We start from the raw sequence: 60948 nt of genomic DNA on the forward strand, positions 1-60948 counted from the left end.
GTGTCAGGAAAATAACCTCACACTCAACGTCAACAAAACTAAGGAGATGATTGTGGACTTCAGGAAACAGCAGAGGGAACACCCCCTATCCACATCGATGGAACAGTAGTGGAGAGGGTAGCAAGTTTTAAGTTCCTCGGCATACACATCACAGACAAACTGAATTGGTCCACTCACACAGACAGCATCGTGAAGAAGGCGCAGCAGCGCCTCTTCAACCTCAGGAGGCTGAAGAAATTTGGCTTGTCAACCAAAAGCACTCACAAACTTCTACAGATGCACAATCGAGAGCATCCTGGCGGGCTGTATCACCGCCCGGTACGGCAACTGCTCCGCCCACAGCCGTAAGGCTCTCCAGAGGGTAGTGAGGTCTGCACAACGCATCACCGGGGGCAAACTACCTGCCCTCCAGGACACCTACACCACCTGATATTACAGGAAGGCCATAAAGATCATCAAGGACATCAACCACCCGAGCCACTGCCTGTTCACCCCGCTATCATCCAGAACGCGAGGTCAGTACAGGTGCATCAAAGCTGGGACCGAGAGACTGAAAAACAGCTTCTATCTCAAGGCCATCAGACTGTTAAACAGCCACCACTAACATTGAGTGGCTGCTGCCAACACACTGCCACTGACACTGACTCAACTCCAGCCACTTTAATAATGGGAATTGATGGGAAATGATGTAAATATATCACTAGCCACTTTAAACAATGCCAGCTTATATAATGTTACTTACCCTACATTATTCATCTCATATACATACGTATATACTGTACTCTATATCATCAACTGCATCCTTATGTAATACATGTATAACTAGCCACTTTAACTATGCCACTTTGTTTACATACTCATCTCATATGTATATACTGTACTCGATACCATCTACTGTATCTTGCCTATGCTGCTCTGTACCATCACTCATTCATATATCCTTATGTACTTATTCTTTATCCCCTTACACTGTGTATAAGACAGTAGTTTTGGAATTGTTAGTTAGATTACTTGTTGGTTATTACTGCATTGTCGGAACTAGAAGCACAAGCATTTCGCTACACTCGCATTAACATCTGCTAACCATGTGTATGTGACAAATAAAATTTGATTTGGATTTGATTTGATCCTGAGGTGCGTGCTAGGGGTCTGGTGAAGACTGTGCCAGCCTCACGCACCAGCCCTCCTGTGCATCTCCCTAGCCTTGCACGTCCTGTGCCATCTCAGCACTACAGTGCTCCTAGCAGTGCTAACCGTGGCAGGCGTGGTGCTGGTCAGGCACCGTGTTATGCCGTGGTTCGCACGGTGTCCCCAGTACGCATGCTTGGCCCGGTGCGCTACACCCCAGCTTCCCACATCTGCCGGGCTAGGGTGAAGATCCAGCCAGGCCAGTTGGTGCCAGCCCTGTTCTCAAGATCTCCAGTATGCCTTCACAGTCCGGTCCATCCAGTGCCACCTCCACACACCAGCCCTCCGGTGGCAGCTCCCCCGCACCAGGCTTCCTGTGCGTGTCCTCGGCCCAGTACCACCAGTGCCAGCACCACGCATCAGGCCTACAGTGCGTTCCGCCTGTCCAACGCTGCCGGAGTAAGGAGGCCTGCATCTTGTGACCGTAGCGTACGTGTAGGTATGTACGGGAGGACCAAATCGGAAAGATAGGTAGGAGCAAGCCCATGTAATACTTTGTAGGTTTAGCAGTAAAACCTTGAAATCAGCCCTAGCCTTAACAGGAAGACAGTGTAGAGAGGCTAGCACCAAGGTCTAGGGGCATGAGGACAGATGCAGAGCCTTGGTCTGATGCCATTAAAAGGTCATTTACCACCTTCATGAGTGCAGTCTCAGTGCTATGATGGGGTCTAAAACCATACTGGAGCGTTTTGTATACATTGTTTGTCTTCAAGAAGGCAGCGAGTTGCTGTGCAACAGCTTTTTCAAAGATTTTGAGAAGAATGGGAGATTCGATATAAGCAAATAGTTTTTTATATTTTCTGGGTCAAGGTTTGGCTTTTCAAGAGAGGCTTTATTACTGCCACTTTAAGTGCATTTGGTACACATCCGGTGGATAGGGAGCCGTTTATTATATTCAACATAGGAGGGCTAAGCACAGGAAGCAGCTCTTTCAGCAGCTTGAACGTTTAGAGACCAAGACTATTTTCATCTAAGTGTCAAGAGATATAGTATTAAAAACTTGAGTGTCTCCTTTGATCCTAGGTCCTGGCAGTGTTGTGCAGACACAGGACAACTGGGCTTTGGAGAAATACACAGATTTAAAGAGGAGTCCGTCATTTGCTTTCTAATAATCATGATATTTTCGTCAAAGAAGATCATGAATTTATCACTGTTGAAGTGGAAGCCATCCTCTCTTGGGGAATGCTGCTTTTTAGTTAGCTTTGCGACAGTATCAAAACTAAATGTTAGATTGTTCTTATTCTCCTCAATTAAGTTGGACAAATATGATGATCGGGCAGCAGTGAGGGCTCTTCGAAGACTTCCAGGTTGGTGTGGCACCATTTCCGTTACAATTTTCTGGAAGCTTACTTCAGGGCTCTGGTATTTTCTGTATACCAGGGAGCTAGTTTCTTATGACAAATTTTAGGGGTGTGACTGCATCTAGGGTATTACGCAAGGTTAAATTTAGTTTCTCAGGTGTTTTTTTTGTACTCTGACGTCCTTGGGTAGGTGGAGGGAGTCTGGAAGGGCATCTAGGAATCTTTTGGTTGTCCGAGAATTTCTAACCCGGCTTTTGATGATCCTTGGTTGGGGTCTGAGCAGATTATTTGTTGCGATTGCAAACGTAATAAAATGGTGGTCCGATAGTCCAGGATTATGAGGAAAAACATTAAGATCCACAATATGTATTCCATGAGAAAGAACTAGGTCCAGAATATGACTGTGGCGTTGAGTAGGTCCGGCGACATGTTGGACAAAACCCACTGAGTTGATGATGGCTCCGAAAGCCTTTTGGAGTGGGTCTGTGGACTTTTCCATGTGAATATTAAAGTCACCAAACATTTGAATATTATCTGCCATGACTACAAGTTCCAATAGGAATTCAGGGAACTCAGTGAGGAACGCTGTATACGGTCCAGGAGGCCTGTAAACAGTAGCTATAAAAAGTGATTGAAATTTGCTATTGTAAATGTTAGCAAGACCTCCGCTTTGCGGGATGTGCGGGGGATATGGGCACTAGTGTAACCAGGAGGAGAGGCCTCATTTAACACAGTAAATTCATCAGGCTTAAGCCATGTTTCAGTCAGGCCAATCAGATCAAGATTATGATCAGTGATTAGATAATTGACTATAACTGCCTTGGAAGTGAGGGATCCAACATTAAGTAGCCCTATTTTTAGATATGAGATATCACAATCTCTTTCAATAATTACAGGAATGGAGGAGGTCTTTATTCCAGTGAGATTGCTAAGGCAAACACCACCATGTTTAGTTTGGTCCAATCTAGACCGAGGCACAGGCACGGTCTCAATGGGGATAGCTGAGCTGACTATGCTAGTGGCAGACTCCACTAAGCTGGCAGGGTGGCTAGCAGCCTGATGCCTGGCCTGCACCCTATCTCATTGTGGAACTAGAGGAGGTAGAGCCTTGTCTATGTTCATAGATAAGATGAGAGCACCTCTCCAGCTAGGATGGAGTCCATCACTCCTCAGCAGGCCAAGCTTGGTCTTGTTTGTGGGTGAGTCCCAAGAGAGAAGGCCAATTATCTACAAATTATATATTTTGGGAGGGGCAGAAAACAGTTTTCAACCAGCGATTGAGTTGTGAGACTGCTGTAGAGCTCATCACTCCCCATAACTGGGAGGGGGCCAGAGACAATTACTCGATGCCGACACATCTTTCTAGCTGATTTACACGCTGAAGCTATGTTGCGCTTGGTGACCTCTGACTGTTTCATCATAACATTGTTGGTGCCGACGTGGATAACAATGCATATGAAGTGTAGTGTACTGTATTTCTTTATTCCGGTTCTGTATATATGAATTACAAATCAGCCTTTAAATAGCTAAATCATGTGTTAGTCTATTGCAGAGTTACAATGTGTAACCATTGATGTCCCAGGTCCAGGATTGGTAAAAGTCTTTGCTAGGTAAAGCCTCGCCTTATCTCATCTCACTGGTCACCATAGCAGCACCCACCTGTAGCACGCAGGTATATTTCACTGGTCACCCCTCAAAGCCTACTCCTCCTTTGGCCGCCTTTCCTTCCAGTTCTCTGCTGCCAATGACTGGAACGAATTGCAAAAATCACTGAAGCTGGAGAGATACAGTTGAAGTCAGAAGTTTACTTGCACCTTAGCCAAATACATTTAAACTCAGTTTTTCACAATTCCTGACATTTAATTCTAGTAAAAATCTCCGGTCTTAGGTCAGTTAGGATCACCACTTTATTTTAAGAATGTGAAATGTTAGAAAAATAGTAGGGAGAAGGATTTATTTCAGTTTAATTTCTTTCATCACATTCCCAGTGGGTCAGAAGTTTACATACACTCAATTAGTATTTGGTAGCATTGCCTTTTAATTGTTTAACTTCGGTCCAACGTTTCGGAAAACCTTCCACAAGCTTCCCACAATAAGTTTAGTGAATTTTAGCCCATTCCTCCTGACAGAGCTGGTGTAACTGAGTCAGGTTTGTAGGCCTCCTTGCTCGCACACGCATTTTCAGTTCTGCCCACAAGTGTTCTATAGGATTGAGTTCAGGGCTTTGTGATGGCCACTCCAATACCTTGACTTTGTTGTCCTTAAGCCATTTTGCCACAACTTTGGAAGTCTGCTTGGGGTCATTGTCCATTTGGAAAACCCATTTGCAACCAAGCTTTAACTTCCTGACTGATGTCTTGAGATGTTGCTTCAATATATCCGCATAATTTTCCATCCTCATGAAGCCATCTATTTTGTGAAGAGCACCAGTCCCTCCTGCAGGAAAGCACCCCCACAACATGATGCTGCCACCCCCCATGCTTCATGGTTGTGATGGTGTTCTTTGGCTTGCAAGCCTCCCTCTTTTTCCTCCAAACATAACGATGGTCATTATGGCCAAACAGTTATTTTTTTGTTTCATCAGACCAGAAGACATTTCTCCAAAAAGTATGATCTTTGTCCCCATGTGCAGTTGGAAACCGTAGTCTGATTTTTTTTAATGGCGGTTTTGGAGCAGTGGCTTCTTCCTTGCTGAGTGGCCTTTCAGGTTATGTCAGTATAGGACTCGTTTACTGTAGATATAGATACTTTTGTACCTGTTTCCTCCAGAATCTTCACAAGGTCCTTTGCTGTTGTCCTGGGATTGATTTACACTTTTCACACCAAAGTACATTCCTCTCTAGGAGACAGAGCAAAGAGGCACTGAGTTTGAAGGTAGGCCTTGAAATACATCCATAGGTCCACCTCCAATTCACTCAAATGATGTCAATTAGCCTATCAGAAGCTTCTAAAGACATGACATAATTTCTGGAATTTCCCAAGCTGTTTAAAGGCACAGTCAACTTAGTGTATGTAAACTTCTCACCCACTGGAATTGTGATACAGTGAATTATAAGTGAAATAACCTGTCTGTAAACAATTGTTTGAATAATTATTTGAGTCGTGAACAAAGTAGATGTCCTAACTGACTTGCCAAAACTATAGTTTGTTAACAAGAAACTTGTGGAGTGGTTGAAAAATGACTCCAACCTAAGTGCATGTTTCCGACTTCAACTCTATTTCATGGTGCTCTGAGGCCAGGCTGAGTATGTGCTAGGAAGGAGGGGCTAATTGAATTTAAGCGACTGTTTTGGGGCTTTTCTGAGAGATTTGTCTTGGTAGGCCTAATTGTGAGGGTAGGCTGATGTGAGCCTGGTATAGCCTACCCCAACCTTGGTCTTATGGAATAACAGTTTGCCTGCTCATATTTTCTTTTCATTAAAGTTATATTGAAAAGTTTGACATTTACAATCTTGATTTTTTTGTAAATTGAACTTCTGGATCACGATTATCACCTGTAAATACACACCCCTTTGTGCAAAGTGAGAGATGAGTATTTGATCCTGTGCTCTGCTGCATTTGCACCAGTAGAGGGCATCTCCACAAGCTTTGCATATCCAACTTGTTTTTACTGTTGTATAGATGAAGAACGTGGAGAAAAGTTATTTATAAATTAAATGTATCACACATTATTATATTCATTACAACTAGCATGAATTGGACACAAATAATTGTACTGAATAAAAACTACAGAAGATTGATAGTCCAAACCAAGACATCTTGACTGGGTGGAAACAAAACAACAGACATGTTATTATGTTTGGTGGAAGACTAATGCCTTCCTAGGCTATAGGGTCAGATTCTAACAAGCCAACATCTGGTGTGGTCATGCTGGGCCAGCCAAGAGAAAGCTTCTACTACATATCTGCACCATCCTATGAGCTTTAGGACACAATGGTGGTCTACAGAAGAGACAGAGACCAGTGTCCACATGATATGAGTAATGCTATCTTAATTGCACAGCTTGTTTAACAGTCAGGGTAGGAGATGACATAGTCAGTATACAGGATAAACAGGGTTTATGCATTTACAATTAAGATAGGAATCGCGGGAAAACATTCAACCGGAAAAATACTTCATCAAAGACGTACGTACATAAGGAATAAAGGCACTACGAGAAGATCTATCCCACAATACAACGTACTCACAGATGGAGCTGGGGGAGAGGCAGACAAAGAATTCAAGATTAACCTTATCAAACAAAACATCTTAATACAATGTTTACATGAAAACAGCTAATGTTTGAAATTAAGATGGACCCTAAAATATCCATGCTCTAGTTTTTCTACTTAAAATACCAGGCTACATGATCTACTTGTAAAGGTAACTCAACCTGACCTCTGTTGAGATCCAATCAGTCATAAAATAATGGGAATAAAGAAAACTGGGGAATTAATACAATAAATACAATTATATATTTTAAGCAAACGTGTTATTTGCACATAACCTGCAGTGTAACAATAGAAAAGGGAATGTAAAATTAAAGTTAGAATTATTAGCTTTCATGGTGTGGTAGGTAAAGGAGATGTCAAGGAAAACTGATGAGGTAATAGGCGAGGGCAGGGGGCATGTGGGGGTAAACTGATCTGTTTGTCGTCCCTAGATTCTTGTTATTACAAACAGAGTCTCAATTCTCCAAGGGTTTGTGCCACTGAAAACAAAACAGGCAGAAGCATGGTAGAGCACAACAAACAAACAGCTATTGAACAATGTATGTGTTGGTTAAGGAGCCAGTCTAAATCTGTTGAACACATTAGCCTCTCCAAGACGGCTGGCCACCCATGCTGACCCCTCCCTGGCACTGGCAGCCCCCGCAGAGCAGACACAAGGGTCACTTACTCCCTAGGCATGGCTGAAACCCAGGCATGGCTGTAATGATAATAGCTATCCTGTTGCACACATTTAGAAATACATCTCACAGCTCTAATAATGAGCACAAGACAAAGGGCCACATCCCCAGATCTTCCAAGTCCCATTTAATCACATCACAATAGTATTTCCACTTTTGAACAGTTGACATTATGTTTTGTAAATATACATATATTTAAATATCAGGGAGACCCGGATAAACAAACATGTTCATTTTATGTATTGTCCATGCAATATTATTTATATATAATGTTTAATTTGACTATATGGTGAAGTCACACATGAGGTGCCATGACAAATATATCTTAAAATCAAGAATAAATCAATGTAAAGTGAGCACAGCAGTTCTGTTCCTATCATCAGTGTCATCCAGGTGAGCCGAGATGACGCGCCTCGCCAGTCGCTTGTGCTGTCATGACCACAACAGCACTACTATAAATTGACGCGCCTGTAAGTCTTTCACAAGGTAAACGCTTTGCTACGAGCTAGCCCTGTGTCCCGGACATCATTCCCCACTTGGCTTGTGCGATTCAGTCAAGCCTAGCATTTATTCGTTGGCCCATACGGTGGATTCCTAACTGCAGAATGTCGGAGACAGTCAAGCCACCAACTTCGTTTTTCATCGAGGACATCCTCTCCATTAAAGAGAATACACGGCTAAACTTCAGGTGCTCTTCCTCACACAAATCCAAGGAGGGATGCGCGCAATGGAATAACCAACAGTGCGAGCATGTATCACAATCAGAGGAACTTTGCGCACAGGATACAGCATTTGAAGAGCGGAAAGGTGAGCACATTGGATTGTAATGTAGGCTACTTAAAAATATTTTAGGCTAAGGTATGGATTGACGGTGTTGTGCCAGATTTCCTGGACTCATGCTAATAACAACAGGAAATAAACCTATTCCATATGAACCTGTGGAGTAGGCAGTTTACCTGTCAATTGCCAGCTTTTGACGCAAAGTCACCACACCACAAATGGGCTAATCATGTCTCTCTTTTACAGATGTATTTGACAGCTCTTGTTCTAGCACCCCAGATGCCATGATAAGCTTTACATCAGTCGGCAAACAGAAGCGCTCGCGCGCTGCCTTTACGCATCTGCAAGTGTTAGAACTGGAGAAGAAATTTAACCACCAGAAGTACCTGTCCGCTCCCGAAAGAGCCAATCTTGCCAACACGTTGGGACTGACCGAGACCCAAGTTAAAATCTGGTTTCAGAACAGAAGATACAAAACCAAACGGAAGCAGCAAGCTACGGAGTACTGTAAGGACATCTTTCAAAAGTCAGAAGAACTAAGTACAGAGGACAATTTAGTCAGATCGTCGCTTCTCTCCACGTTCTACAAAACATATAAATACCAACCATATGTGTATGACTTCAATGGCACATGGAGACCAATACTGTGGTGAACATTACATAATACTGGACAATATTCAGGTCAATATGGACACAATGCCTTATGAGGAGAGTATGTTAAACAACTAATTATGTTACTTAGTTATTTGATCTATTCAGCACAGTAACCTGTAATATTTTTTCACAATCTACTTTTATATGGCTAAAATGTAGCCTACCAATGTCAAACCGTCAAGCTGTAATTTTTCATTCATAGCCTATATGTATGAGTATGTTATCACAGAAAAAAATGACCTAATCACTTTGTTGCTTGCATTTTCTTTTTTTATGTATATTTTTTCCCGAAATTGCAAGAAAATAAAGGGTAACTGATTTGAAATTGAGACTAAGTCATTAAAAAGGCTATTGTAGTGTCAAGGTCTATGAAAAGTTTTGCCAGCTGTAGTATTACAAATCTTGCTAAATGTTTCAGTACCCGTGCAGCTCACTTTTTATTTAGACAGTGCAAATATGCTCATTACTATTGAGAGTAGTGATGGTTATTGAAAATGACAAAATTACTCTTTCCATTTTACAGAGTTACAGCTAACACTTTATCCCTCTGTGTAAGCATACATGTCATAATTCTGTGCTCTGAGATGCTGAAGAAACACACTAAAACACTATGTATGCAAAGGGCCATGGCTGGTTGGAGACAAAAGATGTGATTTTACTTGGCAATATCTTGACAAACTCCTCTCCCTGGAGCAGCCATGAATGTTGCTTTAAACTGAAATGTATATTCTTACATTCAGGAATGAATGCTTGAAATATGGTCTAGAGTAACTGCTTCCAGAGGCAAACAATGGTTGTACCTGTGGTTAAAATTTGATAAAACTAGAAAATTGCATGAGCAGATAAGGGTTTGCCTGGGATCTTCAGAAAACATAAGGGCCCTCTCTAAACAACGATGCTTGGTTTCTTTAACAGATAAAGAGCCCCTATCCATCCATTTAAACTGAGGCTTGATTCAACATCAAGGTGTTTTTAACTTACCCTACTGAAGGCAGTTCCTCATTGTGGTGACTACATGAAATTATAAGTGGTTTCCCCCACAACCATGCTTGTGAGAACTGTGGCAAGGGATAGACACATTAAGGCAGCAGATAGCCATCGGTTAGAGTGGTTAGAGAGCTGGGCCACTAACAGAAAAATTGCTAGTTTGAATCCCCGTGCCGACAATGTGAGCAATCTGCTGATGTTCCCTTGAGCAAGGCACTTAACCCTAATTGCGACCGGGTCACCTTTGATAATGGCAGACCCTAGCCATGATCATACTCTCTGAGGGTGTCTCAGGGGGGCCTGGGATATGCAAAAAAACATTCACATGCATATAATACACAATTGTACTTGTGTGAATTATGATGAATATAAGTACCCACCTAAAATGCGTATTATTATATGGAGCTGTCGCGTCTTTGGCTATGCCGGATTAAGTGATATGACATGCTATTCTATAAAATCCTTTGTCCGTAATTAATATTTTCTGATTGAGCTAATCATGTAAATGTAATTAACTAAAGAGTCGGGGCACCACAAAATAATATTTATAGAGCTGTTATCTTCCGAATAAACTTAAAGACCTAGTAATATTTTACATCAATAGCAGTCAATATTAATCGTCACATTAATTCAGTCTCATCTGAAAGTTGTAAATTCTTGGTTATCGTTATGAACCCTGGCTAACAAGTTGAATCAGCAATACAAAATTGGGTTGAATTATTTATTTACTAAATACCTAACTAATCACACAGAATTACATATACAAAGAATGAATCATACCTTGATTATAAATTACATCATAAAGGAAAATGTCCCTAGCGGGCGGAACAGATATGACAGCTGGTTCTACAAAAAAAAGGGGCTGGGTTTGAGTGAAAGAACGGGAAGACTGAGGAACAAAGGAAGAAGCTGTGCTATCGTAAATGCAGTATCTTATGCATTCTAAATTACCGTCCATTTGGAAAATGCAATAAATATTTACTCTGAGCTGAGTAGGTTGGTGGTAGATGGAAGGTCGTGTTGCCCAACCGAGTCCTTTGAAGAATGTCTCTTATAGTAAATTGAATACGTTGTAGTAACATCGTTGTGTGGTAGACGGGATACTCTGTCTGTTCTTTCCTAGCACACGTTTGCAGCTGATGTTGCTAACTAGGAGGTATCACTTCTGCAGTGAATAAAAGTTCAAAGTTCATACCGTTCGCAACCAAAGCTCACTCTGAGGTTGGCTTAGTTCTGTAGTTGACATGTTAGTCCTTTTAATGCAGAGGCTGCAGACCTCACGTACTTGGAACAGGAGGTTACGTTTTCGTCAAGGCTTTATATAGTGGAGCGAGAAGGGTGTGTTTGAAAAGTTTTATAACCCATGTCTCTTCACAGGGGCGGGCCACTGATTGAGCAGAGCCCTAACCTTATGAAAACCCAAATCTCTCATTTAGAAGCTAAAATTATGTTTAATCTCTTCACCAATAATTTTATACTCAAACATTTAAATTGAACAACAATTCCATGTGAATCCGATAACTACAATGTGCAGACTTTCCACTGTAGAGTTTGTCATCCTATCATTGATGAGAATGTCTCAGATGACAACCGAACTGACATCATATTCATTAAGTACCACCGCATATGTTCAATTGCTCGGAGTACCAGAACATAGTTCATTTTCCCCCACCTTCTGATGTTCCCAGAATCTCTATGTTAACCAAGGGTTTTTCAAATGTCACATCAGTAGGGTAGAGAGAGGATAAAGGGGGGAATAAGTATTTATGACTGTCATAAACCTACCCCCAGGCCAACATCATGTCATTAAAGGGTCATTGAGTTGAGCATGTGACACTTGCATGGCAGTCAGGGAAGCTGCATTGTGGCCCATATTTTCTCAGCAATGTTATGCCACCTAATAACAGCAATCTCTTTATTGACATGGTTTTCATTGAGATAGGCAGGGTAGCATAAGGGTAGGCAAGAGTAAGATATGATGGTACCATGAATGAGAAAAATGGAATGCAACCCGCTGACCTCTTTGGCAGCCATGGAATGCACTCGGTCCAGTTGTCTGTTTTCAGGAAACTCTGGAAGCATTTTGATATTATCCATGGCTTGTATTTAGTGCCTCCTATCCCCACTCAATCACATAGTCGAAGTGAAAGGGCCTCGATCTTATCAGCTGAGGAGGCACTGCTTTCCGAAGCCTGAGTCCTCAGTGTCTGGAAGAGTTGTCTCCTACTTCACCTCAATTTACCAATGAGTCAGATGTGTTTTGAGTTGGTGGATTTCTCCTCCAGAAGCCCCTCTCTTGGTGCTCTCCTCGACAATGAGTTCTCATCCATGTCACTCAAAATGAGGGCAGGAACAATGGGCCATGAAGCTGAGTCAGACCAAGCAGCAGAGACCCACGCTCATGATCCATCCACTGATAATCACATTCCCCTCCCTCTAGCAGAGCATGTTTTGATTTGATATCTCAGATAGCACCCTCTTGTATCAATTTTATGTAAAAAAAATCTAATTAAAATTCAATCAGAATCAGAGAGCATTTTCAAGAACAATGCCAGGTAGTTGTTGTTCACAATAGTTATAACTATTGAAACACTCAACCAGACTGAAGTGAAATAGTTTGAATAAACAGGATTAACTTAAATCCTAATGAAGGGTTTTACTTATTTCACATTGTTTCTACAGGTCAGGGAGTGTTTAAGAATGAGTCTCCAAACTCGACTTTCATTAGGTTTTTGATAGAGCTATCGACAATGACATACATTTTTAAATGTTTTACATTTTACCTTTATTTAACTAGGCAGGCCAGTTAAGAACAAATTCTTATTTTCAATGACGGCCTAGAAACAGTGGGTTAACTGCCTTTATCTGGAGTGGGTTAACTGCCAGCTCAGAGATTCGAACTTGCAACCTTTTGATTACTAGTCCAACACTCTAGGCTACCACTAGGCAACCTTGCCGCCCCATTTGAGGAAGCACCCCTCCTCTTTATCATTTAAGAGGGAAGTAAGTTGTTTCCATTTGGAGATAGTAGATTGCACAAAGAAAATGGACATCTACGTCATTTATCAAATAGATTTTAAATAATATTTTGTACTGTAGATTTAAGCAATAATTTTTTACTGTGTCAGAAAAATAATTGCTCACCAAAGAATGAGTAAGGACCAAAAATCGAACATTGCAACAAAGTGAAGTTTCAACTATAACAGTAGCCAGACAAACAGGACAAAATCCTCTGAACAGTGCTGATAAGATGACATGGTCTGGGGCAGTACTATGAGGGAGGACATGTTTACAGTAGCACAAAGCTAGTGTGAACAGAAATCTGATCCAGTTCAGATAACCATAGCCTTTATCTGGAAGTTTGAAGCGCCCACGCCAATAACCTGTCTGAGACTGATAACTCACTGACCTTGTGGATCCTCCTCAGGCAACCCAACTAACATGTTACATACAGTGGTATTCAACTGGTAACTCCCATATCAACGATAGGGATAATATAGGAATAATTAAACCAATGGATTATATTTTCTATGTATGTACTGCTACTAAAATAAATAACATAAACAGTAACCTGTTTACAGATACTGTGTAAATGTAGGGTTATAAAAAGTGTAGTACTTACATGGTCAGGATTACATTTCGCTATACATGTGTTCATAGTCTAACAATAAAATGTCAAAAGCTTCACTTCGCTGCTTGTTTTTCATCCCCTTTCTCATCCTAGAGTTGCTATTCATTCAAGTGAGGTTTTTGTTAATGCTTCCTTCTTGCAGTGCTCATCTGTCTGTCAACATTGCACACGTTTGGGCAGGTCTGGGTTCTGCATCTTTGTGAAGTTAACTTGCTCGGCACTGCTTCGATGCAATCAAAAGAGTTGATTCAACCAAGTATTACTTGCTGGAGATTGTCATAAAGAGCATGACTTATGTTGTGGAGACACTCGCAGCAGGGGACTGATGCAAGTTCTCCAATCTAAAGGATACTATGGTATACGGAGTCAAAGAAACTAAGGTGGAATGATGCACCATTCTGTTGTTGGGGTACGCCCACACCATTCTGCTGTTGGGGTACGCCCACACCATTCTGTTGTTGGGGTACGCCCACACCATTCTGTTGTTGGGGTACACCCACACCATTCCAAAGACTTAAAAGCTGATTTTAACATAATTTATTTTTTAAATTGGAAGGAAAACTATTTCACTCATATTGTAATTAATTATAGGTAAAATTTCATAGAAATCTGGAAACACTGGACAGGTTCATTTAAACAGATGTCTGAATGAAAGAATAACTTTTTTTTAAATGACTAAATCCCCATTCAAGTGCTCAAATAACAGAAATGGTCTCCCTTCATCTCTAACAAGCTATATTTTGTGAACAAGGCCCTTGGAGCACACAGGTAATTAGATGTGAAGAGAGGAGATCAGTATCTCTCAGTGTGTCTCTGGCAACATGGTGTAAAAGAACATGCCCATCAAGATAAAGGAGCTTGGTGACAGGCATAGCTGAAGGTTACAACTATTATTACCCCACTTGCCCTTGTGAAGCCTGCACTTCCAAGAGCTGAGAGGGACACGGTACATTGATTTACAAATGCAGTAGAGTAAAACATCATCCTCCGTGTCTCTCTTCCTTCACATCTTTCTTTAGGCTCAAACAGAGGGAGTGTCTCTGTCACCTGGACAAACGGACTTTTCCAAAGTCAAAGATGAGGGATTGGAAGGTCCAAATGCACCTTCCCACACAGAGGATCGTAAGCCCCCACTGTAACACATGAACACACTCATGGACCCATCAAAACATGTACAGTGGCAAGAAAAAGTATGTGAACCCTTTGGAATTACCTGGATATCTGCATAAATTGATCATCAAATTTGATCTGGTCTTCATCTAAGTCACAACAACAGACAAACATAGTTTGCTTAAAATAATAACACACAAATTATTGTATTTTTCTTGTCTATATTGAATACATAATTTAAACATTCACAGTGTAGGTTGTAAAAAGTATGTGATCCCCTGGGCTAATGACTTCTCCAAAAGCTAATTGGAGTCAGGAGTCAGCTAACCTGGAGTCCAATCAATGAGACGAGATTGGAGATGTTGGTTAGAGCTGCCTTGCACGAAAAACACTCACAAAATTTGAGTTTGCTATTCACAAGAGGCATTGCCTTTTGTGAACCATGCCTCGAACAAAAGAGATCTCAGAAGACATAAGTTTAAGAATTGTTGACTTGCATAAAGCTGGAAAGGGTTACAAAAGTATCTCTAAAAGCCTTGATGTTCATCAGTCCACGGGAAGACAAATTGTCTGTAAATGGATAAAGTTCAACACTGTTGCTACTCTCCCTAGGAGTGGCCATCCTGCAAAGATGACTGCAAGAGCACAATGCAAAATGCTCAATGAGGTTAAGAAGAATCCAAGAGTGTCAGATTAAGACTTACAGAAATCTCTGGAACATGCTAACATCTCTGTTGACGAGTCTACGATACATAAAACACTAAACAAGAATGATGTTCATGGGGGGACACTACGGAAGAAACCACTGCTGTCCAAAAAAAACATTGCTGCACGTCTGAAGTTTGCAGAAGTACACCTAGATGTTCCACAGTGCTACTGGCAAAATATTCTGTGGATAGATGAAACTACAGTTGAGTTGTTCGGAAGGAACACACAACACTATGTGTGGAGAAAAAAAAGGCACAGCACACCAACATCAAAACTTCATCCCAACTGTAAAGTATGGTGAGGGGGTATCATGGTTTGGGGCTGCTTTGCTGCCCATCATCAACAGAAAAATGAATTCCCAAGTTTATCAAGACATTTTGCAGGATAATGTCAGGCTATCTGTCCGCCAATTGAAGCACAACAGAAGTTGGGTGATGCAACAGGACAATGACTCAAAACACAGAAATAAATCAACAGCAGAATGGCTTCATCAGAAGAACATAAGCCTTCTGGAGTGGCCCAGTCAGAGTCCTGACCTCAGATGCTGTGGCATGTCCTCAAGAGAGCAGTTCACACCAGACACCCCAAGAATATTGTTGAACTGAAACAGTTCAAAACGGTCCAAAATGTATCCTGACCGTTGTGCAGGTCTGATCCACAACTACAGAAAACGTTTGGTTGAGGTTATTGCTGCAAAAGGAGGGTCAACCAGTTATTAAATCCAAGGGTTCACATACTTTTCCCACCCTGCACTGGGAATGTTTACACGATGTGTTCAATAAAGACAAAAGTATAATTGTTTGTGTGTTATTAGTTTAAGCAGATTGTGTTTGTCTGTTGTTGTGACCTAGATGAGGATCAGATCAAATTTTATGACCAATTTATGCAGAAATCCAGGCATTTCCAAAGGGTTCACATACTGCAATGTTTACAGTGTCAAGAAAAAGTGAGTGCCATGAGTACATAGTTGCCATACTATAGAAAGAGAAACTGCATGGGAACAGAGGGACACCACATTGTTTTCTTTAAAAATATTATAAAATAAGTGACATAATACAAAAATCCCCATTACAAACTATCATGACCACTATGAAAAGGGGACTCTCAAGAACACAATGTTCACAAGTATCGCGGGACTCATCTGAAGGTAACCCATACAAACAAATGGAAGTATGGAGGTAGTTTTGTGGCAACAAAAATAAAGGGTTAATGATGTGTTCAAAAAAACATATTTCCTAAGCTTTTTTTTATTTCTCCTAGATATAGGACAGACACTGGCAGGTGCATGCAGGCTGACTTCGGTCGCCAGCTGTACAGTGTTTCCTCTGACACATTGGTGCGGCTGGCTTCCGGGTTAAGCGGGCAGTGTGTCAAGAAGCAGTGCGGCTTGGCGGGGTCGTGTTTTAGAGGACGCATGGCTCTCGACCTTCACCTCTCCCGAGTCCGTACGGGAGTTGCAGCGATGGGACAAGACTGTAACTATCAAATTGGATATCACAAAATTGTGGAGGTTAAAAATAAATAACCAAATAATCTAATATTATTCCTTATGAGTTATTTTTTGGCAGTGGTATATCTGTAATGACAAAAGTGAAGTAAGGTTTCATGGAAATGTGCCTGTAATGTCTGAACAGAATTAAATCTATATTTTTCAAGTTTTTATTTTTAAATACCTGCATTTTGCCTCTGTTTGGTCCTGTGCTTGTCTGTCCCATCTCCTCGTGAATCTGATTGGCCCACACAGAGTGGTCATGAAGCTATCATATGGCTCTTCATGGTACCCACTCATACTTTGGAAAACTAACAGATTTCTTCCTTTAAAGACAGGGGAAAACCGAACTCCACCACAAAGACAGGCATTGTCAGTGCTCCAATATGCCGTGACTGGCTAACAAATTTGCTGGAGCTGATAAGGTGGTTTAAAATCAGCCCAGATCGTTGCACAAGGGAAGATTCATAAACTTCCCAGGACAGCAGTGAAACTGGATCCCTGATGTAACATGGTACCAGCACAGCTCCTTTCTTCTCCCATCTGCAGATATACCCTTGCATCCGACTCGTCAGATGGTTGTCATTGATTGTACGTACTGTCTTGAGCAAAGTGTGTGTGAGCAGTGTGTGTGTGTTTTAGCAGCATGGTTAAGAGAATGTGAGTGTGTATGGATCCAGTCTGTTGAAATTTCCAACGACCTTATCTCAAAGACAGAGACACAAAGTGGTGGGACGGTTTACTGCAGATAAAGTGATTAGAGAGCAGAGCAGAATGACAAGGACAGCGACATGGGCCATTCATACAGATAAACAGCCAGCAAGGAAAAAACAAAACACAAAGGGGACAGCAGTCCCTCTAGGAGTGTACGTGTCTTGGGACATGTATAACTCATATTACGTATGTGATTGGTGAATACATTCATAGCATTGTAGATACAATACTAAGGAAAAAGTTAGAAAAGGAAAAATACTTTAGAAAAGGAAAAATACTAAGGAAAAAGTTCAGATGTTTTTCAGTTATTACAGCTATAAAAAGGTCAAAGCATAGGTGATTAGCTAAGAGACTAAATTAAGTTATTTCGAAATTATTTCAGAAAATACTGAATGCATACAGGCCAGATGAGCCAGATTTTTCACCAGATGTATAACATATGAAGCATCCGGTTGGCGTTTCCACATACTAACAAATATGGTGATGAGAGGAAGCCCTATGGCAGGCAAGTGGGAGAAGATGGAGCGAGATTGATTTTGTCCGAATTCCTACTCATTTTCTCATCGATGAAACATTTTATCTCCATACAGTTTTCTGTTTCCCAAACTAGAATATGTAACAAAGAGAGTGGACTGCGTTTTGTAGACTTTACCCTTTGCCAAAGTTTTTTTTAAATTCAGTTGTTTAGGAGTGCAAGGGCGAATTGAGCTATTGCACACGCACACTTCAAAGTAGGCGCTCTCTAACGGAAATATGCAAATACATGCTAGAACGCGCCAATAGGATCTCACTAGCTCTGCCCACCATAATTAATTTGCTCCCATAGAACGGCACATTGGACACATCATAATACCCGGTAATGGTTCCAATCGTTTTTCCCCCATTTATTTTTGCATCTGGAATTTTAAATCTACTTCACATAAAGTCTGTGTTTTGTGTCGGCTTACGTGACATTTTGATAGCCATGTAATTCTCTCTCGGACAAGGAGTTTTTTTTGTCAATATATATTGACCTCAATTTACTCTCAAATTCGAAATACTAATTAGCAACAGAGAAGACCACAGCAAGACTACAAATTCCTGCACTTAAAGCTGTCAGCTACGTTAACCAGCGTGCCCAGATACCTGTGCCCAATCGATTAATTTGCATCCCCTTTCCTCTGTCCAAGCTAGGCCACAGACAACACATTAGCTAGTTATCAGAGCAGTAGATCAAACAATCATTTTGATAATTGTTTGTACAGTATGTCAACTTGGTGTCCATTTCATGCCTTATGTCATGTTTCAAGGATGAGAATAACAACATTAAAAAGGGAAGAAGACCACTATAGTGAGAGGCAACTTACCGTTTTGGTCAGGGCCAGCATGACGCAATTTATCTGGTGTCTGTGAGCGTAGCTATTAAATTTGAGCATCTTAGCAATATAATGTTTTCTATACAAAGAACCACTTATTCAATGACATAATTATTAACCAGATTACCCCTGATACCAGACTTGGATAAGTGGTAACTCGATGAATGGTAATTCTAGAATGTTGTCATTCAGAATGTTTTATTCAATCTATTGACATTCAAAATGGACTTTGTTTAGACATCCAGCCTGTATTGTAGTTTCATGACCAGAGACAAATCTTCAAAAAGCCAAAGTCTTTATTTATTCAGAGTGCTACATGCATCCCGTTTTGATTTATAGGATCCTTCCCACTATATGATTGATATGTCAAGTGATAAAATCCCAAGTTAACAAAAAAACGTTTATGGGAAACTGCACTTGTCCTCATGTGAAAATTACAGTTTATGAAATATTCTACAGCTGTAATGTCATCAATAAAATAAAACTATTTCTATAGCACATTTCTTACAACAAATACATTTCAAGGTGTTGTCATTGGATGGGGTGTTGTCTGTAAAGTGAGGCACAGATAAAGAGGAGAACATCAAGGCATTCAAAATGGTTACAGGGATAGATGTGCAGGAGTCAGGACTTGGTCACATGGTCTGTGATCCTGGAATCACCAGATGGTCTGGTGGGCACTGTAATATTCATGTGTACTGAATGATAATTGGATGCATTTTAATGCCGTATCATACTGGTTAAGACCACCCAGATGGTTAAGTCATGGTCAGTTGATCCTGGTTGGAGATAAGTGAACATGGTAGCTAATAAAGAGCTACGTTAAGAAATATCCTGTAGTACTGCATTTTATTATTTTGTACAAAGCGTGCAAAACAAGACGGACACCACAACAGGGCTCCGGGCAGCCGAGCGGAAATGGAGGAAAACTCGCCTCCCTGCGGACCTGGCATCCTTTCACTCCCTCCTCTCTACATTTTCCTCCTCTGTCTCTGCTGCTAAAGCCACTTTCTACCACGCTAAATTCCAAGCTTCTGCCTCCAACCCTAGGAAGCTCTTTGCCACCTTCTCCTCCCTCCTGAATCCTCCGCCCCCCCCCCCCTCCTCCCTCTCTGCAGATGACTTCGTCAACCATTTTGAAAAGAAGGTCGACGACATCCGATTCTCGTTTGCTAAGTCAAACGACACCGCTGGTTCTGCTCACACTGCCCTACCCTGTGCTCTGACCTCTTTCTCCCCTCTCTCTCCAGATGAAATCTCGCGTCTTGTGACGGCCGGCCGCCCAACAACCTGCCCGCTTGACCCTATCCCCTCCTCTCTTCTCCAGACCATTTCCGGAGACCTTCTCCCTTACCTCACCTCGCTCATCAACTCATCCCTGACCGTTGGCTACGTCCCTTCCGTCTTCAAGAGAGCGAGAGTTGCACCCCTTCTGAAAAAACCTACACTCGATCCCTCCGATGTCAACAATTACAGACCAGTATCCCTTCTTTCTTTTCTCTCCAAAACTCTTGAACGTGCCGTCCTTGGCCAGCTCTCCCGCTATCTCTCTCTGAATGACCTTCTTGATCCAAATCAGTCAGGTTTCAAGACTAGTCATTCAACTGAGACTGCTCTCCTCTGTATCACGGAGGCGCTCCGCACTGCTAAAGCTAACTCTCTCTCTCCTCTGCTCTCATCCTTCTAGATCTATCGGCTGCCTTCGATACTGTGAACCATCAGATCCTCCTCTCCACCCTCTCCGAGTTGGGCATCTCCCGGCGCGGCCCACGCTTGGATTGCGTCCTACCTGACAGGTCGCTCCTACCAGGTGGCGTGGCGAGAATCTGTCTCCTCACCACGCGCTCTCACCACTGGTGTCCCCCAGGGCTCTGTTCTTGGCCCTCTCCTATTCTCGCTATACACCAAGTCACTTGGCTCTGTCATAACCTCACATGGTCTCTCTTATCATTGCTATGCAGACGACACACAATTAATCTTCTCCTTTCCCCCTTCTGATGACCAGGTGGCGAATCGCATCTCTGCATGTCTGGCAGACATATCAGTGTGGATGACGGATCACCACCTCAAGCTGAACCTCGGCAAGACGGAGCTGCTCTTCCTCCCGGGAAGGACTGCCCGTTCCATGATCTCGCCATCACGGTTGACAACTCCATTGTGTCCTCCTCCCAGAGCGCCAAGAACCTTGGCGTGATCCTGGACAACACCCTGTCGTTCTCAACTAACATCAAGGCGGTGGCCCGTTCCTGTAGGTTCATGCTCTACAACATCCGCAGAGTACGACCCTGCCTCACACAGGAAGCGGCGCAGGTCCTAATCCAGGCACTTGTCATCTCCCGTCTGGATTACTGCAACTCGCTGTTGGCTGGGCTCCCTGCCTGTGCCATTAAACCCTTCAACTCATCCAGAACGCCGCAGCCCGTCTGGTGTTCAACCTTCCCAAGTTCTCTCACGTCACCCCGCTCCTCCGTTCTCTCCACTGGCTTCCAGTTGAAGCTCGCATCCGCTACAAGACCATGGTGCTTGCCTACGGAGCTGTGAGGGGAACGGCACCTCAGTACCTCCAGGCTCTGATCAGGCCCTACACCCAAACAAGGGCACTGCGTTCATCCACCTCTGGCCTGCTCGCCTCCCTACCACTGAGGAAGTACAGCTCCCGCTCAGCCCAGTCAAAACTGTTCGCTGCCCTGGCCCCCCAATGGTGGAACAAACTCCCTCACGACGCCAGGACAGCGGAGTCAATCACCACCTTCCGGAGACACCTGAAACCCCACCTCTTTAAGGAATACCTAGGATAGGTTAAGTAATCCCTCTCACCCCACCCCCCCTAAGTTTTAGATGCACTATTGTTAAGTGACTGTCCCACTGGATGTCATAAGGTGATTGCACCAATTTGTAAGTCGCTCTGGATAAGAGCGTCTGCTAAATGACTTAAATGTAAAATGTAAAATGTAACAACAGTGGTGGAGGTCAAGCGACCGTATGGTGCAAGGGACCTTACCATCGAAGAGGCAGTGAAGTCAAAGGATTTCTATATCCAGAGGGGGTGTCTTACAGCCTTACAACCATCCTTCCTGGCACCAGGTTCAAGGGCAGCTCTACATCACTGGAACGGACACTTTGTCCTTTGTTGTGTGGACCACCAAACCCTCCATCACCATCACTAGGCTCCCAGAATGTTATATTACATACAAGTTTGCTCAAAGCGGCCAACTAAAGTACTGTAGTTAATGTAAGTTCAATCACAAAGGCGGGTCTGAGTGCATCTCTCACAGTTTCATTCAGTAGTACAACACAATTAAAATAGCATTTTATCATGTGCACAGTAGGAATGTACACTTCCGGTCAAAAGTTTTAGAACACCTACCCATTCAAGAGTTTCTTTATTTTTACTATTTTCTACACTATAGAATAACAGTGAAGACATCAAAACTATGAAATAACACATATGGAATCATGTAGTAACCAAAAAAAGTGTTAAATTAAATTATATTTTATATTTGAGATTCTTCAAATAGCCCCCCTTTGCCTTGACAGCTTTGCACTCTTGGCATTTTACAGGCTTCACCTTTAAGGAACCCCTTCACCTGTAAGGAACCTCTTGGATCTAGACTTGGCACTCCGGTACCGCTTGCCGTGCAGTAACAGAGAAAACAGTCTAGGGTGGCCGGGGTCTTTGACAATTTTTAGGGCATTCCTCAGACAACGCCTGGTATAGAGGTCCTGGATGGCAGGAAGCCTGGCCCCGGTGATGTACTTGACCGTACGCACAACTCTCTGTAGTGCCTTGCAGTCGGAGGCCGAGCAGTTGCCATACCAGGCAGTGATGCAACCCATCAGGATGCTTTTGATGGTGCAGCTGTAAAACCTTTTGAGGATCTGAGGACCCATGCCAAATCATTTCAGTCTCCTGGGGGGGAATATGTTGCTGAGATCTTGGTTGAAAACAGCAGAGGTATATTTGGAGGGCAAGTTGGTTAGGATGAGGGTGCCCGTTTCTACAGATTTGGGGTTGGACCTGGTGGGTTCATTGATAATTTGTGTGAGATTGAGGGCATCAAGCTTAGATTGTAGGATGGCCGGGGTGTTAAGCATGTCACAGTTTAGGTCACCTAGCAGCACAAGCTCTGAAGATAGATGGGGGGAAATTAATTCACATATGGTGTCCAGGGCAGAGGGTGGTCTATAGCGTGAGGCAACGGTGAGAGACTTGTTTCTGGAAAGGTGGATTTTAAAAGTAGAAGCTCGAATTGTTTGGGTACAGACCTGGATAGTAAAACAGAACTCTGCAGTAGATTGCAACTCCGCCCCCTTTTGCAGTTCCATCTTGTCGGAAAATGTTATAGTTAGGGATGGAAATTTCAGGGTTTTTGTGGTCTTCCTAAGACACGGCTAGGACATCTGGGTTGGCAGAGTGTGCTAAAGCAGTGAATAAAACAAACTTAGGGAGTAGGCTTCTAATGATAACATTCATGAAACCAAGGCTTTTACGGTTACAGAAGTCAACAAATGAGAGCACCTGGGGAGTAGGAGTGGAGCTAGGCACTGCAGGGCCTGGATTAACCTCTACATCACCAGAGGAACAGAAGAGGAGGAGGATAAGGGTACGGCTAAAGGCTATCAGGACTGGTCGTCTAGTGCGTTCAGAGCAGAGAGTAAAAGGAGCAGGTTTCTGGGCGCGATAGAATAGATTCAAGGCATAGCTTACAAACAGAGGTATGGTAGGATGTGAGTACATTGGAGGTAAACCTAGGCATTGAGTAATGATGTGAGAGATATTGTCTCTAGAGACGATTAAACCAGGTGATGTCACCGCATATGTGGGAGGTGGAACTAAATGGTAGGTTAAGGCATATTGAGCAGGGCTAGAGGCTCTACAGTGAAATAAGACAATCACTAACCAGGAAAGTAATGGACAAGGCATATTGATATTAGGGAGAGGCATGCGTAGCTGGGTGATCAATAGGGGTCCAGTGAGTAGTTGCGCTGGCTGGAGACACGGCGATTCAGATAGCTGGCAGGCCGGGGCTAGCAAGCTAGCAGAAGGGCCTTAGAGGGACGTCTCGACGGAGGAAAGTCCGTTTTGGTCTCAACACCCAATCCTCATGCCTCATTTTACTTCGAGGCTACATACAAACGCCGGTTAGTCAGGCTGATTGAGAAAGTATGTACATGTAGATATGGTTAAAGTGACTATGCATATATGATGAACAGAGAGTAGCAGTAGCGTAAAAGAGGGGTTGGCAGGTGGTGGGTGGGACACAATGCAGATAGCCCGGATAGCCACTGTGCGGGAGCACTGGTTGGTCGGCCCAATTGATGTATTAAGTACATGAATGTATAGTTAAAGCAACTATGCATATATGATAAAACAGAGAGTAGCAGCTGCGTAAAAAGAGAGGTTGGGAGAGGCTCACAATGCAAATAGTCCGAGTAGCCATTTGGTTACCTATTCAGGAGTCTTATGGCTTGGGGGTAAAAACTGTTGAAAAGCCTTTTTGTCCTAGACTTGGCACTCCGGTACCGCTTGCCATGCGGTAGTAGAGAGAACAGTCTATGACTGGGGTGGCTGGGGTCTTTGAACATTTTTAGGGCCTTCCTCTAACACCGCCTGGTGTAGAGGTCCTGGAAGGCAGGCAGCTTAGCCCCAGTGATGTACTGGACTGTACGCACTACCTTCTGTAGTGCCTTGCGGTCAGAGGCCGCATTACCAGGCAGTAATGAAACTCGATGTTGCAGCTGTAGAACCTTTTGAGGATCTCAGGACCCATGCCAAATCGTTTTAATTTCCTGAGGGGAAATAGGCTTTGTCATGCCCTCTTCACAACTGTCTTGGTGTGTTTGGACCATTCTAGTTTGTTGTTGATGTGGACACCAAGGAACTTGAAGCTCTCAACCTGCTCCACTTCAGCCCCGTCGATGAGAATGGGGGCGTGCTCAGTCCTCTTTTTCCTGTAGTTCACAATAATCTCCTTAGTCTTGGTTATGTTGAGGGATAGGTTGTTATTCTGGCACCACCCGGCCAGGTCTCTGACTTCCTCCCTATAGGCTGTCTTGTCGTTGATCAGGCCTATCACTGTCGTGTCGTCTGCACACTTAATGATGGTGTTGGAGTCGTGCCTGGCCATGCAGTCATGGGTGAACAGGGAGTACAGGAGGGGACTGAGCATGCACCCCTGGGGAGCTCCCGTGTTGAGGATCAGCATGGCAGATGTGCTGCTGCCTACCCTCACCACCTGGAGACGGCCCATCCAGAAGTCCAGGATCCAGTTGCAGAGGGAAGTGTTTAGTCCCAGATCCTTAGCTTAGTGATGAGCTTTGAGGGTACTATGGTGTTGAACGCTGAGCTGTAGTCAATGAATAGCATTCTCACATAAGTGTTCCTTTTGTCCAGGTGGGAAAGGGCAATGTGGAGTGCAATAGAGAATGCATCATCTTTGGATCTGTTTGGGCGCTATGCAAATTGGAGTGGGTCTAGGGTTTCTGAGAAAATGGTGTTGATGTGAGCCATTACCAACCTTTCAAAACACTTCATGGCTACGGACTTGAGTGCTACGGGTCTGTAGTCATTTAGGCAGGTTGCCTTTGTGTTCTTGGGCACAGGAACTATGGTGGTCTGCTTGAAACATGTTGGTATTACAGACTTAAATCAGGGACATGTTGAAAATGTGATTACTCAGAACTGCGATTACTCACCTCAGATGACGAAGCGTTTTTTACAAGGCGTTGAACGGGAGGGATATACTACAGACACCTGACCAGGCCCAGATCTGTCATTCGCTGGAGAAAGAAACCGAGATTTCATGGAAAAAGATCAAGGTGCCTTGTGAGGATCAGGCGACGAGTGGCTAATCTGCCTTTGCCTTCCGTCCTGCTAGCTACCGTTCAATCGCTGGAAAATAAATGGGGCGAACTGAAAGCACGTATATCCTACCGACAGGATATTAAAAACTGTAATATCTTATGTTTCACCGAGTCGTGGTTGAACGACAAAATACAGCTGGTGGTTATACACTATCGGCAGGATGGAACAGCAGCCTCTGGTAAGACATGAGGGGGGGGGGCTATGCATATATGTAAACAACAACTGGTGCACGATATCTGCGCAACCACGTTAAATGCGCAACCAGAAGAAAAAAAATCAAGACCACCATTACTCCACACACAGAGATGTGTATAAAGCTCTCCCTTGCCCTCCATTTGGCAAATCTGACCATAAGAATATCCTCCTGATTCCTGCTTACAAGCTTAAATTAACGCAGGAAGCACCAGTGACTCGGTCTATAAAAAAAGTGGTCGGATGAAGCAGATGCTAAACTACAGGACTGTTTTGCTAGCACAGACTGGAATATGTTCTGGGATTCTTTCGATGGCATTGAGGAGTACACCACATCAATAAGTACATCAAAGACCTCATCCCCACAGTGACTGTACGTACATACCCCAACCAGAAGCCATGGATTACAGGCAACATTCCCACTGAGCTAAAGGTTAGAGCTGACACTTTCAAGGAGCGGACTCTTACAAGAAATCCCGCTATGCCCTCCGACAAACTGGCAAAGCATCAATACAGGACTAAAATCTAATCCTACTACACCATCTCCGACGCTCGTTGGATGTGGCAAGGCTTGCAAACTATTACAGACTACAAAAGGGAAGCACAGCAGAGAGCTGTCCAGTGACACAAGCCTACCAGACGAGCTAAATAACTTCTATGCTCGCGTTGAGGCAAGTAACACCGAAACATGCATGAGAGCATCAGCTGGTCCGGACGGCTGTGTGACCACACTCTCCACAGCCGATGTGAGTAAGACCGTCAAACAGGTCAACATTCACAAGGTTGCAAGGATTACCAGGAATTGTACTCTGAGCATGCGCTGACCAACTGGCAAGTGTATTCACTGACATTTTCAACATCTCCCTGTCTTGAGTCCATAATACCAACATGATTCAAGCAGACTACCATAGTCCCTGTGCCCAAGTACACTAAGGTAACCTGCCTAAATGACTACAGACCCATAGCACTCACATCTGTAGCCATGTTAAACTCACAACACCATTATCCCAGAAACCCTAGACCCACTCCAATTTTCATATCGCACCATCAGATCCACAGATGATGCAATCTCTATTGCACTCCACACTGCTCTTTCCCACCTGGACAAATGGAACACCTGTGTGAGAATGCTATTCATTGACTACAGCTCAACGTTCAACACCATAGTGCCCTCAAAGCTCATCACGAAGCTAAGGACCCTGGGACTAAATCCCTGACTCTGCAACTGGATCCTGGACTTCCCGACGAGCCGCCCCCAGGTGAAGGGTAGGTAACAACACATCTACCATGTTGATCCTCAACACGGGGGCCGATCAGGTGTGCATGCTCAGTTCCCTCCTGTACTCCCTGTTCACTCATGACTGCACTGCCGGGTCAGAGACCTGACCGTGTGGTGCAAGGACAACAACCTCAACGTGATCAAGACAAAGGACATGGACTACAGGTGTGGACTACAGGAAAAGCATCCTGATGGTTGCATCACTGCCTGGTATGGCAACTGCTCGGCCCCGACCGCAAGGCACGACAGAGGGTAGTGTGTATGGCTTCTATACCAGGCGGTTTCAGAGGAAGGCCCAAAAATTGTCAAAGATTCCAGCCGCCCTAGTCATAGACTGTTCTCTGCTACCACACGGCAATCAGTACCGGAGCGCCAAGTTTAGGTCCAAGAGGCTTCTAACAGCTTCTACTCCAAGCAATAAGACTCCTGAACAGCTAATCAAATAGCTACCCAGACTATTCTCATTCGCCCCCCCCCCCCCCTCTTTTTTTACACTGCTGCTGCTACTCTGTTATCTATACATAGTCACTTAATAATAACTCTACCTACAGGTACATTTTACCTCAATACCGGTGCCCCCCGCACACTCGCTGTACCGGTATGCCCTGCTATTGTTATTTTCTGCTGCTCTTTAATTATGTTATTCTTATCTCTTACCTTTATTTATTTTTCTTAAATCTGCATTGTTGGTTAATAAGGGCTGGTAAGTAAACATTTCACATTAAGGTCAACACCTGTTGTATTCAGCACATGTGACAAATACAATTTGATTTGATTTATATGAAGTAGTAGTAAAATCCCAAACAGAAAAATTAAATGGCGAAATAACGATTGTAACCATTACTGGGTTTTACCGCTAGGTTATAAAGATAGGACACAAAGTGGTACTGAATTTGGAAAGGACAAGCTCTGGTCTATCTTGGATATAGGCCAACAACTCTAGCAGTGCCCTCATGAGTGCAGGCTGGATTAAGGAGGCTATCCATGAGATGAATTTACAACTATAGTGCCCTCTATTGGTTCTAATGCAACAAAGTTTAAGGTAGACAGATCCGTTTACTTAAGATTGAGCCCTCAGTGATACTCCTTTACATCATTGTCAACAAAAATAGGTTTATCCAATAAACACAGCATTGACCACTTGCATTTTATTTGAGCTCCAGTGTTACATACTGTAGCAGCATAACCACCTTCATTTTAACATTTGCATGTTTTTTTCCCCCAAATCTAAAATTGTACTGTAGATGGCACTCTAGTCATATTATCCCAGTTTCCCCCCTTGTTTTGTGTGCAAAAAAAGCAGCAACAATGTTACATGATGAACATACCTGGATAAGATTTTAATTTCCCAATCTCCATTGAAATATATAAATCACTTAATGTGGCATACATAGTAATACTTACAACGTACATTGTTGAAATGATCTTACGGTCAAGTTAGACAAGCTACAGTGCCTTGCGAAAGTATTCGGCCCCCTTGAACTTTGCAACCTTTTGCCACATTTCAGGCTTCAAACATAAAGATATAAAACTGTATATTTTTGTGAAGAATCAACAACAAGTGGGACACAATCATGAAGTGGAATGACATTTATTGGATATTTCAAACTTTAACAAATCAAAAACTGAAAAATTGGGCATGCAAAATTATTCAGCCCCTTTACTTTCAGTGCAGCAAACTCTCTCCAGAAGTTCAGTGAGGATCTCTGAATGATCCAATGTTGACCTAAATGACTAATGATGATAAATACAATCCACCTGTGTGTAATCAAGTCTCCGTATAAATGCACCTGCACTGTAATAGTCTCAGAGGTTTGTTAAAAGCGCAGAGAGCATCATGAAGAACAAGGAACACACCAGGCAGGTCCGAGATACTGTTGTGAAGAAGTTTAAAGCCGGATTTGGATACAAAAAGATTTCCCAAGCTTTAAACATCCCAAGGAGCACTGTGCAAGCGATAATATTGAAATGGAAGGAGTATCAGACCACTGCAAATCTACCAAGAACTGGCCGTCCCTCTAAACTTTCAGCTCATACAAGGAGAAGACTGATCAGAGATGCAGCCAAGAGGCCCGTGATCACTCTGGATGAACTGCAGAGATCTACAGCTGAGGTGGGAGACTCTGTCCATAGGACAACAATCAGTCGTATATTGCACAAATCTGGCCTTTATGGAAGAGTGGTAAGAAGAAAGCCATTTCTTAAAGATATCCATAAAAAGTGTCGTTTAAAGTTTGCCACAAGCCACCTGGGAGACACACCAAACATGTGGAAGAAGGTGCTCTGGTCAGATGAAACCAAAATTGAACTTTTTGGCAACAATGCAAAACATTATGTTTGGCGTAAAAGCAACACACTGAACACACCATCCCCACTGTCAAACATGGTGGTGGCAGCATCATGGTTTGGGCCTGCTTTTCTTCAGCAGGGACAGGGAAGATGGTTAAAATTGATGGGAAGATGGATGGAGCCAAATACAGGACCATTCTGGAAGAAAACCTGATGGAGTCTGCAAAAGACCTGAGACTAGGACTGAGATTTGTCTTCAACAAGACAATGATCCAAAACATAAAGCAAAATCTACAATGGAATGGTTCAAAAATCAACATATCCAGGTGTTAGAATGGCCAAGTCAAAGTCCAGACCTGAATCCAATCGAATCTGTGGAAAGAACTGAAAACTGCTGTTCACAAATGCTCTCCATCCAACCTCACTGAGCTCGAGCTGTTTTGCAAGGAGGAATGGGGAAAAATTTCAGTCTCTCGATGTGCAAAACTGATAGAGACATACCCCAAGCGACTTACAGCTGTAATCGCAGCAAAAGGTGGTGCTACAAAGTATTAACTTAAGGGGGCTGAATAATTTTGCACGCCCAATTTTTCAGTTTTTGATTTGTTAAAAAGGTTTGAAATATCCAATAAATGTCGTTCCACTTCATGATTGTGTCCCACTTGTTGTTGATTCTTCACAAAAAAATACAGTTTTATATCTTTATGTTTGAAGCCTGAAATGTGGCAAAAGGTCGCAAAGTTCAAGGGGGGCGAATACTTTCGCAAGGCACTGTAGATAATTAAAGTATTTTTCCAGAGCTGTAATGCAATGTAATATTCTGTGGATATTTTATCAGAAGCTAAACATTTTTTTTAAGTACTTCAGACTGAATCTGTGAACAATATTAGTTTATCAAATGTTTCAAATCTTGAATTATCAACCAACCCATCTTTCTTAAAAATAATCAATCCTGCTAAACATTTAACAATGTATGAGAGCAGTGTTATTGAAGAGGGGTTAAAAGACCTGGAGAGTGATTTTTAATGCAATGAATTCCATCAACTGAATGACAAGCATTTAAAAATAAGATTAATACAAATCGAATAAAAGTCAGAACAGAAATAGCATGTTCTGCATTTGGATAACAGGCAAGATCCACACCGAGCTAAAAAGGCTGGAGCTGCCGCTTCCAAGGAGCAGGACACTAATCTGGACGCTTATAAGAAATCCCGGTATATTCTTGTTACTTTAAAGTTGTTATTTTATTTTTAATTTAGTAAACATTTTCTTAACTCCATTTCTTGAACTGCGTTGTTCGTTAAGCGCTTGTAAGTAAGAATTTCACAGTAAGATCTACACCTGTTGTATTTGGTGCATGTGACAAATAACATTTGATTTGTACAGAATCATACATGACAAGTCTTGAATTCACTTTTCAAAAATATGAACCAACAATATGCCATAAACTAACATCAAATGAATGAACCTTCAGCTGTCCAATAGTTGTAAAAAAGCTTGAATTTAATCAACCTAAATGTGTTGCATATTTGTTTACATTTACATAAACAATAGCTGTGATATTTAGCAAAAACATAGGTGTAATTCTATAAAACACACACAGAAAAGGCTCAAATTAAGAGTGACAATTTCAATTTAAAAAACGGTAATGTACTGTGCCAACTTCTCTCTACCTGGTCCTACCAGTTCAGACTAAAATATCCCATACCAAACACTTCAGCCTCCACAGATACTGTACATTTGGAGAAGAAATTATCATATCGCTACCCTTCATAAAAATGCTGAGGCACCCACAGATACTTTTCAAACATAAGGCAATAAGCCACGGGACAGCTAAATGACAAGCTTTAATGAATAAATCCAAAGAAAAAGATGCTAAAGATATTTTGGCTGGAGATTATGCTTGGAATTAAAGGACTGCCAATGAGCAGTCCATTTATTATTATTTCACAGGTAGGTTCACCAATAACTTCAAAAATACAGGTTTGTGAGTGGAATCAAACGATGCATTATCTTTAGGATTTTTTAACAAGGAATTAATTAGCCTACATTTGAGGGACTGATCTTTGGAGATCTCATAGAACTTTATACTTCACTGGTGAATGAAAATAAAACAAGCATTTATTTAAAAACAAACAAATGTCGCAGCTTTTTGGTTACAGCAATGTGTGGATAAATGTCTCGTCTTGGAGCAGAAAACACTGAGCCAAGATGCTGGGAAGAGGGAGAGCACAGTTCGTGGCTAAAATATGCCAGAGAACAAACAGCTCATCTGGTCAACCATTAGTACTTGTCTCACTGTCACAGACAGAATCCAATGCTTAAAGGGCTTGCCTAAAAATATATATTTTTAAAGCTTATTCTCTTAAACATAGAAGATTGTTATACAATTTACACTAACACTCTTGATCATTGTGCGTGATTCCAGTGCATAGGCCTACTACCGTGCTCAAACAAGACTAATATTTGGGCCGTTACGTTGAGGGATTCCAGTAACCTCAGGAAAAGGAGGCCCAACTCACTTCACTGTGTGGTTAAAACAAAATTACTGAAACTAAACTACTGCAATCTTGAGTATGGGAGGTACGGAGTAAAGGTCGACCGATTAATCGGAATGGCCGATTAATTAGGGACGATTTCAAGTTTTCATAACAATCGGAAATCAGTATTTTTGGGCGCCGATTTGCCGATTATTATTATTTATTTTTTACACCTTTATTTAACTAGGCAATTCAGTTAAGAACACATTCTTATTTTCAATGATGGCCTAAGAACAGTGGGTTAACTGCCTTGTTCAGGGGCAGAACGACAGATTTTCACCTTGTCAGCTCGGGGGATTCAATCTTGCAACCTTAACTAGTCCAACACAATAATGACCTGCCTCTCTCTCTCTCTCTCGTTACACTCCACAAGGAGTTACGCAAAATGCAGTAAGCCAAGGTAAGTTGCTAGTTAGCATTAAACTTATCATATAAAAAACAATCAATCATCACTAGTTAACTACACATGGTTGATGATATTACTAGATATTATCTAGCGTGTCCTGCGTTGCATATAATCTGACTGAGCATACAAGTATCTAAGTATCTGACTGAGCGATGGTAGGCAGAAGCACACGCGTAAACATGAATTCAAACAGCACTTTTGTGCGTTTTGCCAGCAGCTCTTCGTTGTGCGTCAAGCATTGCACCGTTTATGACTTCAAGCCTATCAACTCCCGAGATGAGGCTCCTGTAACCGAAGTGAAATGGCTAGCTAGTTAGCGTGCGCTAATTGTCATTGTGTTGCTGGTTCGAGCGAGGAGAGGGACAGAAGCTGTACTGTTACACTGGCAATACTAAAGTGCCTATAAGAACATCAATAGTCAAAGGTTAATGAAATACAAATGGTATAGAGGGAAATAGTCCTATAATTCCTATAATAACTACAACCTAAAACTTCTTACCTGGGAATATTGAAGACTCATGTTAAAAGGAACCACCAGCTTTCATATGTTCTCATGTTCTGAGCAAGGAACTGAAACGTTAGCTTTCTTACATGGCACATATTGCACTTTTACTTTCTTCTCCAACACTGTTTTTGCATTATTTAAACCAAATTGAACATGTTTCATTATTTACTTGAGGCTAAATTGATTTTAATTATGTATTAGGAAGCGGCGCAGGTCCTAATCCAGGCACTTGTCATCTCCCGTTTGGATTACTGCAACTCGCTGTTGGCTGGGCTCCCTGCCTGTGCCATTAAACCCCTACAACTCATCCAGAACGCCGCAGCCCGTCTAGTGTTCAACCTTCCCAAGTTCTCTCACGTCACCCCGCTCCTCCGCTCTCTCCACTGGCTTCCAGTTGAAGCTCGCATCCGCTACAAGACCATGGTGCTTGCCTACGGAGCTGTGAGGGGAACGGCACCTCAGTACCTCCAGGCTCTGATCAGGCCCTACACCCAAATAAGGGCACTGCGTTCATCCACCTCTGGCCTGCTCGCCTCCCTACCACTGAGGAAGTACAGTTCCCGCTCAGCTCAGTCAAAACTGTTCGCTGCTCTGGCTCCCCAATGGTGGAACAAACTCCCTCACGACGCCAGGACAGCGGAGTCAATCACCACCTTCCGGAGACACCTGAAACCCCACCTCTTTAAGGAATACCTAGGATAGGATAAAGTAATCCTTCTCACCCCCTCCCCCCTTAAAATATTTAGATGCACTATTGTAAAGTGGTTGTTCCACTGGATGTCATAAGGTGAATGCACCAATTTGTAAGTCGCTCTGGATAAGAGCGTCTGCTAAATGACTTAAATGTAATGTAAATGTATTATATTAAGTTCAAATAAGTGTGCATTCAGTATTGTTGTAATTGTCATGATTACAAATAAATAAAATCGTCCGATTAATCGGTATCGGCGCTGATAAAAATCACAATTGGTCGACCTCTAGTACGGAGGTTTGAATGAAGACCAATCTAAAGTGAAAATATCCAACATTTGGGGGTTGAGACAATTTCTAACACAGAATAGAAAATATCCCTAATCTTGAAAGGTTCAGCTCAGACTACAGCCACATTGCATGATGCCAACCTTCTGACCAAGGAAAAATAACAATATGGTACTATTTCAGTACATCTGGTTTTGACATGGGTGGTTTCATGCTATGATTGATCAAATCTGGCTTCCAGAGTTAACATTTAAAAGACCATTTGAGATTCAAACCACAGAATGATAAGCCCTATTAATGGCAAACAATGATTATGATCAGTCCAATCTATTTAGGACCTGAACAACACAAAAAGCTTAGCTTGTAGCGGACTTCATTACTAAAGAGGCACTTTGAAAGCGCAATTGTTCTGTGTTTACTGTGCAGCGAGACTCAGGAATGTTTTCAAACAGTCCTTTATAAATACACAAGAAAATCAAGCAAAAAGCCACGTGTCTCTTCTGAATCCATAAAATACAAGCACTGAAAAGTACATTTATAAAAAATAAAAAAATAAAAAATAATAAAAGTTCCCCATATCAGATCTACACTGAACAAAAATATAAACGCAACATGTAAAGTGCTGGTCCTCTGTTTCATGAGCGGAAATAAAACATCCCATTTTTTCTCCCATATGCACGAAAAAGCACAAATGTGCACAAATCTTTCCATCCCTGTTCGTGAACATTTCTCCTTTGCTAAAATAATCCATCCACCTGACAGGTGTGGCATATCAAGAAGCTGATTAAATCGGCACGATCATTAAAACAGGTGCACATTGTGCTGGGGACAATAAAGGGTCATACAACACAATGCCACAGATGTCTCAAGTTGATGGAGCATGCAATTGACATGCTGACTGAAGAAATGTCCACCAGGGCTGTTGCCAGAGATTTGCATGTTAAAATGTCTCTAACATATGCCGCCTCCAACGACGTTTTAGAGAATTTGGCAGTATGCAAACAGGCCTCACAAACGCAGACCAGGTGCAGCCACGCCAGCCCAGGACCTCCACATCTGGCTTCTTCACCTGCAGCATTGTCTGAGACCAGTTACCCGGACCGATGAGGAGTGGTATTTCTGACTGTAATAAAGCCCTTTTGTTGGGAAATACTCATTCTGATTGGATGGGCCTGGTTCCCCAATGAGTGGGCCTATGCCCTCACAGGCACACCAATGGCTGCACCCCTGCCCAGTCATGTGAAATCCATAGATTTGGACCTAATGAATTTCTTTCAATTGATTGATTTCCTTATATGAACTGTAACTCAGTAAAATCGTTGAAATTACATTTATATTTTTGTTCAGTATACATACTGTATGAATGCAGCCAAACACAATCACTAGATAGAGATAGACAAAGTTGGGAGTGTTGTGCACGTAGTGAACAGGTGATTTGTGAAAAGGGCCTGTTGCCATATGAAGATGCCCTTTTCTCTGCATTAATGGAAAGACAAGCCATCTCTGTTAATTTCCTGTTCATGTAACAGCCTCCACTCCTCTAACGAATGACACTGTACAATGGAAGGGCTTGCTGAGTACGTAAGAAGGGTAAGGAGTGCCACAGTCTACTACTCCCTGCAGCAAGTCTTTCAAACTTCCTCCATTACAGTGATTTCCCTTTGAGAAAACACAGATTATTACACAACAGCACACATATATAAATTATGAACACGATGAGACGTTTGGCATGGATTCCATTGGAGAGCCAGGAGCTTCCAGAATACGTGTGGTGGATGGTCGAGCCCTTCCTCAGACTGGGCCTGCTGTCCCAGCCTCTCCCTCCATCTGCTGCTTGGTCAGGAAGTACTTAAAGAACTCATAGACTGACCAGGCAATTGCAGTGGAGGGCATCTGGTATATGACACGGGCCTGGATCCCTTTGAAGAAGGCAGCCATGCCGCCAAAGCGATACACTGTCCTGAAGGCATTGGCCATGCCTGTGAGATGACCACTGATGTGCATGGAGCTGAGCGCTACGTTCTCCTGTGTGTTGAGCAGGGTCTTACACACATCCAGCGGGGTGGTTATCGCTGCCGACACAGCTCCCGCCGCAGCCCCAGACAGTATGTGGCTGCCGGGGTGGTACTGTCTGTGGGGGTTGAGCCGCTCCTGCAACAGTTCATAGGTCATAAAGTGGACAGCCTGGAAGGGAATGTTCATGGCCAGCTGTGTGCTGTAGCTGCGGTAGAAGGCTGCGAGCCCCTCAGTATGTCGTATAGTCCGAACACAGTCCAACAGGTTCCGGTAGGGAGAGTTGTACATCTGCATCCGCTGTTTCACCACTAAGCCACCATGCAGGACAGCATCGTCACACAGACAGGGGAACAAAAACAAGGGGGTTCATATTCTGTATTCATTTCTAATTGAGAACGTCACAGAAATCTAAATCGAACACCCCAATACCCCGTTTCAAAGCCTTACCTTCAGCTGGGTTCATGACTGCGTCATGCAGCACAGTGGCCACACAGCCTGCCAGTCCTAGTTGGGACAGAGTCATCAGTCAGTCCTGCACATGTTCACACCCATCAACATACAATACTTCATGTGATACTACATCAATTCTCACCTCAACTGTCTCAAGCCAATTATTTATTTATACTGTACGTTTATCACGACTACCAAAACAATTAACTTCTTTCTGTGCCATGTTCCAGTGGTCAGTGTGAAACATGAGTTCCAAGGGAAACAGAACTGTACCATTTGCTATGTGGCTGTTGCCTCCATTCTGAATTACTTCGCTGAGTGTGCACTTGACCCGTTCGTAGCAGGCAAAGTAGAGGGCGTGGGCAGGGCCAGCCCCCAGCATGGTGATGTTGAGGCCTCTCAAGGGTCTGAGGAGGCCCTCCGTTTGGATGATCCTTCTCAGAGCCTCGTATACACTGCTGTACTGAGCCTTCGGGTCTGGCTGCAAACTCTGCATTCTGGTCTGGAGAAAGAAGAGGGGCATTTGAATTGAGAGACCCTAGCTTCTCATGGACGTGTTTCATACAACCTGGTAAAGCTAAACTGAAGACCGTAGTCAAACCACCACACACACTCACCTGGGCTGTCTGTTTCTGAGGTCATTGTTTTTCCAGTGATCTGATGTCCTGCCATGTTTCTGTTAATGTCTGTTCTTGGCAGAACTCATGTCCTGGTGCGTTTGTCCCAGGCCTAGGGTGGGGGGCTGTGGCAGTTCTTTGTTATACCCTGCCATGCCAAGTTATTTGGACAGCACAAAGAATGTTTTTATTTGGCCTAAATGTAGGACAGCCCAAAAGACAGGCCATTTATCTTCCTCAGCACATTGCCTTGGGTTTCCGTCCTTTCCCCAAACAATACAATATCAATTACATGTCCTTCAGATACATCTGGAGGCTTGAGGGACTCCTACAACTTAGTTTAAGTTTGTCAAATTGAACTAAAACTCTACACGAATCACACACATTGTTGAACTCTGCCTCAAGGAGACAATGAATTCTGCATGTGCCCTCAAGACTAGCTTCTGTAGTTGTCTTTAACTTACATGTGATATTACTCATCTTCCATCAATCTCTCAACAAGTCTTTGAAAGGGGGATTCCAAATGATCGTTCCGCCTCAAAGAGCACAAGAGGGAGGATTGACACGTCTCAGATAGTTCTGAAATGGTTTGTGTTGTTAGAAAAAGATAAGATTAGCATTCCTGCTGCTTTAATTTGTTGAAACATGATTTGATCTAAAAAATATAAAAAAATTAAGCTAATTGATTGCACCCAAATTGTCCATTTTAATTTATAGGATTCATATATTTAATAAATATTACACCCAACATCCGATTTGGACAAAACCTTTTTCTAACAATGAGTTAGACATGAGGAATCCAAAGAAATGGTGAAAAGCCACCCACACCACCCAACAATGAGTATATAGTATCAGTTCTCTATGTCTCACAAGTAGTATGGTGCTGTGGCTCGGAGTAATTGTTTCTTCATCCTATGTAATCTATTCACACTGAATTTGGTGATGTTTCTTCCCCTGTCCAGAGAAATTTGTCATTGAAGTTGTTAGGTTAATGTCCTATCCTACTTCCTGATATTACCAGGTTCTGAAAACTAGATTGCCTGGAAAAGCACTTTCTTTTTGTTCATTTAGTATTTGTGGGACAAATCCAATGCAAGTCAATTGTAGCTATATTAGAATTTTCACGCTTCATATTGTTTCATATTATGCTGTATCGTCTATTTCGTTGTGTCGCAAATCACTCTTTAGGGCAATATTTCTCATCAATTGGATAACACTTTGCGTTCTAAAATTTGCAACACAAACAAACATGGAGGAGAGTGAACGTGACACAGAGCACGGACACACGGAGCTCGTACCTAAAAGAGGGGCTACTTCGGTCGCATGGACGTGGTTTGGGTATGAAAAGTCTGACACGGACCAGGAAACCGTCCTCTGCTAAATATGCCGCAGGCCAGTCCAAACAACAGGCTCAAACACCACTAACCTCTTACCACCTACGCAAGAATCATGTGAAACAGTACGGAGAGAGTCTACGGATGAGACCCCAAAAAGTACAGTTGAGTGCTCAAATCAAATCCGACTCAGACGTTGCAAGAGGCTTTTGTCCTAGTCACACCATATGGAAAAGAATCACGAAGATGGAAGGAGATAACAGCTGCCATTACAACTTACATCTGCAAAGACGTGACCCCAATTTACACGGTCGAGAAACAGGGGTTACATGAGTTGGTGCTAACACTCGACCGAAGGTACCAAATTGATGTGTGTCACGTATTAAAATAACATGCAAAACAAGTAAGCCCCCAATAAATATAGACCGTATATAGGAAAAGGGTGGAATCATATTGCACAGGCTCCAACGCCTGCCGCATGTGGCAGGGGCTACAGTCCATTACGGATTACAAAGGAAGACCCAACAGTGATCTGACCAACGATACCTCTCTACCAGACAAACTCAATGCATTTTATTTACGCTTTGACAACATCGTGCCGGGTGTGAGGGCTGTCAACAACCCAAAAGGGTTGGGGGAAATGTGCTCTCCAAGGTCGACGTGAGAAACGTCTTGAATCAGGTCAATACCGGCAAGGCCCGATAGTATTCCAGGATGCATTCTCAGAGCATGCGGTGACTTTCAACCTGTGACCACCAAAATTCCTGTCCCCAATAATTCTAAAAAGGCACAATGACCCTGTAGCACTCACTTCTGTAATTATGAAGTGCTTTGAAAGGATGGTATGGCACATTAACTCTACCATCTCACCCTAGACCAGTAGTCAACCTTTTGAGTTGAGATCACTTTGAGTCAAAACGCAAGCAGAGATCTACCTCATGACTTAAAAAAACATAAGCCTATGCAACATTAACCAGGTTTCCTCCAGACATGACGCTTGGCATTCAAGCCAAAGAGTTTAATCTTGGTTTCATCAGACCAGAGATTCTTGTTTCTCATGGTCAGAGTCTTTAGGTGCCTTTTGGCAAACTCCATGCGGGCGGTAGTGTGCATTTTACTGGAGGGCTGATTCTGTCTGGCCACCATAAAAGGCCTGATTGGTGGAGCTCTGCAGAGATGGTTGTCCTTCTGGAAGGTTCTCCCATCTCCACAGAGGCACTCTGAAGCTCTGTCAGAGTGACCATTGGGTTCTTGGTCACCTCCCTGACCAAGGCCCTTCTCCCCAGATGCTCTAGGAAGAGTATTGGCGCTTCCAAACTTCTTTCATTTAAGAATGATGGGAGGTTACTGCTCTCTTGGGGACCTCAATGATGCAGAAATGTTTTAGTACCCTTCCCCAGCTCAGTGCCTTGGCACAATACTGTCCAATTCCTTCGACCTCATTGCTTGGTTGTTGCTCTGACATGCACTGTCAACTGTGGTCCTTCTGTAGCTCAGTTGGTAGAGCATGGCGCTTGTAACGCCAGGGTAGTGGGTTCGATCCCCGGGACCACCCATACGTAGAATGTATGCACACATGACTGTAAGTCGCTTTGGATAAAAGCGTCTGCTAAATGGCATATATTATTATATTATTATTATTATTATATTATTATTATTATTATTATTATATTATATAGACAGGTGTGAGCCTTTCAAAATCATGTCCAATCAATTATATTTACCACAGGTTGTAAAAACATCAAGGATGATCAATGGAAACGGGATGCATCGGAAGCTCAATTTGGAGTCTGATAGCAAACGATCTGAATAGTTATGTACATCATTTCTAAAAACCTGTTTTCACTGTCATGGGGAATTGTGTAGATTGATGAGAAAAAAAACAATGTAATACATTTTAGAGTAAGGCTGTAATGTAACACAATGTAGAACAAGTCAAGGAGTCTGAATACTTTCCGAATGCACTGTTAGATTTCTTCAGCCCCCTGTTGAAGAGGCGCTGTTGCACCTTCTTCATGCACTGTCCATGTAAAGGGGCCATCAGTGATGGAACTTGAAGATTTTGACCCTCTCCACTGAGGCTCTGTCGATGAGGGGTGCATGCTCTCTCTACTGTCGCCTGTAGTCCACGATCAGCTCCTTCATTTTGTTGACGTTGAGGGAGAGTTTATTTTCCTGGCACCACTCTGCCAGGGTTATCACCTCCTCCCTGTATGCTGTTTAGTCATTGTTGGTAATCAGGCCCACCACCGTTGTCGTCAGCAAATTTGATGATTGAGTTGGAGATGTGCGTGGCTGCAGTGTTGAGGATCAGCATGGCGGAGGTGTTTTTGCCTACCTTCACCACTTGGGGTCAGCCCGTCAGGAAGTCCTGGACCCAGTTGCACAGGGAGGTGTTCAGATCCAGGGCCCTGAGCTTAGTGATGAGCTTGGGGGGCACTATGCTGTTGAAGGCTGAGCTGTAGTCAATAAACAGTATTCTTACATACAGTAGGTATTTTATCTTGTCCAGTTGGGATAAGAGAGTGTGCAGTGAAATGGCGACTGCAATGTCAGTGGATCTGTTGGGGTTATATGTGAATTGTAGTGGGTCTAGGGTGTCGGGTAAGGTGGTGGTGATATGGTCCCCAACTTGTCTTTCAAGGCACTTCATGATAGTCATTTATTTCAGTTACCTTCACTTTCTTGGGTACAGGAACAATGTTGGAGATATTGAAGCAAGTAGGACAAGACTGGGATATGAAGAAATGTAATATGTCTGTAAAAACTCCAGAGAGCTGGTCTGGACCGGCAGCCTTGCAGGGGTTAACATGCTTATAATTATTTAGTCACGTCGGACACAGAGAATGAGAGAACACAATCCTTGTGAGCGTTGAGGGCCTGCGTCAGCGGCTCAATGTTGTTTCTCTCAAAGTGGGCGAACCGGTTCAAGGGAACTCCTTCCCTCCGGTCTCCGACCGGATGTTTTGGTCGAGCTCTCTCCGGCCATGTTTTTTTCCAGACGACACTATAGAAGTTACATCGCCTCCTGATGAATTTTATCGCTTATTAACGTGTACTAATACCTAAAGTTGCATTACAAAAGTATTTCGAAGTGTTTTGTGAAAGTTTATCGTCGACTTTTTGAATTTTAAAAATTGACGTTACGTTATGAAACGCTTTTTTTCCGTCTACATAGAACGATATCTAGGCTATATATGGACCGATTCAATTTTTAAAAAAGACCCAATAGTGATTATGGGACATCTAGGAGTGCCAACAAAGAAGATGGTCAAAGGTAATGAATGTTTTATATTTTATTGTGCGGTTTGTGTAGCGCCAAATATGCTAATTATTTTGTTTGCGTCCCCTGCGGGTCTTTTGTGGTGTTACATGCTATCAGATAATAGCTTCTCATGCTTTCGCCGAAAAGCATTTTAAAAATCTGACTTGTTGCCTGGATTCACAACGAGTGTAGCTTTAATTCAATACCCTGCATGTGTATTTTAATGAACGTTTGAGTTTTAACTAATACTATTAGCATTTAGTGTAGTGCATTTGCATTTCCAGAGCTCTAGATGGGACGCCTGCGTGCCAGGTAGGAGCAAGTGGTTAAACTAATTTTGGCAAGTTGGTTAGGACATCTACTTAGTGCAAGCAATTTACAAAACATTGTTTACAGACAGATTATTTCACTTATTATAAACTGTTTACATACGTTAAGTTGACTATGCCTTTAAACAGCTTGGAAAATTCCAGAAAATGATGTCATGGCTTTAGAAGCTTCTGATTGAACTGATGTCAATTGGAGGTGGGGATGTATTTCAAGGCCTACCTTCAAACTCAGTGCCTCTTTGCTTGACATGATGGGAAAATCAAAAGTAATCAGCCAAGACCTCAGAAAAATAATTGTAGACCACCACAAGTCAAGCTCTTGGGAGCAATTTCCAAATGCCTATTGTTAGTACATTCATCTGTACTAACAATAGTACGCAAGCATAAACACCATGGGACAACGCAGCCGTCATACCGCTCAGGATGGAGACGCGTTCTGTCCCCTAGAGATGAACGTACTTTGGTGCGAAAAGTGCAAATCAATCCCTGAACAGCAGCAAAGGACCTTGTGAAGATGCTGGAGGAAACATGTAGAAAAGTATCTATATCTACAGTAAAACAAGTCCTATATTGGCGGCTTTTCAGGTTGTCAATATACCTGAAAGGCCGCTCAGCAAGGAAGAAGCTACTGCTCCAAAACCGCCATTAAAAAACGACTACGGTGTGCAACTGCACATGTGGACAAAGATCGTACTTTTTGGAGAAATGGTCTCTGGTCTGATGAAACAAAATAGAACTGTTTGGCCATGATGACCATAATTGTGTTTGCAGGAAAGGGGGGAGGCTTGCAAGTCGAATAACACTATCCCAACCGTGAAGCCCGTTGGTGGCAACATCATGTTGCGGAGGTGTTTTGCTGCAAGATCGACGGGTGCACTTCACAAAATAGATGGCATCACAAGGCAGGAAAATTATGTGGATATATTGAAGCAACATCAAGACATCAGTCAGGAAGTAAAGCTTGGTTGCAAATGGGTCTCCTAAATCGACAATGACCCCAAGCATACTTCCAAAGTTGTGGCAAAATGGCTTTATGACAACAAAGTCAAGGTATTTTAGTGGCCATCACAAAGCCCCAACCTCAATCCAAAAGAACATTTGTGGGCAGAACTGAAAAAGCGTGTGTGAGCAAGGAGGCCTACAAACCTGACTCCGTTACACCAGCTCTGTCATCAGGAATGGGCCAAAATTCACCCAACTTATTGTGGGAAGCTTGTGGAAGGCTACCCGAAACATTTGACCCAAGTTAACTTCTTTGGGGTAGGGGGCAGTATTGGGTAGCTTGGTTGAAAAACGTGTCCTAATTACCGTAATTGCTGGACTATTAAGCGCACCTGAATATAAACCGCACCCACTGAATTATTTTAAAAATATGTATTTTGTACATAAATAAGCCGCACATGTCTATAAGCCGCAGGTGCCTACCCGTACATTGAAACAAATTAACTTTACACAGCCTTTAAACGAAACACGGCTTGTGACAAAAATTAAAACAGTAGCCTACCAAGAAAGTCATTGGTCACCATCTTCCTCCTCCTGTGCACTGAAACCACTGAAGTCATCTCCTTCGGTATCGGAGTTGAATAGCCTCAGAATTGCTTCATCCGATGTTGGATCGTTTTCATTGTCGCTCTCGTCACTTTCATCCGGAGGCAAATACCCCGCTGAGCTCATGCTGCCCCTTCAATGATAGTGGATTTTTTGACAATGCTCCACGCTGTCAGGACCCACTGGCAGACTTGACCATAAGATGCTCTTCGCCTTTTGTCTTTTTGCACTGAGTCAGTTCCTCACGCTGCTGTTTCCAACGTCTTATCATCGACTCATTAAGGCCAAGCTCCCCTGCAGCAGCTCTATTTCCTTTTCCAACAGCCAGATTTATCGCCTTCAACTTGAAAGCTGCATCATATGCATTTCTCTGTGTCTTTGCCATGATGAGGGTGACAAAATTACTACCGTAATCACATGGCAGGCAAAAACCTAAGAAAAAAAATCCAACCAGGAAGTGGGACATTGAGGTTCGTAGTTTTTCAACTTAGCCCCCATTGAAGATACAGTGGAATATTAGTTATGTTTCACTTCAAGGCTTCCACTAGATGTGAACAGTATTTAGAACCTGTTTTGAGGATTCTACTCTAAAGGAGGGGCTCATAAGAGCTCTTTGAGTGAGTGGTCTGGCAGAGTGCCACAGCCTCGGTCTGGCACGCTCACATGACAGGTAGCTACATTACACTTCATTTGTACAGACAAAGGAATTGTCCGGTTGGAACATTAAGTTTTATGTTAAAAACATCCTAAAGATTGATTCCATACTTAGGTTGGCATGTTTCTACGGGCTGCAACGGAACTTTTTGTCCGACGCGACCTGAATGCGCTTTTGGATTCGTTTACCAAACACCCTAACAAAAGAAGATATTTGGACATAACTGATTAACATTATCGAACAAATCAAACATTTATGGTGGAACTGGGATTCCTGGGAGAACATTCTGATGAAGGTCATCAAAGGTAAGTGAATATTTAAAATGCTATTTCTGAGTGATGTTGACTGCCCAATATGGCGCGTATCTTTTTGGCTGCTTTGTTGTCTAAAGGCTGTACTCAGATTATTGCATGGTTTGCTTTCTACGTAAAGTTTAAAAAATCTGACACAGCGGTTGCATTAAGGAGAAGTTTATCTAAAGTTCCATGTATAATAGTCATATCTTTATCAATGTTTATTAGGAGTATTTCTGTAATTTGATGTGTTTCTCTGCACAATCACAGCATGTTTTAGAACTACTGAATGTAATGTGCCAATGTAAATTCACATTTTTTTTTATATAAATATGAACTTTATCATACAAAACATGCATGTATTGTGTAGCATGAAGTCCTATGAGTGTCATCTGATAAAGATCAAAGGTTAGTGATTCATGCCTCCCGGGTGGCGCAGTGGTTAAGGGCGCTCTACTGCAGCGCCAGCTGTGCCATCAGAGACTCTGGGTTTGCGCCCAGGCTCTGTCGTAGCCGGCCGCGACCGGGAGGTCCGTGGGGCGACGCACAATTGGCCTAGCGTCGTCCGGAAGGGCTTGGCCGGTAAGGATATCCTTGTCTCATCGCGCACCAGCGACTCCTGTGGCGGGCCAAGCGCAGTGCGCGCTAACCAAGGCTGGCAGGTGCACGGTGTTTCCTCCGACACATTGGTGCAGCTGGCTTCCGGGTTAGATGCGCAATGTGTTAAGAAGCAGTGCGGCTTGGTTGGGTTGTGTATCGGAGGACGCATGACTTTCAACATTCATCTCTCCCGAGCCCGTACAGGAGTTGTAGCGATAGGATAAGATAGTAGCTACTAAAAACAATTCGATACCATGAAATTGGGGAGAAAAAGGGGTAAAAAAAAAAAGTTAGTGATTAATTTTATCTCTATTTGTGCTGTGTGTGACTCCTCTCTTTGGCTGGAAAAATGGCTGTGTTTTTCTGTGGCTTGGTGGTGACCTAACATAATCGTTTGTGGTGCTTTCGCTGTAAATCCTTTTTGAAAACAGAGACTGTGGCTGGATTAACAATAATTTTACATTTAAATTGGTGTAAAATACTTATATGCTTGAGGAATTTTAATTGAGACTTTTGTTGTTTTGAATTTGGCTCGCTGCACTTTCACTGGCTGTTGAGAGTGGAACCCAAGTCCTAGACAGGTTAAACAATTCAAAGGCAATGCTACCAAATACTAATTGAGTGTATGTAAACTTCTGACCCACTGGGAATGTGATGAAAGAAATAAAAGCTGAAATAAATCAATCTACTATTATTCTGACATTTAACATTCTTAAAATAAAGTGGTGATCCTAACTGACCTAAGATGGGTAATGTTAACTAGAATGAAATGTCTGGAATTGTGAAAAACTGAGTTAAATGTATTTGGCTAAGGTGTACGTAAACTTCCTACTTCAACTGTATCTGTACTTGGAATTGTATTTGTTGTTATTTTTACAAATGTTATTTTAATCTTTACAGGAAAATGCCACAGGCACTATCTGGTGAGTGGAGACATTTCACTGTAGCTAATGTAGAAGGAAAAACAGTGTATATTTGCAAATACTGTGCCAAATCAAATGTGAATGCAACAAAGATGCAGAAACATCTAGCCAAGTGCATAAAGTTCCCTCAGCGCTCACAAGCAACCTTCGAATAGAAGTAGAGGGACTTTTGTCAATGTGAAAAGGATGAATCAGACACCTTATCGATAGCAACAGCTCATGGTCCTCCCGGAATCAGAAGTGTTTTTGACTCAATGGCGGAACGTAGTCAGAGAAATGCTGATAATGTCTTGCTTGAGCTGTGTATGCAACTGGTTTACCTCTGATGCTCACAGGTTATGTGTATTGGAAGATATTTCTAAATGTTCTTTGCCCAGCATACACCCTTCCAACCAGACATGCTACTAATTTCCTGGATTCAGAGTTCAACAGGGTTCAAGTGAAGGTCATGGAAATCATAGAGAAAGCAGACTGTATTGCAATAATCACTGATGGGTGGTCAAATGTTCGTCGGCAAGGAATAATTAACCACATAATCTCCACCACTCAACCAGTATTCCACAAGACCACAGACACAAGGGACAACAGACACACCAGTCTACATTGCAGAGGAGCTGCGAACATGAAGGCTGCTTGGTCTAAAGTGGAGGAGTCCTACCCTCACATCACACCCATTAGCTGTGCTGCTCATGCATTGAATCTGCTCCTCAGGGACATCATGGCACTGAAAACAATGGATACACTCTACAAGAGAGCCAAATAAATGGTTAGGTATGTGAAGGGTCAGCAGCAAAGTGAGAAGAATAAGAGTACCACATTGAAGCTTCCCAGCAACACCCGTTGGGGTGGTGTTGTCATCATATTTGACAGTCTCGTGGATGGAAAGGAGTCTCTCCAAGAAATGGCCATATCACAGTCTGCCGATATGGACAGCCCCATCAAGAGGATCCTCCTGGATGATGTATTTTGAGAGTGGTAAGCAGCCTGAAACCTATATCAGCAGTCAATGCACGGACTGAGAAAGACAATGCCATCCTGTCTGATGTAAGAGAAGAAATCCGTACTGCCCTGCCCACTTCACTTTTGCTCCAAGCAGAGGAAACTGCAGTTCTGAAATACATAAAAAAAGTGACGACGTACATGTTGGACCCCAAGTATGCCGGCAAGAGCATCCTATCTGGTGTAAAGATCAACCAGGCCTATGGTGTCATCACTACAGTGTCTCACCGCCTTGGCCTGGATGAGAGCAAGGTTCTTGGCAGTCTGGCGAAGTACACTTCTAAGCAAGGGCTTTGGGATGGAGATGCAATATGGCAGTCGTGCCAACATACCTATATATGCCATTTAGCAGACGCTTTTATCCAAAGCGACTTACAGTCATGTGTGCATACATTCTACGTATGGGTGGTCCCGGGGATTGAACCCACTACCCTGGCGTTACAAGCGCCAAGCTCTACCAACTGAGCTACAGAAGGACCATCAACAGCAAACTGGTGGAAGGGACTTTGTGGATCTGAGGCTCTTTCCCCAGTTGCCTCCATCATCTTCCAAATCCCACCAACATCAGCCACCTCAGAGCGCAACTGGTCCTTGATTGGGAACACACAACAGGCTGACCAATACAAGGGTTTAATTTTTTTTTGTGGGGGGGGGGGTTTGATCCTGACAACAAGCCATCCTCAACCACGTTGGAAACTGACAGTGAAGATGAGGCCTCAGGGTCTGATGTTCAAGAGCTGGACATTGAGGAGTTCCAGGGAAAAGACAATTTTACAGATGTATGTTGAAAATGTTTTTGGGAGATGCGATGGATCATTGGGGATCATTCAATATTCCCTTTCTTTTGCTGTTCAGCGAAATCATCTCATGTGAAGGGTCAACTCATTAAGTTCAATTCGTAATTAAATAGTTCTTTATTTCTATTAGAAGAATTATCATTTGCAATGTCAATTTATGGTTTACAGGTTTATGTGTGTCTCCATATGATATGGTAAATATATCCAATGCAAAAAAACATCTACATTTAAAAAAATTGTATTAATATTAATTTGCATATATTTCAGTTAATTACCCATATATTCCCACGGAAAGTTTCCACCACTGAATATTCCCCAAAATGTGCAACCCTACTTGTTCTTTCTTAAGTGGCTCACTATTTAATAAAGTAAACCTAATCCTTGAGCGAGTTAAGATTCGTCCCTTATTTACCAGCAATAGGCCAACTGCATGTCTATAGTTTACCTCCCTCCTTATTATGCTATTATCTCAGCCTAATTCAAATATTTCCATCTATTTAGCAGTTTTGCTCTAGAGATAAACCACCACACAGGATAGCTTCATGGGATTATCTCATGATATCAATAAATCTGACCTACTCCTCTACGACCCACTACTACCAAACAAGCTGAATGAGCACTACAGGTTGTTTTTAATCAATGGTATTTTCAGCCATCTTGACCCTCAACTGACAACACCTTCAGGACTAACTTCACTGAAAACCCCCTGCCATCCTACACCCCCTCCCTCCCACCTCAGGCTACCCTCCCACCTCAGGCTACCCTCCCACCTCAGGCTACCCTCCCACCTCAGGCTACCCTCCCACCTCAGGCTACCCTCCCACCTCAGGCTACCCTCCCACCTCAGGCTACCCTCCCACCTCAGGCTACCCTCCCACCTCAGGCTACCCTCCCACCTCAGGCTACCCTCCCACCTCAGGCTACCCTCCCACCTCGTCACCACAGAGCAGGAGGTGAACAAGCTCAAAAAAAGAGCAAAACAGCAAGGCTGTAGGCTCAGACCATATCTCTTCAGCTACACTAAAGCACTGCGCTGACCAGCTTTTCCCTGTTTTCACTGACATAATCAGTCTCTGGAACTATACACTATACCAGACTTATTCAAATCCTCCATCATCATCCCCGTCCCGAAGAAACAAAATGTGACCAGCATGAACGACTACAGACCTGTAGCTCTCACCTCTGTCATCATGAAATCCTTTGAGCACTTGGGACCTCATTGATAAACTGTGCGTACTTACATAATATACTCCAAAATGTGCGTACACCAGAGAATGTGCTCACCTCCGCGCAAACTTTTTCCTATCATCAGTCTGCATGGTGAATTTGAGATAGAGCTTTTGTTTAGCAGAGTTTGCAATTCATTTAGTTCCTGCTGACCAGTAGCAGCTCACTTTGCAGAAGCTAACCATCCCATCTCCTCCCTCAAATACACAGGCATTGAGCATGTTGCTCTACCAAGGACATCGAGATCCTACTACTAGAGGAGCTGAAGGGTGGGACTAATTACAACATAACAAATGTTAAATATTCTGTGTCTGTAAAATGTTTATAGGTTCAGAACTTTTGTGAATCAGCACAGTTAATAATATATGGCAAATAGAAACTGGATGGACATCAGAAATAGATGGGAGAGGAAGGACAGGACTAAAAACAAACAAACTATAAAATAGATTATGTCCGTAATGTGTATATAGTATGTATAAGCTGGAAGTAGAAGCCTAAATGTTGTTGTTCATTAGTTTACTCCAATTAAGGGGCTGGTAGGGTTAGCGGAAAAATTAAGAATAATACATTTTAAAACGATATGCGTTTATGTACAGTACCATTCAAAAGTTTACACCTACTCATTCAAGGGTTTTTCTTTATGTAATATTTTCTACATTGTAGAATAGTGAAGACATCACAACTATGAAATAATATATGGAATTATGTAGTAACCAAAAAACAAAACAAAAAAAGTGGTAAACAAATCAAAATATACTTTTGAGATTTGAGATTCTTCAAAGTAGCTACCCCTTGCTTTGATGACAGCTTTGCACACTCTTGGCATTCTCTCAACCAGCTTCATGAGGTAGTCATCTGGAATGCGGCAGGTAGCCTAGGGGTTAGTGCGTTGGGCAAGTAACCAAAAGGTTGCTGGATCAAATCCCAGAGATGACGTCATTGTAAATAAGAATTGGTTCTTAACCGACTTGCCTAGTTAAATAAAGGTTACATTTAAAAATGCATTTCAATTAACAGTTGTGGTGACAGCTGGTTCACAGAAGATGGTCTTACACCAAATAGGGCTAAATAGCTCAAATAAGCAAAGAGAAACGACGGTCCATCATTACTTTAAAACATGAAGATCCGTCAATTCGGAAGACTTCAAGAACTTTGAAAGCTTTTCCTCGTACAGTGGCAAAAACCATCAAGAGCTATGATGAAACTGTCTCATGAGACAAATAAATGCCGATTGTTTGTTTTTTACACCTTTATTTAACTAGGCAAGTTAGTTAAGAACACATTCTTATTTTCAATGACGGCCTATGAACGGTGGGTTAACTGCCTCGTTCAGAGGCAGAACGACAGATTTTCACCTTGTCAGCTTGGGGGATTCAATCTTGCAACCTTACAGTTAACTAGTCCAACGCTCTAACCACCTGCCTCTTATTGCACTCCACGAGGAGACTGCCTGTAACGCGAATGCAGTAAGCCAAGGTAAGTTACTAGCTAGCATTAAACTTAGCTTATAAAAAACAATCACTAGTTAACTACACATGGTTGATGATATTACTAGATATTACCTAGCGTGTCCTGCATTGCATATAATCGATGTGGTGCGTATCGTTGCTCCAATGTGTACCTAACCATGAACATCAATGCCTTTCTTAAAATCAATACACAGAAGTATATATTTTAAACCTTCACATCTTGCTAAAAGAAATCCAGGTTAGCAGGCAATATTAACCAGGTGAAATTGTCACTTCACTTGCGTTCATTGCACGCAGAGACAGTGTATTTGCAACAGTTTGGGCTGCCTAATTTGCCAGAATTTTACATAATTATGACATAACATTGAAGGTTGTGCAATGTAACAGGAATATTTACACTAATGGATGCCACCCCTTAGATAAAATACAGAACTGTTCCGTATTTCACTGAAGGAATAAACGTCTTGTTTTCGAGATGAGTTTCCAGATCCGACCATATTAATGACCAAAGGCTATTTTTCTGTGTGTTATTATGTTATAATTAAGTCTATGATTTGATGGAGAAGTCTGACTGGGCGGTGGTAGGCAGCAGCAGGCTCGTAAGCATTCATTCAAACAGCAATTTTGTGTGTTTTGCCAGCAGCTCTTTGTTGTGCGTCAAGCATTGCGCTGTTAATGACTTCAAGCCTATCAACTCCCGAGATTAGACTCGTGTAACCGATGTGAAATGGCTAGCTAGTTAGCTGGGTGCGCGCTAATAGCATTTCAAACGTCACTCGCTCTGATACTTGGAGTGGTTGTTCCCCTTGCTCTGCATGGATAACGCTGCTTCGAGGGTGGCTGTTGTCGGTGTGTTCCAGGTTCAAGCCCAGGAAGGAGCAAGAAGAGGGACGGAAGCTATACTGTTACACTGGCAATACTAAAGTGCCTATAAGAACATCCAATAGTCAAAGGTTAATTAAATATAAATGGTATAGAGAGAAATAGTTCTATAATAACTACAACCTAAAACTTCTTACCTGGGAATATTGAAGACTCATGTTAAAAGGAACCACCAGCTTTCATGTGTTCTGAGCAAGGAACTTAAACGTTAGCTTTCTCACATGGCACATATTGCACTTTTACTTTCTTCTCCAACACTTTGTTTTTGCATTATTAAACCAAATTGAACATGTTTAATTATTTATTTGAGGCTAAATTGATTTTATTGATGTATTATATTAAGTAAAAATAAGTGTTCATGCAGTACTGTTGTAGTTGTCATTATTAAAAATAAATAAATACATTGAATTTTTATTTATTTAAATACATCAAATTTAAAAAATATTTTTTTAAATCACACAAAAAAAACGGCTGATTAATCGGTATCGGCGTTGATAAATCATAATCGGTTGACCTCTCATCTCAACTAGAGGTCGACCGGCATGGCCGATTAATTAGGGCCGATTTAAAGTTTCCATAACAATCGATAAGCAGCCCTTTTGGACGCCGATTACATTGCAATCCACGAGGAAACTGCGTGGCAGACTGACCACCTGTTACACAAGTGCAACATCAAAAGGACCTTGTGGCTGCAATGAGCCAAGGTAAGTTGCTAGCTATCTTTAAACTTATCTTATAAAAAACAATCAATATTCAGATAATCACTAGTTAACCTAATCAACAACCATGTGTAGTTAACTAGCTTGTCCTGCGTTGCATATATGCGGTGCCTGTTAATTTATTATCAAATCACAGCCTAATTCAACTTTGCCAAATGGTGATGATTTAACAAAAGCACATTTGCGAGAAAAAAAAGCACATTCGTTGCAGAAATGTACCTAACAATAAACATCAATGCCTTTATTAAAATCAATACACAGAAGTATATAATTTTAAACCTGCGTATCTAGTTCAAATAAATTCATGTTAGCAGGCAATATTAAGTAGGGAAATTGTCTCACTTCTCATGGGTTCAGTGCAAGCAGAGTCAGGGTATATGCAACAGTTTGGGCCGCTTGACTCGTTGCGAACTATTTTTTTCCTAACAAAGACTAATTTGCCAGAATTGTACATAATTATGGCATAACATTGAAGGTTATGCAATGTAACATCGATATTTAGACTTAGGGTTGCCACCAGTTCGATAAAATACAGAACTGTTCCATATTTCACTGAAAGAATAAACGTTTTGTTTTCTAAATTAGTTTACTAATTTGACCATATTAATGACCAAAGGCTCATATTTCTGTGTGTTTATTATAATTAACTATATGATTTGATATTTGGTAATGATATTGGAAACAATTAAATATCTGTAACATGTTTGAAAAAAAGTTGATGCTAATCTTATGCTAATGCTAACAATGGCCTAATATATTCAATATCCTTTAAACTATTGTCTTTTAACAGTTTCACAATGAATTCCAATCAACCTAATAATTATGACAAGACAACCCTCACTATTGTCATTGGTTTCACTAATTGCACTGTTTTGTCCACATAACCCGTTTTAAGCATTCATGACATTACACTGAAGGCACAGTGATGCCGAAACGTTGTTGTTTTACCCAATAAATCACTGGGAGTTTATGACTTTGTTTTTATAGCTTACAGTTTATTCACCATTAGTCAGCAACTCTACACTAAATAAGTTTCTATGGGTGTGTGCCAGCTCATGATTTTTAATTATTATTTTTAGAATCTAAAATAATTACTCATAAGAATCGTATAATTAGACATAGGAATCTTTTTCCTATCTATTTTTGATTCATAACCACTGCAGAATATATTCCTCACCTTTTCTGGCCGTGATGAGTTCATATTCCCGTAGGAGCCATACAACAAATTACCATGGGCATCTCTCATTTAAATTGGACCTATTAGCCTAGTAAATAGATAGGCTGCATGTATTTCAGGCTGTATGTATTTCAGGTTTTGCAATATCATAGGCAGGGCGGTTTAGAATACTGGTATACAGCCAAAATTAAACAGCTGATATTTTACATTGAAGTAGGCCTTTGTATCAAGTTTCAAGTTTTTATTGTCACATGCACAAGTACAGTGGAATGCCTTTGCTTGCTCGTTCCCAATAATGCAGTAATGAATATCAGTAGTGCTATCAAAAAAAAAAGTCAAGTAGAACAAAAGCACACGAGGAATAAAACTACTGTAAGTACTGTAATATATTTTGGGAGAGTAGCCTGCCCTAAAATGTTTCAGAATTCACAGCAAGTACATCATATTTAGGTTGGGGGGGGGGGGTCTATATAAAACATTGTTACGGACAACGCCGACAACATGGGCCTTCACTACCTCGACAACCCAAGGACAAATGTAAGGATATTGTTTGTGGACTTTAGCTCAGCCTTCAACACAATCCTTCCGGACCAGCTAGAGCACAAATTTACCCAAGCTGAAAGTATCAGACTCCATCTGCCAGTGGAGACCCTGAGGGAAATTCCACGGTACCAAAATTATACTTTGACTCTTTTTTTCTTGTTTTTTTTTTTTTCTTTAAAAATAAAATGTATGCCAAACAAAAACTATTGATTTCAAAGTTTAACAATCCATACAAATCTATTGTTAACAATTTCAACAAAGACAAAGACAAAGAGAGGAGAGTTTGTCCAGACTGTTTTAACACTCTTGGTTTGACCACCAGACGAATGAATGAAAGAAAACAGTTACCAGGTGAACATAACAGTACGCCAATGCATGTGACCCAACTGGCAATGAAGTCATTCATTTCTTAAAGACACCGTGCACCCTTTTAGAAAAGAGATGGCTTCTTCTATGCAAATGTTTTTCAAATCAGTACAAATATAATGTTAGCAGCTGCTATGAGAACATAAATCCTAAATGGAAGGCATTGTTTCTCATCGGTATCCCCATGAACTCAGCCAAAACAAGCTCAATAACTAATTCACACACACTGCTATTGAATAATATGCATTGACCTGTATTGTGAAGACTTAGGCTACATTTTGATTTACCCAGTTTATCAATAGAGATTTACCATTCAAATAAATGATTACCATTGTTGTTTTGTATTTGTATTTTTTTATACCATTGTTCAATTGACTCAATGCCTACATGGCTGTTTTAAGATTATGTACATTATGTTCAAATGTAATGATATTGAACTCAGATGCCCAATGATTTTACAGCGCAGTAGCTGAGTTTATATCTGTCTGGATCAAGTGCCATTCTGTGACTTTTGCTAAATAAGTCTTTTTTTTGTGGTATTGTTTTTGTATCGTTTTGGTATTGAGTATTGTGACGGTATTGTGATACTAAACCTGGTATCGAAGTCAAAACACTAGGCAGTATCTTCTCACTAAGGCAAATTCTGTGTGTGTTTATGCCGTGGTGTAAAGTACTTAAGTAAAAAATACTTTCAAGTAATACTTAAGTAGATGTTTATGTACTTTACTATTTATATTTTTGGCAACTTTTACTTTACTACATTGCTACATTGTACTTTTTACTCACATTTTACCTGACACCCGAAAGTACTCGTTACATTTTGAAAGCTTAGCAGTACAGGAAATTGGTCCAATTCATGCACTTACCAAGAGAACACCTCGTACGGCCTCTGATCTGAAGGACTCAAACACACATGCTTAGTTTGGAAATTATGTTTGAGTATTGGAGTGTGCCCCTGGCTATCCGTAAATAAAAGAAAAATGGTGCTGATTTGTATACTTAAGTACATTTTAGCAATGCCATTTACTTTTGATACATAAGTATATTTAAAACGAAATACTTTTAGACTTTTACTCAATTAGTATTTTACTGGGTGACTCCCTTTTATTTGAGTCAATTTCTATGAAGGCATCTTTACTTCAACTCAAGTATGACAATTGGGTACTTTTCCCACCACGGTGTATAAATGGACTTGGCGAATAAAAATGATTCTGATGTAAGGCTGGACAATGTTTTGAATTTAAATGTTTTTGCGCAATATTTCAAATGCCTGTATCGCAAGAATCGATGTCTTTTTTATTTTCAGTTTTATGAGCATTTAGGTCCGCTTGTTCTCATGTCTTTCTGGTCTCGTCTCTTTCGCTCCTTCTGTGCTGCGTGCAATGACTGTAGGCTGGGAGCACCTTCCAATTACATACATCAAGCCCCTCGCCATGGCAGTCACAACAACAAAGATCACTTCCTCCTCTCTGACAACTTGCTATTCACATTAGAGGTTTGGTCCAACAGAATCAGTCATATGGACACAGAAACACATTTAACTGTAATAGAGAAGTTACACTTTTTATGTCTCAACTCAAATTGCGTGCAGACACTAGTAAAAGAGGGGAGGTATCAATGAACATTGATTCTGGAAAATGAATTCAGTTTGTTGTACCATGTACAGCCAGCAGCATTTATTTGCCAAAGACTGTCAAGTGTGTGTTTTAATGCAATAAGCATAAAACAAAATTATAAGGAATTGGCAACTTGTTCTCATTTTGAGAAAAGGGGTAGGCTCCCTGATTTCATCATCTGAACAAAGTGGACAGGCTATCATGCTGTTTAAACAGTCGGAGATGGACAGAAGGGTGTGTGCATAACAATTCAACTGTTCTACCCTGTTAGCTAGCAAATAGATACAAGTTGGCTAAACTTGAAATATAAAGATTGGGCCTATGTTCCTACTCACTAGCACATAGGCTTGTGCTTGAGAGATTGTTTATGAGACGTGTTAATTTTCTATAATGCCTGCTACAAGAAGTTACGCCTCAATCACACCGACAGCATAACTGCATTTTGGTAGGTACATTCATTTCCTCCAATGGAACGCTGCGTTTGCCTTGCAGCATTGCGGAGGCAGTTGCAGTGCGTCCTGTGTGGTGCATACGTTGAATTTATCGAACATATGTGTCAAACTGTATGCTTAGACGGCTTGACAGAAATGGTGGAAGATGAATGTTGAACTTTTGCTGCACACATATCTAGATGATGCTGTGTACCATCTTGCGCAATGACGCTATCGGTGTGATCAAGGCATTAGTCATTATTAGTGAATGTGCATTATGCATGGTTATGGGGAAAAAAAATATATAACCAAAAGGATATTTTTAAAGAGACTTGAAAGCCAGATCAGTGATTAGTGTGACCTCAGATCTGTAATACTGATACATGTTGGACCTCTGCCCGGGTGCTGGACATCCTCTTTCAGAGCCTACTTTAAGTTATTAGTAAAGTGTCCTCTTCCCTCTTAAGCACTAATGAAGTGAGACATTCAAAATTGAGCAATCACAAAGTGGTGAAGGAAGTGTACAGAATGAGACTGTGCTGTCAAACATCTTACTTTTTGATACTCTAGGCTCATTTGGTACTTCTGGGCTCAGCCTTGCAGAGAGACTTTGCCTGCCTCTGTCTGCACTCACTCAGTCCACTTGACAAAACAGAGCTAGCTTTATCCTGATTGGCAGGTCTCACAGTGATGGTACAATGCCTCAGGCTATTAAAATGACTACTCTTTCTGGCTGTGCAGTGCCAAAGAACTATCCTATTGATTGAATATTAGACAAACTTTGTGACCTTACTTCATTTGGTTTATTTTCTCACCTTGTCCAACAAGCAACTAATGTAAAATCTCCAACAATGTAATAACTCATTTAGGCCAACTGTGTAACATAAATAAAATAATTCTGCTGCATAACACACAACGAGTAATTTGTTTGCATTGTTCTACTGCCAAAACACAACCTTTGGAGATGACAGAGTAATAAAACTATTAGTAAATATATGCTACCGGGATCTAGGGTTAGGCTAATTGTAAATTAATCTCCAATACATCCACCTGAAACTCACATTTTCTCAATTAACACTTTATTACACAATATTTTTGTAAATTTTTTAAATAATATTCAACCTTCCTACTGGCAGGGGGGCATTTGGCACTGGAGAAGAAAAATCACACCAGCTCATCCTGCTTGTTTTGGGCAGGAGAGAAAAGCAGGTCTGGAAGGAGCTAAATTTATCTGGGCTCTATGGGAAGCATAAGACATTCTGTTCTTTTACACTGTATGGAGGTTGTAGTTTAGACATGGGGCAGGGAGTCCCTGTTTCTGTGTGACACAGTTGCTTTAGTTGTTCAGAAGGGAGTGACTTCATCAGTAGCAAGCAAACTTTAGAAGCCTGAGAAACCTCACACACTGTAGGAGTTAAAAGGTCACCCTACCATGATAAAACTGGGAGACCAGAACATAGTCTTCAGATTGCTGGGGATATCTATGCGTTTTGTTTCTATTACATTAAAAAGTCATGACAAATGCCACGACCAGGATATCCATGAGGCAGCGCACAATTGGCCCAGCATCATCCAGCATAGGAGGGTTAGGCCGGCCGGGATGTCCTTGTCCTATTGCGTTCAAGCGACTCCTGTGACGGACCGGGCGCATGCACACTGACACAGGCATTGTGTCAAGAAGCAGTGTAGCTTGGCGGGTCGTGTTTTGGAGGATGCAGTGCTCTCGACCGTCGCCTCTACTGAGTCCATACGGGAGTTGCAGCGATGGGACAAGACTAACTACCAATTGGATACCACGAAATTGGGGAGAATCATGACTAACTATGTGCTCATAGCATGTGTGTAAATGCATTTCATGAGTGCATCCCATGGCTGACACAAACTGTTTGCTAATCAACTTGTATAAGAGGGGGATAGTGCGCACAACAGTATTCTGCAAGTGAATCATTCGAAACACTTCCACGCTGGGACATGAAGAGAACACCCGACACTTCTAGAAGTAGTACAGAGGGCCGTATAGATAACTCCCTGCAACTCTCTCATATATAAAAGGTTAGATCAGTAATGTAGGCTCCTGTAAAGCACAAGGGTAATTGTTTTATTAATTAATGTAGCCTGTGTTTATCCTGTACTGGCAATCTTTATCACAGGGACATCAACAACTAAGTTATTGTTTCTTAATTTTACAGAGATTCAGTAAATAGTTCTCTGTCTAGGGTCCCCTAGGCAGGGAAATCACCCTGGTACAATCTTTCTTCTCATAATGTTTTTATAGAGTATGAGTAATGTCTTATGCAGCCACTGAATTGGCCTAGCCCAATGACAAACAATTGAAGTGACGAGCTGCTTCTTAGTCGTCAGGGTTATTTTCCTTGTCAGTAGTCACTAAAAACGTTTAGGCCTAACTTCACGGTAGACGGCAAACCTGATGTCATTGTTTTCAATGGGAGCATGACGGTAAATGCCATTGAGACTGGCGATGAATGCTGTCAGCCGCCACAGTAGACAGACATTGCCGCCAAAGTTTGAATACATCATATTTTGCCATAGCATTGTTTTCTAACAGATGTTGATTTGCACTCATTGTTTACTGAAATCACCATAGCAGAGCATACCTTCATGCTGGCTTGCTTTTGCCGTCACCCTCTTTATTGCTTTCTTATCCCGCTATGCCGATACATATGACGGTTTTGGCGTCCCTAATCTAAACACAGACTTAGTGATGAAGAAGCAATCTTTCAGTGGACAATTTAAAGTAAGGGGTACAGATTATCTAATGAACTTTAATCTATTCCTATATTAAAATGAAGTTCATAGCAGCTGAGTTAATGAAACACTGTGGCTATGTGTTGATCAAACATGTCAAGTCTGGCTCTTAAACCTTGAGCTGTAAGATGGACAGCGTGAAAGGTCCAACACCAGATCCTGGCAGCTACTGAGGAAGTGGCGACAATGGCTTGTGTAACCCTGTTGAATAGACGCAACCTAGTTTGGCTCCAAGTCAGATTGTCTCATTCTAATGGTTTGATTAAGATAAAAAGTTGTATGCCTTTTTTGCCACAAACTTTATTCTGTTGATGTGTTAAGTCAAGTGTTTATGTACACAGGGCTATCCAGCAATGTACTTAGATAAACATGTATGAATGAACTTCACTGAATGAGTTAGATAAACGTGTATGAATGAACTGGAAAACAATAACTACCGGTATGCAATGAGAGGGGGCATAGCAGGGAACAAAGTTCACAACCCCTTACTCATTACTTATGTCTTACTATAGGCTACCTACATGCCCTTCAGCTTTGACTAGTCCAGACCAGGACTAAACCACTTGGTTTTGTATATTTAATATGAAAAATAATATTGACCACTAACTAGTTGTCCAATTCTTTTAGGAACACCTTTCCCCCAAGGCCACCTAAATTTAAGCCCGTTTAACAGCTTTTGACCTTTACCTGTTTGCCTCAATTGCCTGACAACTAGTTTAATAGGAAGGTCGGTTGTGGGTACGATTAAGAATTATATAGAACAAATGGGCACTGTGTGGTTAATGTCAGAGAGCTATCTCAACATGTGCAGGCGTTAAACAGAACTTGATGGTTGTTGGATTTGAAAGTTTTAGCAAACAAGCTAACTGTTATACGTTACCTAAACTAGCAACTGTAGCTAAGTGTGCGGCTGAATAACTTACTGAAACGTTCAATAGCATGTTACGTTAACAGGGTGAATATTTTCAGGGAAACATGGACACATATGCTAGCAAGACACATATGCTAGCAACAGTGTCTTGCATGTCTCATAACGTTAGTTTGTTGGCTAGTTAGCAGCTAGCTAGCCAAATAGCTCGTTTTCACACAAGCAAATCTGGTAAAGGTTATTTCCTCCTCTGCTTGTTGGTGAGCAAAAAAACAAAAATGCATAATGTTGCGAATGAAATGGGTCATTGAGCCATCACTTGATTCATGGGGAAGCTAGCTCGCCTACCTTGACAGAGTCCACGGGGTACATCACCGTGTGCTCCAGGATTCCAGCCACTGCTCCTGCTGTCATGTGGATTGTCAATGAGGCATGAGGTGGTAAACTTTCGTAATCGCCGTCGCCTTCCAAAGGCTCCTCATCTTTACCTTTAATCTCCGACATCTCCACGGTTGCCATCAGCGCGCAACTCCATGCAAGGCAGACTGGTCAAAAGGATATCTTCAGACACAAGCACCGAATGAGAGGCATGGATAACCACAACATCATTACCGAGTTCGAGCGCCTAAATGACGTCGGCAGTAAACACGATGGCTGTCTAGTTTGAGCAATGAACATCCAGAAAACCGAAAATGAGGCGGGACCAACAGCCAATGAAAGTAGCCCAGCTAGGCATACTAAAATGAGGGTGTTCGAATGAACTCACCCGGGGGCCCGTGTCGGCATGTTTTTCATCGGCTGAAAGTTAATTACACTCGGCGATGTCGTCTCAAAACAAAAGTGATGTAATTAAGTACGTGTAGCAATTAGTATGATTCTGGGTTTCTCATGCAAAAGTGTTTGCTTTAAATAAAACGCTTATCTACCTTTCCAATGAAAATTCGTTAGACAATTAAAACTTTTACTTTACGGAAAAGAGATGTATGTTTTGGACTATGCACCATGCTGCCTTCTTGACAAAATGACCGAGCAGCACAGATTACTGCTCGATTTGAGATGGCCCTCCTCCCACACCTCGGCTCAGTATAATCGAATCCGCGCACTGACAGTTATTTTCCATTTTTTTTTCACCTTTATTTAACCAGGTAGGCTAGTTGAGAACAAGTTCTCATTTGCAACTGCGACCTGGCCAAGATAAA

At 42.0% G+C, this 60948-nt stretch overlaps 2 protein-coding genes across 3 annotated transcripts; one reads left to right on the forward strand and one right to left on the reverse strand.

The window, feature by feature from the left end:
- Positions 1-7874: 7874 nt before the first annotated feature.
- On the forward strand, positions 7875-9136 carry LOC124033317 (homeobox protein Nkx-3.1-like). Its single transcript, XM_046345309.1, has 2 exons — positions 7875-8184; positions 8404-9136. Exons 1-2 carry the CDS (start codon positions 7983-7985, stop codon positions 8808-8810), a joined length of 609 nt encoding a protein of 202 aa, XP_046201265.1. The 5' UTR covers positions 7875-7982; the 3' UTR covers positions 8811-9136.
- A 24619-nt stretch (positions 9137-33755) lies between these two features.
- On the reverse strand, positions 33756-60724 carry LOC124033318 (mitoferrin-1-like). 2 transcript variants are annotated; one of them, XM_046345312.1, is made up of 5 exons: positions 60238-60724; positions 60098-60156; positions 36599-36827; positions 36323-36379; positions 33756-36183 (listed from the first exon to the last, which is right to left on the reverse strand). In XM_046345312.1, exons 1-5 carry the CDS (start codon positions 60266-60268, stop codon positions 35651-35653), a joined length of 909 nt encoding a protein of 302 aa, XP_046201268.1. In that variant the 5' UTR covers positions 60269-60724; the 3' UTR covers positions 33756-35650. The 2 variants fall into 2 exon arrangements, with proteins under 2 accessions (XP_046201268.1, XP_046201267.1); XM_046345311.1 differs by having other exon boundaries at positions 60098-60723.
- Positions 60725-60948: the final 224 nt, after the last annotated feature.

The sequence above is a fragment of the Oncorhynchus gorbuscha genome, linkage group LG04, assembly GCF_021184085.1.
Source record: "Oncorhynchus gorbuscha isolate QuinsamMale2020 ecotype Even-year linkage group LG04, OgorEven_v1.0, whole genome shotgun sequence".
Lineage (NCBI taxonomy): Eukaryota > Metazoa > Chordata > Actinopteri > Salmoniformes > Salmonidae > Oncorhynchus > Oncorhynchus gorbuscha.

Bases quoted from the DNA above. Each gene is read 5' to 3' on its own strand.
- LOC124033318 (XM_046345311.1), bottom strand. From the start codon at position 60,268: ATGGCAACCGTGGAGATGTCGGAGATTAAAGGTAAAGATGAGGAGCCT. The intron at 36,828-60,097 runs GTAGGCGAGCTA...TTCTTTCTCCAG, and splicing joins ACCCCGTGGACTCTGTCAAG to ACCAGAATGCAGAGTTTGCA. The intron at 36,184-36,322 runs GTAAGGCTTTGA...ATGGTGGCTTAG, and splicing joins AGTCATGAACCCAGCTGAAG to TGGTGAAACAGCGGATGCAG.
- LOC124033317 (XM_046345309.1), top strand. From the start codon at position 7,983: ATGTCGGAGACAGTCAAGCCACCAACTTCGTTTTTCATCGAGGACATC. The intron at 8,185-8,403 runs GTGAGCACATTG...TCTCTTTTACAG, and splicing joins AGCATTTGAAGAGCGGAAAG to ATGTATTTGACAGCTCTTGT.